Source organism: Thamnophis elegans, chromosome 7, assembly GCF_009769535.1.
Source record: "Thamnophis elegans isolate rThaEle1 chromosome 7, rThaEle1.pri, whole genome shotgun sequence".
Classification (NCBI taxonomy): Eukaryota; Metazoa; Chordata; class Lepidosauria; order Squamata; family Colubridae; genus Thamnophis; species Thamnophis elegans.
This window is the reverse complement of record NC_045547.1, coordinates 25,907,679-25,978,566: the sequence shown is the minus strand read 5'-3', so window position 1 is coordinate 25,978,566 and position 70,888 is coordinate 25,907,679. Positions and strand designations below refer to the sequence as shown.

Sequence of the window (70,888 nt, the reverse complement as noted above, 5' to 3'; positions counted from 1 at the left end):
CATTACTCCCTACAGGTAGGTCTGAAGAAAGGCAGAGTGATAGGATTAGTTCTCACTCAAGATCCAAACCAGGACAAAGCCATTAAGTCATAATAGAAATTGCCCTTCAGAACACAATCCTCTTCATTGCATCATCTCAGCAGTCCAAACTTCAACCAAACCTGGGAGTTCAGACAACCTATAGAGCAGCTATGACTCCTAAATAACACCTACAACAGCTAATAGAATACATGTTCTTGCACAGGAACAGGAAGCTCAAGTGCAAAGCTCAGGGAAGATATAAAAAAACCCACTCTTAAATATATGTGGTCAGCTGCCCAGAATCACATATGCTTGGTGATTCTGCTTCATCAATAAATGGACCTTCTTTCCAATCAGCCTCCTGGCTCCATTTTGCCTTTCTCCCAACTTGGACCTGAACCAGATGGCTATTTCTGCCAACAATTAAATAGGACTTACTTGATGGTCTGACAATAATCATTGTTAATGATTAGCAAAAATTCAAGAAATACAAAAGCAAGCAAATATTTTATAAAATTCACATGTTTGGTCATCTCCTTCCTATTTAATAATACAAAATGGAGAAAACTATAAACTCCATTCCTGAAACTTACTCCAGCCAATATGGTTGAATTCAGTGATGTGGTTTCTCAGTTTTTCAAGACAAGAAATACTGTGATAAAAGTCCTAAAGAAGCCAAGTCCATTCTGAACTATGGCAGTATATAAATAAAATAGTAAAGCAATCATATCATTGTTTAAATATAGGAATATAGTGAAAACTACCTACAGAAGTACAAGTAATGGAGCAATAAAAATCCTAGTCCAACTATGTTTATAACATGGGTCCATAACTTTGTATCATCAACCTATCTTGGCTCTTTTTGTTTCCTTTTTGGCTGGTATCCATTGCTCCATACTCCCAGGGTAAGTGTGGCTCTTGGCCTAATAAGATACACTCTGGTTTACTTTCTCGTTACAAATATTGTTCTTAACAATCTGAGGACTAGTTTTATATAGCAGATAAGGCCCCAGGCGAAAAGCAGGAAACTGTGAGTTCTAGTCCCATTTTACAAAGCCAGTGTTAAGTGACCTTTAGTCAATCATTCTCTCTCAGGCTGGGAAAGAAAGGACAAGCCACTTCTAAAAATCTTCTGAAGGCTCAATTCTTTTTTTTTTCTTAACTATCTTCCGTCATCACTGATGATTGTAGATAAATACATTATACTACCAATGCAGTAGCTTTTATTATCTGAAAGCCATAAAATGAAAAATTGGGGAGGAGGAAATGATTTGATGTGCTTTTGGAGAAAGGCCTTCTGCTGAGAAGGTACTTCACCTTTGCTTTGAGTTCTCAGTAGATCAAATGGAAATTTTCTTTTTTGAAGTGAAATTTCTTTTTATCTTCCCCTTCAAAAAGGAATATGTGGGGGTGGGGGGTATCCCAAGAACTAAGTTCACTTTCATTTGTGTGTAAATGATCTGTTACTGTTTACTGTCTAGAGTTGGCAGAGGTTGTTCTCCATTTCTTCTTCAAACATTATGTTTGTGGTAGGCCACCACTGTTTCTGAACTTTTAAAGTGTTCTCATGATAGCTTCTAATCCAGTTTAAATGCTATTTGTCTATGTTGGACTTTGCTCTTTCCCTTGCTCTCTCCTCATCCTTAGTGTTTAAATTCTGTAAGTGCACCCAGTGATTGGAAAAGAGCCTGATGGGAAAGATTGAAGGCCAAAGGAGAAAGGGACAGGAGAGGATGAGATGATTAGATAGTGTCATTGGCGCAATGGACATGAGTTTGGCCAGATTCTGGGAGACAGTGGAGGAGAGGGATGCCTGATATGCTGTGGTCCTTGGGATTGTGAAGAATCGGACGCAACTTAGCAAATGAACAACAACAATATATACCGAATGCATATGTCTCTGTGTTAGCATCAGTCTTGAGATCAGCTTTAATCAAGTATGACTTAATATGCAAATTACCTCTATTATATTGTCATTTGTTCAAGAGTTTGGACAGGTTGTAGGTTAGGAAAATGCAAAACACACCATTTCAAGGATAGACTTTTTGATCTGGAAAATTCTACAATAATCTTGTGTGTGTGTATGTGTGTGTGTGTGTGCGCGCGTGCGTGCGTGTGTGTACCAATCTGGCTGTTCCATAATGGTCCCATAGTTATACTGAGATTAATTTTCCAGTACAGTAAATGGCTGTATTCCAAATTTATCTAAAAATGAGGTTAGGGATTAAAGGATATTAAGCAGATGCACTAATGGTCCAGACTGGCCCAGACTGCCTTCCCTGATCATATGTATTACTCATAAAATTGCATAACATAATATTTGAGAATTCTAGTAGCTACAAAACCAAGAGATTTGGAGAGTGCTTCATTAGAAATGGATGATATAAAATTAAGAGAATAGTCCTCCACCGTGCTCCCTCTGGAGAGCCAATCCTGGTTCTGAGAAAACCATATAGGAGGATCAACTTTTCTTTCTCCTTTTCCGGTTTAATATTACCTTAGTTCAGCCACCAGAAAGCTAAAAGGTTGCTAAGATTTTGTCTGAAAATATGAAAGGTAGTTAATTTGTTTGAAAGCAGAGAGGGGAGAGACAGGAGAAGATCCTAAAATGGAGGAAAGGGGTAGCTATGTTTTAGCTTTTATTCTTGTTGATGAGATCGAAATGAACTTTAGATAGAAGTGGTTTAGTAGATTTGGAAAAATGCTAATGCACTGAAACAGAAAATGCAATGATTGAGTTCCTAAGGGGGATCAATTGTATTAGAATTCTTACATAATTACCAATTGTGTACATGAGGAAGTTTCCAAAATATTTTTTTTAATGGCACAATCATCCATATTGGCACTCTACAACCAGTGCTTTCAAGCATTTAACCCATATGGTGACCCATTTCAAGAAATCCTGAGCAGCTTTCCTTTCAATAAATGCAGTAGAAGAACTTTCACAGCTTTTCCATGGTTCCAGGAACCAATGCAAGGCAGATATTTTCCTTGAATTCTCAGCTCATGTTGAAGAGTTCAGGTCAAACATTTCATGGTGTGTCCAGTGAAGAATGGCTGACTGTTTGGGGCAGCTCAAACTCTATGGTTGCCAAAGTATGTTGCTAAAGCACGTGGTATACAGGAACCTTTGCTGAATAGCTGAAGGCTGGTTCCCAGTTTATGGAATTTCAAACGGATGTAATTATGACTTGGATGAGGTTCAAGTCTTAAAAGGAATTGCCAACTCTTTCATGAGGGAATAAATCCCTCCCAATGAGAAACTGTAGAAGATGAGTTTGATTTTTCTCTTGTGGGTGTTGCCTCAAAATTCTCACAGAGTAACCCATCTCATTGTGCATTATTTAGCATACAGCTAATTAGCTAGTTTTTTGTCATTGATAATTTGGCTAAATCAACATTCCATTCTTCCAAAGCTTTCATTCCTCCATATATCCTAGAGACTATATACCTATTGCTTCTGCCTCTTGGCCTTATTGGTTAGGATTAATGTAATTTATAATTAAAAACAACTAGAAAGATGTATTGGAGAAGCTCATGGTAAACAGAGAAGAATAGACTGTTACAAAAAAAAAATAACATTGTGGGATAATTCTAGGCATGTTTCAAAAGAAGTAATAGACCTGATCTGGCCAGAATGAGAAAGATTTAAACTCATGTTACAGTGTTCTTGTTATACCTACCACACTTCAGTCATTGTTCCTAGCTGTTCCTACTTTGCTTTTGAAGTTTATATTGGAAATAATTTTTAAACATTGGTTTGAGTTTTATGATAAACATTTGAATGCGTGAGAATAATGTTATTATATAATATAGTGTCTAAGTAGAGCTGGACTTGGTTAAATCTGAATGAAGTTAAGGATTTATTGTTGCTATTCTGTTTTGCTTATGAAAGTCAACACTTTTATTCTCTCCTGATTGCCATGTATTCCATATCACCATAGATATATTCTTTAAATTTCAATATAACCTCAGCAAACATTTTCATTTCATTTCTTAAAAATAGGGAAGTTCTGGCCATCATGATACAAAAAAGATGCTGAGACCCTACCCTGTTTCCCTGAAAATAAGACCTCCCTGGATAATTAGCCCAATCAGGCTTTTGAGCACATGCGCTAAAGTAAGCCCTCCCCTGAAAATAAGCCCTCCCCGAAAATATTGCAATGCAGCAGCAGCCACGAGGTGACCACGTTCGCCGCCTCCTGCACCTCAAAAATAATAAGACCTCCACAAAAATAAGCCAAGCACTTATTTCGGGGGTCAAAAGAAAATAAGATCCTGTCTTATTTTCGGGAAAACATGGTAAAAGGAGGGCAGAGAAAAGAAACAAAGATGATAAGAAGCCTGGAGGATAAATCATACAATGAATGGTTGAGAGAACTAGGTATGTCTTGTCTAACTAAGTAAAAGACTAAGGGTGATATGATATTAGTTTTTCAGTACATGAGGGGCTCTCACATAGAACAGGAGATTGACCTATAATCCAAAGCACCTGAGGGCAGGACAAAAAAGAATGGGGTGAAACAGGGGTGGGTTTCTCGCCCCGTTCCAACCGGTTCGGTTGGAACGGGGCCAGCGGTGTCCTCATGCACGCGCGCAGTGCACGCATGCGTACTAGCGTCTGTGCGATGCTCCAGCTGCTCCTGGAGGATCGCGCAAGCGCTGTATGCATCCTGCGCATGTGTGGAAGCGCAGAACTCGTCAAAACCGGGTAAGGAGCACGGGCGGGAGGATGGGCCCTTCGCCGTTCCCGGAAGTTACTTACTTCCGGGTTTGCCGACCAACCGGTTCGCGGGGACCGCCGCGAACTGGTTGAAACCACCCCTGGGATGAAAGACCATTAAATGAGATCCAACATAGAACTAAGGAGAAATTTCCTGACAATGAGAACAATTCATCAGGGCTTGCCTCCAGAAATTGTGAGTACTCCATCATTGGTCGTTTTCAAGAAGAGATTGGATAACCATTTGTCCAAAATGGTATAAAGCTTCATGCTTGAAGAGAGGATTAGACTAAATGTCTTCCAAGTTCCTATCCAATCTTGTTACTTTATATTCTATGTTCTAAATTCAATCAATTACATTATTTCTGTTCTGTAATAATATTTTACTTTTTATGGCCACCAAGCATACTATTGAGCATTGTAATGTGTTTGTTTAATACACGATTTTTTAAGATGGGGTGTTGGTTTTAAATGTTTTTTAGTACATAACTTTCTGGAAATTGTGGCATTTGATAGTCTATGTAATACCTGCCCATTGCTGTTGGTTATTTTGGCTGCATAGGAACCATATTTAGAAAACTGATTGTTCTCTATATAAGTAAGATGACACCATAATCTTTCCCCTAGGGAAGTATTAATGTATATATTATTAATCTGTTCTGGTTAGGGTAATTCACTTATTCTTTCCCTTGTTCTCTTGCCCAGAGTTCTGATTTAATTGTTAATCCTTAAACACAAATATGTACATTTTCTTTATACCTGGGAATTTGAAGTAGGTTGTTTTTATAATTAGCCATATATTTTAAATTGCATGTTCTCAGCTATAATCTATTATCTTTTTGATGGAAAATTGTTGTTGGGAGCCATCTGCTCTCATGAAATTCCTGGATAGCAGAAACTATGATACTTCTGATATAATACTGTGATGTATTATTGGAATTATGATGCCACATGTCTTGAAGTTATCCAGAAACAGAGGTTCTTCCAAATGTGAATTCATTTTCTTTTGAGCCCTTGTTCCTTAATTCTAAGATATCAGGTTTTGTGTATTTTATTATGGCTCCTCCTGTTTTTCTTTGGCCATTTCTTGAAACAGAGTAATTTAACTTGAAAGGAACGTTAGTGAAACTATTACTGGGGGCTGGGGAAAACCAATTTAAATAAGCTATTAGGAATTTCCAAACAATCATATGACTTGGATTATACACTTTAAGCGTAGTGATAGTATCAAAGTGCTTGTAGATTTGTAATTTAATGGATATTTCTCTTTGCCTATGTTTTTGAAGTATTTTTATGGTGATCAGTAATTATGTCACACAGGAAAACATCTTCTGGTCTTTGTATTTATTCAAACATTAATTAAAATATGTAATGTTGGATCATTATCTGTTTTCAAAGTTTAATAAAATATACTCCACACTAGGTAAGTTGAAATAAACCTTTCTCTAGACAAAAGAGAATATAGGCAAAGACTAAATTATATATTTACATAGATAATTTATATAGATATATATATTTGAAACTTGCTAACTTCGTCAGCAAACAGTTTTGTGATCTCAATGTCTTCAGTTATTGAAATTTTAAGTTTCTATCCATGTTTAGTATTTCAAATAACAAAAAGTAAACATATGACAGAAATTAGAAATAGTCAACACAATATCTCTTTGAAAGCATGGGATTTTATTTATTTATTTAGTTTGTCAAACATTTACAAGATAACAGCTATAAGTATAAATATGGACATGGACAAAGGAAATGAGTACAAATAAATGGGGACAATAGGACAGAGATGGTAGGCACGCTAATGAGCTTATGCACACCCCCTTTACGGACCTCTTAGGAATAGGGTGAGGTCCACAGTAGACAGTTTAAGGTTGAAGCCATGGGGGTTTGAGGATGTAACAACAGAATCAAGTAGAGCATTCCAGGCATTGACCACTCTGTTGCTGGTTAAGTTGTATTGAGTTGAGTTGATTGATTGTTGCCATGATTCAGTTGTAGCTGTGTTCAGTAGGATCAAGTGATGACTCCCAATGCTACAGCAGATTCCCAAACTAGATGCCCTCCACATGTGTGAAATTTACAGAATTTGGACCTAGTAGAGAATTCTGGAACTTGCATCCAGAAATAAGGGAGATAACAATGTTTGGGGAAATTGTAATATTGTATATGAAAATTTAGTCCCAGAAAATATTAAAATGAATCCAGAACATGGATTCTGGAGTCCAGAATCCAGAACAAAACTTGTCCCATCTCGGCTTTGGGTCGCCAGATTGGGAATTGTACTACTAGGCTTCGGTATTTACATGGGTGAAAGAATGGATCAATTTGAAGCATAAAAGACTATTACCTTTAGAAGGACATAAAAGACTATTAACTTTAGAAGGACAACTAAGTTGGCATTCATTTTTATGATTTGGGAAGAATAAGATATATAGTTACTTTCAAAGACATCATGTTAGAAATGCACTGTTATCAGTATGACTTAAAATTAAAGAACAACACTATTTGAAAATACCACTCTGGCTTTGTACAATGGAAGCATTGATACATCCTAATGTTATTAACATGGAAAAAAATTGTAAAATATAAAGATATTTTGAATGAAAAGGGGGAATTAAAAACTAAGCAGGAACTTAGCAGTCAAGGGATGGACATCACATGGTGGCCACAAAAGCAGATACAATCACAATATGAGAAAGATCCTAAAATATATGGTTTCAATAAAGAATTAACAGAATTGGACCAGATATTAACCAGAACAGATGAAAAACTGATAAAGAAAATATATTGATACTTATTAGGGATCAAACTTGAAAGTGAGCAAATGAAGGAGACCAATGATTGTCTGGGCTAAAAATTTTGGATCTGCAATAGAACGAAACAAATGACAAAAATTGTGGGATAGAAATGTTAAATTAACTATGTCAACTGCATACAAAGAAAATTTGTATAAAATGTTCTATAGATGGCATTTTGCAATAAAACGACTGGCAAAAATGAATAAGGATAGATCTGCTAAATGTTGGAAATGCAACCAAATACCTGGTTCATATTACCATATGTGATGGACATGTCCAAAATCCAAAAAATACTGGACAAAAATGCATACTTGGTTGGAAAAAATGATAAAACAGCATATAAAACATGAAACCAGAAATATTTCTATTGGGCATTCTGCCGGAAAGATATGACAAAGGGACATTTTACATGTATTAACTGCAGCTAGAATTGTATATGCTCAACAATGGAAGTGTGATGAGATCCCGAGAGATGAGAGCGTAATACAGAAAATATTAGAATGTGCAGAAATGGATAGATTAACACTTACTATTAAGGACAAAGAAGAAACTGAATACTTTTTACATAGAATTTACTTTATCAATGGTTAGACAATAAGAACAGAAGTTAGAAACGCAGGGACATAAAAAGGATAAACATTAAAATGGAAATTTGATAAAATAAACAAAATATTATTGTTATTATAGCATCAATGTTATTGTGATGAATGTTATTGCAAACATTTTGATTACGGTTGCCCAAAAATATCTGTACCCAGACAACACACTGTTTGATTGAAATTGAATTTTGTTATTCAAATAAAGTAAATAAAATATGATTATAAAATATAAAATATAGTGCACGTTGATTTGCTCTGTGCGTGTGCGCAGTTGCCTATAAATAGGTCTGCGTATGCGCACAACATTAATAATGTTTTTAAAAGATGTCGTGGCATCCAGGGAACTGGTTCGGGGGTGTGGCAAGCATGCTGTCCCTACTGGTTTGGCGACCCAGTCACCATTTCCACTACTGATTCCACTGAACCAGTGTGAACCGATAGGAACCCACCTGTGATATGGACTGAACTCTGTGGGTTATCTCCTCTTAAACTGATTTTAAAGAACTTTCATGGTCATTAAAATGGATTCGATATAAGCATGTTATAGATTTTTATGGTAGCTTCTTTCTGCCTCCACCTCCCTAGCGAATATGCCAAAAAGTCAAAGGCTCTGCAAATGGACTACATCAGGGGTGCTAAATCTGGCCCATGGGCCTGCCCTGGAAATAGCAAAGGACTGGTTCACAGTGCCTCTCAAAATGGGGCACTTGGGGGCCTCACGCAGCACTCTGCGCAGCCAAAACAGGGCACAAAGGAGGCCGCACAAAGCCCCTTCCGTGCTCTGTTTTTGCTGGCAGGGTGCTGCAGGAGGCCACCCAGGCTGAAAATGAGGCACAGGGTGCTTCACATGTGCCACCACCTGCACCCTGTTTTTGTCAGCAGAGTGCTGCAGGAGGCGTCCATACCATCTCCTCCATCCCGGCCAGCCCCCAGAGGAGAACTACAATGCTGATCTGGCCTCAAATAAATTCAGTTTGACACCCCTAGACTACATTGTCAAATGGAAGCAAAAGAAAACCCCAATAATTAAGAGGCTACATTATTCATTTAGCAAAGCTCTGGATAGAACAAATGCTTCAGAAACTGAATTCTTGTTTCAAAACGATAGCCCATTCTTAATAGAATCTCTAAAATACAATGTTAGGGGAAAGGATCAAATTAATCTGCTCTATCTTGCTCAGTTCCACCTACCTAATCTGGATCCATCCCATTATATTTAGCAGTTTGCTCTAGTTTCTTTTACTGTTGATAGTAATATATATTATAATTATACTTGTTTAAAGCTTTTCATCTTCATGGTACTTTACTACCAATTTCATTTCACAGCACTCCTGTTGTGTTTCTGTGTTAATGTACATTAGTCATAGATAATACTTTTTTGAACTCTGTTTTTAAATGACTTTTATTACAAGATATAAGCTTGCTGACATGTACACCATATTACTCTTAATAGCAAGCATGTAATCATGAATATAAATTAGAATCCCTTTTTCAGATATAACACATGTGGATAATGATCAACATTTATTCTTTGGCTGCTAATTAATTACTGATAAAATTGTTGAGCATGTATCTAAGGGAATCCGTGAAGTATTTTTATGGCAAACCTTAATCGTGTCATATGGAGAGACATCTCCTGGTCTTGTTTTTAATTCAAACATTAATTCAAAGAATGTAAACGTCTGATCATTATCTGCTTTCCACAACAAGAATCCTATTCACTTGCTACTCATTATAAGGATTAAAAATGCCTCCAGCATGAAGCCTGCTGAAAATGAAGTTGGGGGATTTGCTGCAGTTGTTTTATGGCAGGATATTAGCAATATTAACCAGAATAATATTCAGTTAGCTTTCATCCTTACCTGAAAAGAATCTGTGATGGAGGTGATTGGGACAGAAGTTGTTTTCAAAACTAATACTACTATATGTAGTAATAGTGAGGAAGCATCTATCAAAGGTAAAACATTATGACTGAAATCTCTTCTATATTTTTAACTAAAACTAAAAGAGCATTTTTGCAGCTGCATGGAGTTCTTTTAAAGATACAGGTCTCCTGGCTATTTCAGAACTGGATAATATCACACAACCAGATTAAAATGTATCAAGAGTATTTAAGTATTTCATTCTCTTCCAAAAGCCCAAGATCAATATAAGCTGAGCTTCTGAACATTTAAAAACTCACACATACCATAGAATTCATACCTGAGTACAAAGAATAAATTTATAAAACACTTCACAAAATGTAGACGGTAAATGCCACCACTTTCCACCCAGTGTTTGATTTGGCGCTCATTTCTCACAGTTTTAATCCCACATCATTGGAGTTAAAATTTGTTGGATCAGAGTATTTTCCCTGAAAGCAAATCCATCCATGGGTAGACAAGGAGCTGTAGCTTCACGCTCTTGGCTTCATCCTTAGGCCACACCCCTTGATTAATCCTATTTTCAGCATGTATACAGGGCAAGCAATTTCAAACATTACATCTGTGTGCAAGTGTCTATGGAGAATTCTCAGTCATCCAGGTCATGGTTGTCCCAAAGGTGCTTTTTCAAAAGGCAACTGGACTTTGTTTTTCCAAAGCCCAGTTGCCTTTTGAAAAATCACCTTTGAAACATCTGTGTGCAAGAGACAGTTGTTCTCATGTTTTCTTTTGATGAGTATTCTTTACCAGCAGCTTGGTGGACTATGATCTGCCCAAATATGTGATATTAGGGCTATTCTTCCTTCAGTGTCACATCAGTGCATGACTATATGCAAAGTAAGACATGAATGGGGTTAAGGGAATTATCATGATAAATACATAGACAAGATAAACTAATGATTTGGCTTATTTTAAATTAGCTTTCTTTGTTATTATGCCATTTGGCAAGGTTTGCAAAATAATTAATTGACAGTAACGGGAATGCATGGAGCAACACCTCCTCCCTTTTTAAGACAGACTCCGATTGCTCTTGCTTAGTAAGTACAACTAAGTTTTGCACCTATTCTCTAAATCCAATCAAAAATACTGTTTGCAAATCTGGGGATAAGTGCAAACTTTGTCATTCAAATCTTGTATTTTTTAGATTTTATTCCCTTCCCTACCACACTGAAATTATGTATCAATCGTTTCTTTACCCATATTTTTTCATCATCTTGGCATTTTGAAGATCCCCCATTATTGTGCCTGTATTTATTTTGCTCATTTTATTTTGACCCATTAGTATGTATACACATGAAACCTACATATATCATCACCCAAATGCCATAGTAATTAAGTTTATATGAACATATAAGTTGGTTATTAATAAGCAAGACAAGAACATCAGAAAAAAATGTGTTTCATTCTTACATTAGAGCTACCTAAAATGAAATTACAGCGAAACACATTTCATTTATTTTAACCATTATCTGGCACATATTAACATCACATATTAAAATCACATATTAACAAAAATGAAGGTCTGCTCACATTTTTCAATCTAGCACATCCTAAATGCAAACCCTAAAATATGATGACAGTACTCTCATTGTAAACTGTTAAACAATTTCAAAACAATTTAATTTAAATCCCATTAAAGTCAACATAATTGTGACTTAATCCCAGGTTTCAAAACATTCCCAGAGGTGTAAATATAATTTACTTTATTTAGAGATAATGCTCTGCTAATTATTATTATTAATTACAACATTATTGTCCAGTGGCCACTAAACCTGGACAGTGTCTTAATAAGCACCGTTATTACAAGAGAGGGGGGAAACCACATTTGATTGTATTATTATCTTTAACTAAACCAAAGCAAGACAAAAATTACAAGTCAATGTTTCCAATTTTATGACTGATAGCACAGTCATAAAATATTCAATAACATAAATACAGAAATGTTAGGAACTATATTATATTTTTCTTACATAAACACCTGAAGATTGCCAAGAATGACTCATACTGGAAACAGTCTTCTCAATATCTTTTTCTACCATTCTGCTAGAAATGAATTTTTGTCTTCCAGGTGTCCATGAAAGATTGGAAATTTTGGGCTTGGAAAGAGATTGATGGTCTTTATGTGATTTGTTTCTATGGACTGTTTTCCTAACCACAAACGTCCTCAAATTCACTGTAAGGAGATGACGCCAATGAAGTTTTAGATTCTCCATCACTGTTGCATTCTCTTCTTAAACTAGGACCAGAAACTCCTGATGCATCTGTAGCTGGAATGGCTGTCTTATTATTTGTTCCTAAAGGGTGATATTCCAGCAAATTCTGGAGGTGTTTAATGTAAGTGATGGCAGCTCTCAAAGTTTCCACTTTGCTGAGACGCTTCTCAGCAAGCTCTTTGGGAAGATGGTCTCTGAGGCGTGCATAGCCTTCATTTACACAACGAACTCGCTGCCTTTCCCTCTCATTTCTTTTCCGAATGAAAGCAGGCTCAAATGAGTAGTCATAAACTCCCACATACCCAGAAAAGGGTAAATAAGAGAATCTTCCTGAATATCCATTGTAAGGTTGATGGTCCCAGTACGTTTGTCCAAAAGGAAGAGGGATGCCAAATGGTTCTCGGAGTGGTAAACCATGAGAGCCGGTAACATGACTGCTTCCAAGAGATGCTGGTCCGGAACATGAGATCCTGTTCAAGAGCCCATCATCTTTCTTACTTCCCATCTTAGAAGCAATTCAGAGTCAAATTCCAGAATAGGCTTTCTGGAATTTATCCATTGAAGGAGAGGTCAAATAGGTCAGATGTTCTGCTCCACAATTGGTGGTGATCAGAGAAGTAGGCATTGGCTTAAGGTCCATGGCAGTAAAAATGACCCTGAGATTCCGCTCTTCTATCCAAGTATCAGTTCAGTTCCTTAGTCTGTTATTAGTGAATCAGGATGCCTTCTAATTTATAAGCAGGCTTCTAGGAGCATCACTCCACACTTTAAACCCAGGTTTTCCTCTGATCTTCATATTTCAAAAGATAATGAGAGGGTTCCCGTGTTTCTTTTCTTCAAGCTTGGATGTGTGACTATAGAGATAAAACCAAACGTAAATAATCTTCTAGGCTGTAAACACTTCTCACATACTGTAATCCTCAGTGTCCTTTGATATTACCTGCCTCCAAAAGGATGGATAACTTGAAAAGTTTGCAGGCATTTGACAAGAGTTGCCAAAGCTCCACCTCTTTCTCCTCAAGAATCTAGGATCTCCTGTCAGCTGAAAAAATTAGCCAAGGGCTTTCTTTATGGATATCCAAAGCATGAGGGCAGGTTTTGCAGCTTCCGCTGTCCTAAAATAATGGCATCAGTCAGTTAATAGAAGTTTGCAGACTTAAACTTCATCTGACAAGTTATGATGTGATGTGTATGTCCGTGTGTGTATGTCCGTGTGTGTGTGTAAATGTGTGCAGAAGTGTGAGATATAGACTATTAAGAGAAAGAGTGCTCCCTTGTGGTTGAGAGTGTGACAGATGAGGGGTATTTTCAAACATGGTTGGTAGGAATTGTCTAGCATTCTTTAAGATGTGTGCAGCAGTAAAAGAAGGTATTTGTTAAATTCAACATATGCAACTGTAATAAGGGCATCTTATTCTTCTTCCATTTAACCATTTCCCAACCCATTCCCCCTTGTTCTCTCTGGTGAATTATAATGAGTCTTGGAGCAATCATCTTTACTTCGAATTATACTATATAAATTATGTGCACCATTGTCACTACTAAATTGATCAATTTAGTTCCAGTATAATCATTCCTTGTTTTATATGCATTGCTTATGGCAGAGTTCTACCCCACATTTAAAAATACACTTTTCCTAGTTTTTTTAAAAAGCAATTTCAATCTTTTCAGGAAAAGAAATGAATTCTGTTTGAAAATGTTGTAACTTGGGAGACTTTAAGAATGGTACTGTTCATGAAGTAAAAGGAGATGTAAACATTTTCCACTTCAAAACAAATATATTTCACAGAATAAAGTATCCTATTGCACATGTCCTATCTTGCTTACAAAAAAGCGATAGGATTTGTTCTTCAAACTGTAATATAAGAAAATATGATAAATGTAATTGTGTTTGATACTAACCTAAGCAAGTTCATTCAGTTTCTAGGTAGGTATTTTTTATTTATCCCTTTTTAAAAAGATATCCTTAGCTCTTTAGGTTTCCCCCAAGCCATTCCTATTTCCCTTTTCTCCACATGGAAATGAATATAGAACTGGAAGAATAAACTTTTATTTCCTTGTTCCAATGCTGCCAATGCTTCATTCACAGTTTTTTAATGGATTACTCTATTTTTTTTTCTTTTTGGGGTGAAATCCTTGTAGTGTTTAACCAAAAAAAAAAATTGTTTTATGAGTCCAACTGAAATTTCTGCTACTTGGATCTACAGAAAAGGCATGGTATCCACAGAAAGGGCAGGACAGAGTAATGGCAAAATTATTATGAAAACATGTATATGCCATCATTTTATGCAGATGCTGCTGACTACAAAGTCAGCAGCATAATTATATATTATACATACATACATACACATACATACATAGATACATACACATACATACACATAAAACTTCAAGGACAAGCAGGTCCAGATTACAACAGGACAAAACCACATTCAGGGAGAAACTGCTGTTTGATTCTGAATAAAATGGGCAGATTTTGTAAATAAAGCATGCAGTTTGTATGCATGTGAGATAATTGATCATAATATGCAAAGAAACTCAGCTCCAGGAAGCTTGAATGCCTCATTATACATTGCTATGAGAAATCCACTATCCTTTTAGCTATAAGAAGAGAGAGATATAGACATTTTGTCATGCCCTCATGTAGTGGATTTTTTTCCTGACAACTACATACTCTTCTTGGAGGAAGGAGGGAACTGTTTTTCCTATCCTGGGTGGTGATTTCAGTTAAACTGGCGGTCAAGGTAGCTAGTTATACTATTGTAATCTTTGTAAAATATTTCTGCAAGAAACCGTTGGGTTGTGGCTTTCTGATCTGCCCTTTTAGTTTGACTGCACTCTGGATCTAAAAAGCACATTCAGCACCTGGTTCTATGTCAGGAGACTATAATATAATACTATCCAATGTAAGTATTTTTCTTTAAAAAAATCCAATTCCTCTTAAGCTGAAGCCATCCTTTGTTATTATAACTGAATTTGGTACAAAAACAACAGGATAATTGTAAAAAATAACTTTCTTTAATTGCAATCAGCCTTTGCTATAACAATTAACATAGCATATAAACTAAATGAAATTTAGCTAAGGTGTCCTGGGGTCTTATGTGATAGAAAAACCGTAGAAACCATTTTAATTACATCATAGAACTAAGACTTTCATATCTTTAAAATAACATATAACTTTGATTTGTACTCTAATGCAGTGTTTCTCAATCTTGGCAACCTTAAGCTGCGTGGACTTCAACTCCCAGAATTCCCCAGCCATCCAAGCTGGCTGGGGAATTCTGGGAGTTGAAGTCCGCACATCTTAAAACCGCCACGTTTTAGAAACTCTGTTCTAAAGAACACACCAGACTGCCGGTTTAACTCCCAGTAACTTTCAGTGGAGCTTAAACCGTAGTATTACATTGCGCAGATTTCGTCAGAAAACGTTTTCTGTATTCTAGGCAGCGCCGACCACGTTGGGAACGAAGGTCTGAGGACAAAACCCAGCAGAAATCTGCCGGCCAGCACAACACGAAGTTTACGCGAGCGGCGGGCAGGACATCACGTCTGCGTTTACAGCAAAGGGAGGATGGACTAGTAGCGAGAAGAGCAGCGGCAGGGGGCGTTTCCAGTATCAGGACACAAACCGGAAGTGATCTCTGTACCGCTTTTGATCCCGCCCCCTCCCTCTCCAGAGGAGGAGCCTGTCCACAGCTGCACAATCTCCCCTTCCGGAGGGGGGCGCTCTGCGCGGTTGGTGGTCTAATTATTTCTGTCCCCCGCCTCTCCTTTTTTTCTTCTCTCTCCGAGGTCCGGCGGGTACCTCATGAGGCGATTTTGGTTCCGGCGGTGGGCGGTGGCGTGTCCGGGGCCTGTGCTCAGGTGCTGCGGGAGGTTGTTAGGTCCGCCTTAGACTGATGCTGGAAGCTCGGCGGTGGAAGGTGCTTGGAGGACAAAAGCTGGAAAAGAGGAACCAGATGTGGAGGAGAAGAAGAAGGCCGTCGCCACTCGGGCCCTCGTAGGCCCGGCCTCGCCGGCTGATGCATCCCAGGTGGGATCATTGCATGTGGGTATGGCTTCGTATAAATGACCAAATGATTCTGGGGCTTATCCCAGAAATCTGTTTCTGATGCCTCAGTTTTTAGGTGAGTGTCTCTGAACATGTCTAGAGTTCTGTCATGAATGACTACACTCTGAGGGGAAACAGGAATTTATGCATATCATAAATTATTCTGCATCTAAACAGCAGACATTGCTTTAAAGGTAACCATTTGGGTAATGAAGATCAACAATGTCTGGCTTTGGTGAACCAGTTTTCTTCAAAGATTAAGCAGCTGCTGTTATTTTGTGAATAAATTATGTATGTATGTTTGTATGTATGTTTGTATGTATGCATCCATGCATGCTTCCTCCCATATTTGGGCATACCAGGGGTTGTGACATAAAATACATACATACATACATACATACATACATACATACATACATACATACATGCCAAAGTATATGTAAATTGAAAAGACCTGTAAGCAGTAGAAATACAGTCAGATTTTATTGAACTGTCATATAAAATATGATTGACTAATCCTTTTTATTCTTGATATTGATGTATAAATACCTCATGAGGATATTGATAAAGACAGTGTAAACTGGAGCAGTGATCCTATTCAGCGTATTAACTCTTCCATTTCACTGTAAGTGAAGTGATCTGTCTATCCCCATACTAAGAATGCTAAAAATGTTGTAAGAAGGCACTGTTGAGATTGGGAAATATAAAATCTTCATATTCTATCTGCAAGCATTATTCTCTTTGTAAATGAAAGCTGTAGTTGAAAGAAGATTTAGTCACAAACTCAGGTCTAAGAAAATGAGTTGATAAATTGAGTTTTTTCCACTCAATTATGTTTTTTACAGCAAAGAAGAACATTCTTCATGTGTGGGCGGAGCAGGATGATGCTAGTTGTCATTTCTCTTTGCTACTGTTATATAGTTGCCACAAACTCTGACTGAATTTTGACATGATGTATGGCCATCAAGTAGAAAAGGGCCTGAGACAATTGAGAATTCTCTAGTGTTATGGTACACAACAAGGGGCTCTTATTCATATCTGGTACACAAATGATGGCAAAATATGTCCATTGTAGAGCTGAGGCCTGAACTGGGGTTCTTTTTTTAAACTATACCTCTCGGGGCCTGTGCTTCTCTGTATTCAGTAAAAGGACAAGTCCTTTTTTAGAAAAGAAATAGAGGGGTGGGGAGAAAGGAAGAAAGAAAATAATCTGTCTCTAAGAGACAGTGGACATTGGGAGTGGGATCCGGCGTCTGAGAAAATTTGGGGGTACATCTCTACTGGTTTACTGTTTGTTAGCTTTGGCTGGATGAATCTACATTGCTGTATTTAATTTGGTCAAATTATAATACTGATTCATGCTTGTTGCAACAAAATTATTTCTCTTTGGAAGAGGTCCATTTTTGCCTGTGGGAATCACTGCTGTTAACTTGCTTTCTTTCAAATAGGAGGTATGCTCAAAAAGGACTGATTCAGAGCATAGTTCTTGTGTTTCTGTTGTGTGAATCCAGGCAATGTTGATCAGAGTAAGTGTCAATTAAAAGCATAAATGAGTTAAACATTCATTAAATGAACAAAGACGGGAAGAAAAAACATTTTTCTGTATGCTTAACTCTGATTAGATAATGATCAGGGTTACAAGTGTTTTGCTGACGTACAACTAATTTGCAGTGGGTTCTAATGTGTGGCACTAATAAGGATAAAATTCACAAATATCTTTTCCTTCTAAAGTAATTATAGTTCCAATCAGTCTAAAAAGTATGTGATTTTTATTTGTGCTTAGTTTTTAAATAATCAAGTGACATTTTAAAGATGACAGTTAACATGTAAGAATTATAAGCAAGAAACTGCTTTTGGAATTGCTGTGATTTGGTGAATTAATGCCTGCAGTATTTTGAAAATTACAGATTTAACAGATCATTCAGGAGTGGAGTGTTAATTCCCAAATATCCATTTAACTTGAACAATGTCAATCACAGTGATGTACAGTATTTGTATGATAATATAATGACATGAATTGTGTAAAACCATGACACAATGTACATTATGTAGATGTAAGTATCTTATCTAAACTGTTTGGATTAATGAACTTGTCTATTATGTTGAGGGATGCCCTGATAAAATGTCTGTTGCAGCCAGTGCCCATTAAATGGTTTTTCTTTAAATCAATGATTTATATTTAATACAGAATTTATTACTGGTACAGGTATTACTGGTACTGAATTTATTACAGTTTAGTTTTCGTAATCTTTAAGGAAGCGCACAGAAACATGAGAAATTAAAACATTAGCAAACTCTTAAAGATTTTAACTTATGGGAACGTCCACATTTAATTGATTTGGAATTGCAGATTGCTTTTATAGAGTATGAACATATTTTAAAATCTCAGTCAATTTTTTCTTGTCTCATTGCACTTTATTTGAAATCGGAATACAGCTAATTTTTTTCTTTGCAGTGTTGTAATACTATACCATTTGTGTTGCAGTCTGGTTTCCCATTGATAAACAATCTTGAATCACCCTGTTTCTCAGTTCTTTGACTCTATCCCAGTTTCACCTCAGCTTCTTTAATTAAAGAAGTCTTTTATTAAAGGAGTCTTTTATTAAATATGCTAGAGGAATAGAAAAGATAAAGGGAGTGGAAGAAGAAAAGCAAAACAGCATGATCTATTTTTCTATACCAGATGTGCATTCCCTAAAACCTCTCCAGAAATTTCCAGAGAGTGTTAAGTTTTAATATATAAAGAGATAGTAAACTCATGACATTGATTATATTTATTAATAGTATTGAAATTACTTATTTAAATAAATTTAGTTTTTTCCCTTGACTTTCCATGTTAGAGTGCAGCCCCTTGTCATCATTCAAAAGTGGTAGAAACCTGTTACAGTGTTCTCTATGTTTGTTAAATGCCAAACTCATGCTTGCCTGAACTATTGTGTACATTTTAAACATCCCTTTTTTGTTTAGGATGAATGAAATGAGTCTGAGCCCTGTGGGGATGGAACAGCTGGCAGCTTCTTCTGTGAGCAATGCCCTGGCTGTTGCAGGAAATCACATAGCTTTGACCTCCTCACCCACCCATAGTGCTATATCAGCACCAGGTAATATATCAAGTTAGGATAAAGAGACATTTTGTTGATGTGTTTATTTCTTTGCTCAAATTAAGAGATGGTGTGACATGGAAACTCGGTTTTGCTTTAATACTTTTTCCTCAGTGTTTTGCTATTGCCTACAACCTGGGTCTTAGATGTAATTTTCAAGAACCGAGCATCTTTCAATTATTACAAAAAAGTCCGTGTCAACTCACAATATAAATGTGACACAGTAAGAATACTGTGAACAAAAGTGATTGTATGTTTTAAGTCGTGTTTACTCCATTTGAGTTGAAATCGAATTCTCTAATGACCTTTCCAGTCTTTTTTTTAAACAATTTTTATTTATTTTTGAACAAAGACAAACAAACATAAAAATAAAAAAGCCATCTTCGATTACAAATTGTAGAAAGTGTGTCAGTTGGTTACAGTATTTCCATGCATCTCTTCCATAGTCATCACCTGTTTTTCATATCAAATCACATATTTTGAATTCACATATATTCATGTATATCACGATTATTATATCTCAACATTAATTTGACTATAATTGTTTTTACATCTTTTTATATATAATATACAAAATCTAGAATAGGATTATCTGATAACATTCTATTAAATCATCCTAAAATCATCCAATCACAATATAACGTATTCTAGATAAAGCTTTTAAACCTCCTCTCATATTCTCCATGCGTTGTTTATATAAAATTTCCAGTCTTAATCTCTGTGCATCCAGTCTCCCCAAATGTTTGATCAGTTGTAGACTAATTATTTTGTTTTTTATTAGGATTACCAGTTGCAATTCCAAATTTGGGGCCCTCATTACCGTCTGCTTTGTCTCTGATGCTTCCAATGGGCATTGGAGATCGAGGAGTGATGTGCGGTATACCAGAAAGAAATTATACCCTACCTCCACCACCTTACCCTCATCTAGAAAGCAGCTACTTTAGACACATCCTACCTGGTATGTAGCATGACACAATAGACTTTGTTCAAATCTTGGCATCAGTAATATAGGGCAATGGTTAACACTTTATTAAGTTACAAAGCCTTAATTGAATAGATAACAGTATATACATTTTACAGGTAAATAGTGTTGAACATTCTCTTCCAGATATATAATTATGTTTTATTTATTTGACAATTATTACAAGAATAGATATGATCTGGAATTATTTAGGTGAACTTGTACATTTCTTTTTCTTGTGCCTTAATAATTGTTTACATTACATTGACTCTTTATTTGCAAGTCATGAGAGGTGTAAAATACTGAGCCTTAGGTTTATTGGATGCACTAGTGCAAATTGATTTTCCTTGAATTCAGCAATTTAAAACTTGACTTGTTAGTATGAGACAATGTGTTTATTTTTCCCTTTCTTTCATTTTTCCTCTTCTTCAGGTCTCATATCTTACTTAGCTGACAGACCTCCACCTCAGTGTATTCATCCCAACAATATCAACGTTGACAGTAACTCAGCTTTATCTGTCTCCAATAATCCTTCAGACTTAGATCCCTACCAGCCCAATGGATCTGTGGGTCTTGAAGCAGGCATTGTCTCCATGGATTCTCGTTCAGTGAACGCACATAACACTCAAAGTTTGCATCCCAGTGATGGCCATGATGTAGCTCTGGATACAACAATTACCATAGAAAGTGTTTCAAGAGTTACCAGTCCAATCTCAAGTGACAGAATGGCTGAAGAGCTTAGGATGAGTGATGTAGGTGGGGATCATTCACAAATTGCAAATGGCAGCCGTAATCATGAGCCTCTAGCAGTGGATGGTGGTTTAGCCTCAGAAACTGTGGGGCATAATGGTGTCATCCCTATCCATGGTAGCAGTTTGGAACTTCCTGTTGTTATGGAGACTGACCACATTTCAGGCCGGGTCAATGGGATGCCTGATCGAACACTTGGGGACCCTATTCATACAGTGGCCATGAGCAGCAATTCTGTGAGTGTTGCGCTTTCTACCTCACATAATCTCACTTCCCTGGAATCTGTCTCATTACATGAAGTGGGTCTCAGCTTGGAGCCTGTGACAGTATCCTCCATTAACCAGGAAGTAGCCATGGGACAAAATCATGTGGATGTCTCTTCAGACAATCTTGCTTTTGTGCCATCATCATTGCAGATGGAAGATTCCAATTCCAATAAGGAGAATATGGCTACATTGTTTACAATATGTGAGTATGTGTCACAGTATGTCTTAAACAGTATTTTCCAGCTAATTCAAAAAGTTTAACTTATCCTGCTTTTAAATGTATGTACTTATGACAAAATCCAGTGGAGTTATAGAAAAAGTTTACAGAAGGTGCAGAAAACTGGAGCTAAGCTTTTAACCAATCACTGAATTTACATAGGACTGTAAGCCATTATTTAATCCTGATTAAATCCCAATTGGCATAACTCATTAAGCCAAAAATGAACCAATTATAATTTGACTTAATATAGAGAGAAAACCCATTCTGGATGCAAGGGGAAAGCAATGCTTCTTCTGCATGGTTTTAGTGAGACTTAAACCTCAGTCATTATAATGAAGGGTAACAATTAAAATGAAAACCATTTGAAAGGTACTAATTGTTCCTGTTACATATAATAAATATCCCAGTTAGGCTTTCTTTTTCCTGACTACAAAGGAAGATTTTTTCCCCATTTAGGATGGATACAGATAAACAAAAACTAGAGGCTGGGGATTGTTTCAGTCATTGAAGAGATCAAGTTTCACTTCTTTTTTTCCTTTCAGTTCACAGAAATTGGCATGTATATAAGCCTCTGTTTTTCACATGTCTTGAATGCTTTTACATTCAATGTTTAATTATAATTATTCAAAATACATACACCAATTTTCATTTATTTACTTGTAAATAAATAAAATAAGAAAATAAGAAATAAAATGAGAAAGGCTGAGCACCAAAGAATTGTCCACACCTTTCATCAGTCAGTACTGCATGTAAATGAGAGAAAGTTATGGTTGTAATAGCTGGACTGCCATAGTGGATATTCCTATAAAACTAATTCTTTCTTAATTGCAAGTTAAATGTGCAGAATAATGTATTTGTATAAGAAAATTCCCCTGCAATTACGTGACCTGTTTTCCTCATGAAGGAATCCATATCTCAATTTTGCAAATAAATTTTCTTCCCATAATCAACATATGGACTATACTCAATATAGTCCATAAAAATATTTAACCAGTTTTAGTTGTCCACTCATGTCCATATTATAATATGTCTCTAACCCTGTTCCCCATCAAAAGCTAACATTTGTACATTTTCTTTATCCCTTCAAGGGGATATTTTATTTGACACTGGCATCAAACATTTTATAAGCATAGGTCTAATAAATATTAGAGCCAAGGTGGCGCAGTGGTTAAATGCAGCACTGCAGGCTACTGCTAGATCAGCAGGTCAGCGGTTCAAATCTCACTGGCTCAGGGTTGACTCAGCCTTCCATCCTTCCGAGGTGGGTAAAATGAGGACCCAGATTGTTGGGGGCAATATGCTGACTCTCTGTAAACCGCTTAGAGAGGCCTGAAAGGCCTATGAAGCGGTATATAAGTCTACTGCTATTACTGCTATATTATTGTGTGGGTTTTTTTTTCTACCCTCATCTTGCATTTATGTTATAGCAGCATTCCTGAATTTCTCTGTTTTGGCGGACCTGCGGAGATGTGGTGGCGGTGGGGGAAGAGGGGATGGTTTCATGTGTATGTGTTGCCGCTTTCACAAATGCTCATCCACCATTTCTGCGGCCCGGTTCCAAATGAGCTGCAGCCAGGCAAAGGGCTGTGAACCAGGGGTTGGGGATCCCTGTGTTATAGCAACTGACAGAAACAATTCTCTCATTCTGTACCTTTTTTTTCTTATTCACAGGGTGCACACTCTGCGACAAGGCTTACCCATCAGATTGTCCAGATCATGGGCCCGTGACTTTTGTTTCTGACACTCCAATAGAGAGCAGGGCCAGACTTTCTCTCCCAAAACAGCTTAATATCCGCCATGCTGTTATGGGACCTGAAGTTGGTAAGTTGTTGTTTATTTCTTCTTGTATATTCTCATCTTGAAACACAATTTGATAGAATAGCTGGGTAATAAAAGCCACTATTGTACTGCAGAAAGAATGTGAATCTGGACAGAGCTTTATTATTAAGCATACAGTACAATGCAATATCTGTGTGGTAAACCACATCATTTTGTGAATTTGTATGCAATTACTGAGCAATTTTTACACATTCAAAAAAAAAAAACAGTGAATATTGCAGATGCAGATGTTTGGAGTTTTTTCATTCGGTATTTTGTATAACACTTTTGTTGTGATCTGCCAGCAGAGCTGGTGGCAGACTCGGATGATGAGGTTGGGGGCAGTCCTGGAGTCTGGGGAAGGCTCTGATGGATGCTCTATGTCGGAAGCAGAGATAGAGCCAGGACCCTCTGACATTACCCAGTTGCTTTCGGAGTCGGAGATAAGTGGGGAAGAAGAGCAGCTGGGGCCTGTTACAGATGTGCGTATGTGCAGAGTTGTCAGGAGAGGAGAACAACTGAGGAACAGGAGCCGACTCGGGAAGAAAGGCACACGAGGATGCTGAATGGCCCCTCCCTGGCTGGGGAGTAAATAGAAGCTTGACAGGAATTAATTTACAACTTTGTGACTAGAAGCTCTCGCCTGGCAATTATCCAAGGAATGATAAGGCCTGTTACTGCAATTAACCCTTGGAAGGATTATTGCCTGGACTTCTGTGTGTGAATGCCATGAATTCACAGTAGCTAAATAAAGAGGGATTTTATAACTTGGGGATTGTGGCTATTCCAGAACTCGTACCTTCTCTGTTATGTACTTTATGATCAGTTTGGAGGTAGGTTTTGAATTATTGATTTACTGAAACATCCAATCTCTTCACAGTTCTAACTCTTCGCTGACCTTATTTAGTTTCTGTACAATACATAATACAATACAATAGCAGAGTTGGAAGGGACCTTGGAGGTCTGCTAGTCCAACCCCCTGCCTAGGCAGGAAACCCTATACCATTCCAGACAAATGGCTATCCAACATCTTCATAAAGACTTCCAGTGTGGGGGCATTCACAACTTCTGGAGGCAAGTTGTTCCACTGATTAATTGTTCTGTCAGGAAATTTCTCCTCAGTTCTAAGTTGCTTCTCTCCTTTATTAGTTTCCACCCATTGTTTCTTGTTCTACCCTCAGGTGCCTTGGAGAATAGTTTGACTCCCTCTTCTTTGTGGCAACCCCTGAAATATTGGAACACTGCTATCATGTCTCCCCTAGTCCTTCTTTCGATTAAACTAGACATACCCAGTTCCTGCAACCATTCTTCATGTTTTAGTCTCCAATCCCCTAATCATCTTTGTTGCTCTTCTCTGCACTCTTTCTAGACTCTCCACATCTTTTCTACATTGTGGCGACCAAAACTGAATGCAGTATTCCAAATGTGGCCTTACCAAGGCATTATAAAGTAGTATTAACACTTCACGTGATCTTGATTCTATCCCTGTTTATGTAGCCTAGAACTGTGTTGGCTTTTTTGGCAGCTGCTGCACACTGCTGGCTCATATTTGAATGGTTGTCCACTAGGACTCCAAGATCCCTCTCACAGTTACTACTATTGAGCAAGGTACCACCTATACTGTACCTGTGCATTTCATTTTTCTTGCCTAAATGTAGAACCTTACTCTCTTCACCATTGAATTTCATTTTATTAGATAGTGTCCAATGTTCAAGTTTGTCAAGATCCTTCTGTATCTTAAGCCTGTCTTCTGGAGTGTTGGCTATTCCTGCCAGCTTGATGTCATCTGCACATTTGATGAGTTTCCTATTTATTCCCTCATCCAAATCATTGATGAAGATGTTGAAGAATCCTGGGCCCAAAACAGAGCCTTGGGGTACTCCACTGCATACTTCCCTCCATGTAGATGCAGTTCCATTGAGGACTACACGTTGAGTGCGGTTGGTCAGCCAGTTACGAATCCATCTGATGGTGATGCTATCTAACCCACATTCTTCTACTTTACCTCGTAGTAGGTTATGGTCTACTTTATCAAATGCCTTACTGAAGTCCAAGTAAACTATATCGATGGCATTCCTCTGGTCCACTAATTTTGTCACTTTGTCAAAGAATGCAATAAGATTAGTCTGGCATGATCTGTTTTTGACAAACCCATATTGGCTTTTGGCTATTACTTTGTTTACTTCTAGGTGTTCACTAATTTGTTGCTTAATTATCTTTTCCAGAATCTTTCCTGGTATTGAGGTCAGGCTGATAGGTCTATAGTTTCCTGGATCTATTTTTTTTTCCTTTTTTGAAGATTGGAACCATATCAGCTCTTTTCCAGTCCTCTGGCAGTTCCCCCATGCTCCAGGATCTCTGAAAGATATAGTTGTGGTTCTCAGATCTCATCTGCCAGTTCCTTCAGAACCCTGGGGTGTAATCTGTCCAGTCCGGGTGATTTGAACTCGTCTAGGGTAGACAGGTGCTCACTTACCATTTTCTTCCCTATTTCAATTTGTGTTCCTAATCTGATTTTTGTAGTGCTGTTTTGATAGGTTGGACTGTTTTATCTCTTTGTGTAAAGACAGATGCAAAAAATGAGTTAAATAGTTCTGCTTTCTCCCTGTTGCTTGTCACCTTCTTACCACTTTCTCCCAGCAATGGACCAATTGTTTCCTTAACATTTTTCTTGTTTTTAACATGTTGGAAGAAGCTTTTTTTGTTATTTTTTACTTTTGTAGCAAGCCTTTCTTCATTGTGAGCCTTAGCTTTCCTCACTTCATCTTTACAGGCTCAGGCTATTTGCTGATGTTCTGCCTTAGTTATGTCCCCTCTTTCCACTGTTTATACTTAACTTTTTTGTCTTTCAATTTGTCAGAGAGTTCTTTATGCAACCATGCTGGTTTCTTTTGGGAGCTGTTATTTTTCTTCTTCTTCATTGGTATTGTACTAGACTCAGCTTTTGTAATCTCATTTTTCAAAATTTCCCAAGCTTCTTGAGTTGTTTTTCCCTTGAGAATTCCATGGAATTCTTCCCAAGCTCTCTGTAAGTTTATTGAAATTAGCTCTCTTAAAATCCAAGACTCTAGTTTGACTTTGTTCTACTACTTGTGTTTGCATTCCAATATTGCATGGTCACTTGCCCCCAGGATTCCTATGGCTTCAACACCTTCTATCATTTCCTCTCTGTTAGTGAGAATTAAGTCCAATATGGCTGATCCCCTTGTTCCCTTCTCTACTTTTTGGGAAACAAATTTGTCTGCTAGGTTGGTTAGGAACCTGTTAGATCTTCCACTTGGTGCAGTTTGTTTCCCAGTTGATGTCAAGGTAGTTAAAATCCCCCATTACTATTGTGGTGTGCTTCCTACATAACTTAGCTGACTAGCAAAAGGTTCATCTACTTCCTCTGCTTGGTTGGGTGGCCTGTAGTATAGACCTACGGCAATGTCATTTCCCCCCCCCCAAGCTTTTAATATTGACCCAAATGCACTCAAGATAGTTCTCATCATTGTTTTGCTCTATTTCTGTAGAGATGTACTTATTTCTTATATATAGTGCAACTCCACCTCCTCTTTTATTTGATCTATTTCTTTTAAATAATTTAAATCCTTCTAGCTGTATATTCCATTTGTGGGTTTCATCCCACCAGGTTTCTGTAATGACAACAATATCGTATCTGCCCTCATTTACTTGAATTTCTAATTCACCCTTTTTATTTCTCATACTTTGTGCATTGGTGTATGGACATTTGAGTCCATTTTGATTGACCCTGTGTTTACGTTACTTCTTACTTCTATATTTGCTATAAGTTCAGTTGAATGCCTTCTTCCTTCTACCAACACAGTATTTCCTGTCCCATTTACAGTTGTTCATATATGGAATTGTCTTATTCTGCTTATAGACTTTGCATAGATTTTACAAATAATTTTACAATAAAAAATAGCAGTGAATTAACTGAGAATTTTTTCACCTGCTATACCCACTGTTTTCTTATTTAAAAGCAACTACACATAAATCGTAAATATGCATTCAGATTTCCTGAAATACATTGTACTTAATTCTGTACCATGTTGAAGTTGTGTTGGCTTTTGTTCACTTGGGAATTCATTGAAACATAATACTTGAATGGGAATGTCTAACCTTTGCAGGTAACTTTATTCTTATGAAAACAGGTATTAGAGTCATATAAGTTATGTTAAATATTTTCATAAATTTGAAAAGCCTAACAGTTTCTGAAAAAAGAGATGCTTTGAAAAAGAAAGTTGAAAATCTAGCACCATGTTATTTTATCTCCCAATCTAATAGCAACATTTCATATGTGCAAATTAATGGTAATGGAGAATTATTGCTTTCTTTTAGGTGGACAATATTGTCAATTATCAACTTGCCTTGGAACTCCTTCCTTAGGTATGACTATTACCTTTACTTCAGTAATGATTCTTGGGTTAGCAGTGAATGGAAATAGGCTTAGGTATTTATAGAAAATAATATAGTTGTACTTGAGTTTTTATATATGCTTACTATATATTATTTTATATATTATTTATATTCTATTACATTTTACTTTGCTAGATTGGTTTTCAGAAATACCCTTTTCTTTCAGCTACTCTTATTTAGTTATTTTTGGTATTATTTCTATTTTTAGATGAAACTTAAATATAATGTGATTTCATTAATGCTTAATCAAACATTGTTACTGGGGCACTATTCATAAGAAGCTTGAAGCCTTTGTTTTAGTTATATATTAATTTTAAGCACTGCCCATCTCACTATTTGTCATTTATTGGGTTTCTTAGAGCACTACTTTCTCAAGATGGGAATGTTATAACAAAATATTATGGAGTTCTGTTTTTTGGGGGGGTGGTGCCAAAAGCAGTATGAAATCTTTAATAAGTGCAAGAAATCACAATCTCACTTTCACAAGTCATTTTAGTCACCTCAAATGAATTGATATTAGAATAAAGTGGATCAATGCAATATCCTTTATAGGTTTATTCACAAAAATATAATAGTTTCTGTGATTTCCATTTTGTTTTTGCTTAAGCAGGGAAACTTATACTATATTGCTTGTTATTACTGGATTTGATTAAGTGTAATCAGAGGACTACAATTTTCCCCCCAATTGCTGATAGGTGTGTGGACTCGGGAAACTATTCCTGTCCGTACCTGCTTTGGACCACTCATTGGTCAACAAAGTCATTCAATAGAAGTAGCTGACTGGACAGACAAAGCAGCCAATCACATTTGGAAGGTCGGTTTATGTAATACTCTTTTTAAATCATTCCCAAGCAAAAAGAACCTAAAAACTTTTTTGCACTAGGCTCTTCTTCACATACAAAATTGGGACACTACGTTTATTATAATAAGTGATAAAAGTATTTTGTTAATAAATATGATTATGAATAAAATGATTATGGATTTATTATCCTGTTCTTATACAGAAAAATATTTTCCAAAGACAGATGGAAAATAAATAGTGCTTGGGATAGGAATGTTATCTTAAGCATTGCAGCATTTATCACTGTGGTCTTTGCTGCTGGTGTCCTCCTTCCATCAACTCATTACCAAGTACCAGGGTTCAGAGGATGCCCTTTGGAAATTGAGGACAGAAGAGAATGTACCTTGTTACAAAGTAAACAATCCCCTGGCACAGAAGTTCATCCAAATGTCTATATGTACTGCTCTGATTTTTTAAGTGATAGTGAGTGGAGACCAGTGGTGGGTTCTGGGTGGTACGGCCTGGTACGGCCGTACCGGTGGTAGTTGGGAGCAGCAGCCACTGTACTGGAATGGTGGCTCATTTGGCCCACCTGCCCGCCCTTGTTCTTTACTGTTTTTTGACGGAAACGGCCCAATTGCACATGCACACACAGCGTGCAGCACCTGCGTGACCTCCGCCAAGCAGCTGGGTGTCGCAGGGGGGCGTGTGCATGTGTGCGCAGGGGGGCGTGTGCATGTGTGCGCAGCGCGTGTGCCTGACGACACCCGGCTCCATGCGCAGCATACCGGTTGCAATGGGATCCGGAACCCACAACTGGTGGAGACTGTTACCATATGTTTTGTGCTTATGTAATTTGCCTGAAGAAAGTGATGACTAATCAAAACAACTTCATGTTAAGGTGCTCTCTTCACTTAGTTGGAAGATTTTTTAACCATCTGAGATGGCTCTGATTATCTTCTTTCAGATGTATCACAATAATGTCCTGGAATTCTACATCATCACAACGGATGAAAATGAATGTAACTGGATGATGTTTGTGCGGAAGGCCAGGTGAGAAAAGGATAAAACTACAACAACAAAAACCAACAACAAAGATTTCTAAGTAATTACATGATAACCCTATTATATCTCACTAGATATTTTATAACATAATACTGTCTTTTTTCTTAAAAAAAAAAGATTAAATATTTATTCCTCAATATTCTGGATTTGAAATGAGTGGCGTGGTGGCCTAGTGATGAACATGCTGCCCTCCTTGGGTCAATGACAGGTCAATCCTAGGTAGTGGCAGATGTTTCTCTCTTAGGGCGCAGAGAAAAAATATCTGCTGCAAACTCCATGTAGGCCTCAGGAAGGCCAGTAAATACTCCGTTCCATTTAGTCGCCCCAACTTTAACCCAAATTAAGGGACTATAGAGTCGTAAAAAGAAAAAAAAAAGTCTGGACTTGGAATAGGGTTGAGGTTTTTTGGTTTTAATTGCATTCAAGTCAGCATTGATTCCTAGTGACTGCCTGGACAAGTCCCTGCAGTTTTCTTGGCAAGATTTTCAGAAGTGGTTTGCCACAACCTGCTTTTTAGGGCTGAGAGGAAGTAACTGACCAAGCTGGCTTCAAGCCTAAGGTGGAAATAGAACTCATGGTCTTCCTAGCCTGATGCATTTAACTACTACACTAAACTAGTTCTCTGGAATAGTTTCATTTTATATTTCAACAAAATCTACTATTGCAGGATTGGATTAACAGTCAGATGTTTTGTGGGACTGATTCAGCATGTATTTGCATTATTATTTTGTTAGATCATTAGGTAGATTGAATGTATTATAATTAGAAAAACGTATCTATCTGGGTAGTCTTCAGGTATCTTAATATCTTCATGATATTTTCTTGATTTAGTCTTATCTGGAGCCATTTCAGTAGAATTTTTTGCAGCTAAGATGCCTGGCTCATAGACCTGTAGAGTTGGAAGACATCTTGGAGGTCTTTTGGTCCAATGCTCTGCTCAGGAGAAAAATTTTCATACCATCCCAAACAAATGATTGTCCAACCTTTGCTTGAAAACCTCCTATGACGGAGCCTCAAAAACTCCAGGAGGAAGTGTTTAATAACTGCTTGAGTCAGGATTTTCATTCTTCCTTTGAGTTGGTATCTGGGCAAAGCTTCAACCCCTTGTTTTTCACCCTATCCTTGGGAGCCACAGGAATAAATGAACATTCTTTTCCTTGTGACAGCCCTTGAAGTATTGGACGACTTGAGATTTGAAAAGCATTTGAGATCTGTTTAAAGCTAAACTTGAATTTACAGATCTGTTTAAAAATTTGTCTAAGGTGATCTTTTAAATATGTCTTTCTTAACTATACCTCGTTATATTTTGAAAAATGCTTTAGGTGCCCTTTGTAAAGAGATGGTAGATCATCTATACTGTGAGACAGAATGGCTTCATCTGGTACAGGGATGTGCGGTCAATGGTATGCTTTGGCCTGCACTCTAAAAAGTGGGTGGAGTTAGACAAAAATGTAAAATAATTTATATATAGTTGTCATTTTTCCACATTCATGTAAAATATTTTCCACTCAGCCATATTAAAATTACAATTGTCAGCAATGATGTTGGTATTTTGAAGCTACACATGGCTCTTGGGTCTTAGATTAAGATTTAAAATTCAGAAACTTAAATATTTAATTCAAAGAGCAGAAGAACTGAGTAGATTCTTTTTATTTTTGTGAATATTTGATACTTCATGTGGAAGACATTTTGTTCATCTTTCGTTGAAATTATAAAAACAGGTAATGCAGCATGAATGCTGATTAGCATCTTCAGAGGAAGAGAGTGTGGCCTACCAAAACTAAAGCATTGTTTGTTTTAGTAATAGTCTCTGAAACAAGTTTTAATATTCACATATAATATATGTGCACACAATAAGACTAAATAACCACTAGAGTACTTTAGCAATTTTAGAACAGAACATCAGACCTTTATCAAAATAGAAAAAAGTGACAAAAAAAGAAAGAAATGCATGTCTGGTAGCTGATCAAATACTAAAATCTACAAGTTCATAATGAAGGTAAAACAAGAATGGTCTCTAGGAAGAAATTTTTTAAAAAACCCTATCATTTCAGCTCCCATCAAAGTTGATAATTGCTTTCTTCTACCTGGACAATAAAATAGTTTTAACAGTCAGTCCCTTCAATTGAAAATAATTTTTTTCTGATAAGTAGAAGAAGAGTGAACCTTGTCGTTCTTTTTGATTCTTTGCCTTTTTGATTCTTTGCAGCGCGAAGGACCTAATGTCAGGATTCTCTTCCAGTAACTGCTTTGAATTCTTACAACCTTGTGCTTGTGTAACCAGGGAGTGTCTAGCCACTTTGTCTTCTTTCGGCTTCTTTCTCAGACTTCTCCAAAGACTCTTGCTGCCACATTATGTGTCCAGAATATTTTTGTTTCAGTGTTACTCAGTCTGCGGTACGGCTTTACTTCATCTGGTTGGTTCTTATCCTTCCAATGTTCTCAACAGTTTTCTCCAGCACCACAGTACAAAAGCATCAGTTTGGTTTTGTTCGGTGATGTTGCTGCAAATTGTTTTAGTGAAGAATATTAAATGATTTAGGGATATTTGTGATTAAAGTCATATAGAGGATAAATTTTAAGATTTTCCTCTCTGTGAAATAGGAACCGGGAAGAACAGAATCTGGTAGCCTACCCTCATGATGGAAAGATTTACTTCTGCACCTCACGTGACATCCCTCCAGACCAGGAGCTCCTTTTTTACTATAGTCGAGACTATGCCCGGCAACTTGGTAAGCGGTTAATTTAAGCATTCTCCAAATGTTAGTCTGTAGCTCCCAGGCCTAGAACATTGACCATACTGAAAATTACTTCTGGAAGTATGATTCAAGTGGGGAGCTTAAATCTGACATGAATAAGAGCTTCTGATTTATATATTCCTCTATCAGATCTGATAAGATTAGTAGTAGTAGAAGAAAGTATATTCCCTTTCTTCATATTTCAACAAGTACAAGATTGAAGCTTATACCTTTTAAATTTATAATGCTTTTTGTTACCTTCCTATTTATTTGGGAGCTTCATACTTTCTGCTGCATCCTAAACAATTACCTCTCTTAAAGGTGTTCCTGAGCATCCTGATGTGCACACTTGTCACTGTGGAAAAGAATGTGCCTCCTATGCAGAGTTTAAGGTCCATCTGAGTAGTCATCTCCACAGCCACTTCCCCAGTCAGGGACACAGCAGTACCCCTGGATCAGGACACAGTAAGGAAAGGAAATGGAAATGCTCTATGTGCCCTCAAGCTTTTATATCACCTTCTAAGCTTCATGTTCACTTCATGGGACATATAGGTATGAAGCCACACAAGTGTGATTTCTGTAGCAAGGCCTTCAGTGATCCTAGCAATCTGCGTACCCATCTTAAAATTCATACAGGTAAGTGAGGAAGAACAACATTTAAAATTCTTTTTCCCAAACAAATATTTAGAACCAACTGCACTATTCTGTCAGAGTGAAGATTGGTCTTGTTTGTTCCTTCTTAGAATGGAATATTGTGTTGCCTTGTTATTTTCATATTTATTTGCATATATGTGACATACAATACTAGAGACCAATTGGATTTTGATTTTGGATGTGAGATCCCAAAATTTTAGGTGACTGTTTATCACTAGGAAACTATTTTTCTTTCATTCTTTTGCTAGAGATAAACAGTTGAAGAAGTATGAAATTAAAAGAACTTAATAGAGCATAGAATCTTTAGCAATTTTAGAAAAGCAACTTGGGAAATCTTTAAAAAATTGTAGAGTTGTGTCTAGTTTGTTGTCTATGGCAGAACATGAGATTCATTCATATTCCATGCCATTAGTTACTTGTAGCATTGAAATCTATTATATACCCTACTGTAATATCAAACATGTTGATACCTTGGAATTTCAATCTATATTGATTATTCTGTGGATGGGATGGGATGAAATAATCTTATGTAAATTTTTATGTCTTATTTTCAGGTCAAAAAAATTATCGCTGTGCACTCTGTGAAAAATCTTTTACTCAGAAAGCACACCTGGAGACACATATGGTTATCCACACTGGAGAAAAAAATCTGAAATGTGATTATTGCGATAAACTATTTATGCGGCGTCAAGATCTCAAGCAGCATGTGCTCACCCATACACAGTGAGTCATTCAGGAGACATTCCAAATTATTTCTGTGTGTGTATGTGTTTAATTTATTGCCCACAAACTAAAGAGGTCCATATTTAAAAGACTCATGATAGTGATAGGACACTTCTCAGAAGAAACCCAGATTTACCAGAAGAAAAATGTATTATGGTGAATAGTGTCAAGATGAAGGCTGATAAGCTTATATTTAATTCTATCTTATAAAAAAAGCATATGAGGCATAACCCATGATGGGTGGTAGAGATCAATGTTGACTATGGCATATATAAAATTATTTGGAATAGAGGATAGGAATTCTTCCAGGATGAATCTGTAACACTGAAATTCTAAGTATATGATGTTGAACAAAGAGCACTTCTAGGTTATTTCTCACCGAGTGTTAATTGTGTGGATGATGCAAAGCCTATGCATGCAAAAATGTTTGCTAAATGGGAAATTTAAGATTAGAACAACTGTGTGAAATCTATGTCTCACAAGCCTTCAAATTCAAAAGAACTCTCAAATATTAAAAAAATTGTTTTCATGTTCTCAAAGACTAAAATGCCGTTTCTCTTCTCCATACCCATTCCTGTTTAGAGAGCGTCAAATCAAATGTCCACAATGTGAGAAGCTATTCTTAAGGACAAATCACCTAAAGAAACATTTAAACTCTCACGAAGGAAAAAGGGATTATGTGTGTGAAAAATGTTCCAAGGCTTATTTAACAAAATACCACCTTACTCGCCACCTAAAAATTTGTAAAGGACCAACCTTTAGTCTCTCAGCCCAAGAAGAAGAGGAGGAAGATTCTTCAGAGGAAGAAGAATTGATAAATTCTACAACAAATGAAAATTGCCAACTCAGAACCACCATGTATGTGACAACTGATACACTTTCTTGTCACAAATAAGACAATTCCTAAAATTATTGTTTGTTTAAATTTATACTCAGTGGCCAAATTCTCATCTATAATGAAAATGGCTTATCTGTTTCCAGAGTGATTGCCAGGAACATTACATATATTAAAACAATATAATTACTATGTTCATCCATTGAAATGGTATCATTGGTGACTTGATTGATGCATGATGGATACAGCTGAAACAGCATCAGCTGTCTCTGTTAAAGGTATACTTAATGTGAAAGTATACACAAACCAAATTTTTTTCATTACAATAAAGTGTTCTTTATTGGAAAAAAGTTTGTAGCTTAACTTAGTTCATTAAATTGATATTTGTCAATGAAATATTTGCTCATTTGTTGACAACTGAGCATTCCAAAAGAATTAGAAAACAAAAAATATAGTATGGGAATCAGAGTAAGGCATGCTAATGCTTGTGTTTGAAATGCAAGCTTAGTTTTAGCATGGATTTTACATACAAAGGTTATTCATGTAATTCTGTCTATACTGCAACCGATAACCACTTATTTTGAAAGGGAAATTCTGCTGCTAATATATTTATGGAATGAAGGTATCATTAAGATTTGTTTTCTTACGGAAAATTAAAATACTGCTTTTTAATGTGTGTACTGTTTTTTTTTTCTCCTTTGAATTTTCCCCCAGTATATAATTTTTTTTTCACCATAGCATTTTTGCTTTATTAAACCATTCATTTATCTATACATTATGAACTTCAGCCAATATTAACTATGCTGACATTGATAGTTCTCCTAGGTAGAAGTATATTAAATTAATGGTCTGAATCAGAGAGACGAGAGCCATGGTGTAGTAATTAAGGCATCAGAAACTGGGAGACCATGAATTCTAGTCCCACTTTGGGCATGAAGCCAGATGGGTGACCTTGAGCCAGTCACTTTCTCTGAGCCTAGGAAGGAGGCAATGGCAAACTATTTCTGAAAAACCAGGAACTCTCCAAGAACTGAATACAAATGGAAGGGAGGGGGAACCCAATATTGTTAATCTTAGCTTTTTTATTTATGCCAATTAGATTTTATTAATTAGCACATGCCTATATTATAAATATAATATATTTATATAAGACCAGAGAATCATGCTCTCACAAGTTATCAAATCCTGGTTAACAACACCACACTTTAAACCTTCCACAATATAGAAAGCTTCCTTTAGGTTCTTAGAAAACTGTTTTTTAAATAGTACCTTTTTAAGCCAATGTCAAAGGATTTCAGTGGATGCATCAGAATGCCTACATTTATCTTTCTTAATACAAATGAACACATTAAGAGTAATTTCTTACATTATTGCTAGTGATTTTGTTTTGGCATATTCCAATTTCTAGCTGGTTGACACCTCAGAAAATTTTTAAGATCAAGACCAAACTTCATGGTAACATGACCTTAAAAGCAAGTTTAAAAAATCGGTTTACTTAGAATGTTAATTTAAAAAAAACATAAGCTTATTTCATGATTCCATTGCAGCTCCTCCACAGCTGCTACTGCTATTTGCAGAATTACTTGCTTCAGAACTTGATGTGGTAACTGCTAGCCTCTGTCGAGTTCCAAAAACATCATTCACTGTAATGCCAAAAAGAGAGAGGTTTTAAAAACTCTAATTTTAAAGAAGAAATTGACCTTTTTTTTAGGATTACGTAACTAGTAAATGAATGAGAACAGTCACCTGCGGAAATTGTGCTTATGTCCCAGAGTTGTAGTCCCTGCCTTTCTCCTCCAAAGACATAAACAAATGGCAGATCTGGACAGCAACCTGCACAAAACAGGGAACCCTGTGGGCAGAAGACACATTCTCTTCTGATTTTCTGCTGACTCAATACAATACATCTCAACAACATATTTCTAATTCAAATCAGTGAACTAAAATCAAAGAGGTGCATATCCAACGTCTTTAGACTTTATGTATTAGAGAAGTGATGGCTAACCTTTTTGTCCTCGCATGCCGAAAGTGTGCCCACACCCATAATGCAATGTGCATGCGACACACGCACCCCACACGCCCAACCCCCTGCGCATACGTGTGCGCCCCCCTGTGTATGCATGTGCGACCAACCCCCTGTGCCCCATTTTGGCTCTCTAGCCTCCCAGGATCACAAACAGGTCACGGGAGATGCACTGTACCTTCCACGCCCTGTTTTGGGCCTAGCAGACCTCCCTGATGCCTTCTGGGACCAAAAAGGGGGTGCAGGGAGGGCGTGCAACCCCAGATCACTGTTCAAACAGCTCTCGCATGCACAGCAGAGACCCGAAAATCAGTTGGCCGGCGGGAGGCATGCCCACATGCACAGTGGAGCTGAGCTGGGCAACAGCTTGCGTGTCTGCAGAGGCCTCTGCATGCCACCTTTGGCATGCCTGCCATAGGCTTGCCATCATGGTATTAGAGGAAATACAATTCATAAAATGTAGGCCATTTGTCTCATGTAAGTATTAATGTAACCAACATACTCGCAACATAAATATTAATTTAGTAACATTCAATATTAAACAGACCAGGTTTCCCACCAATTTTATTCTGCACTCACTCTCCCCCCCCCCCCCCAAATAAGGCTCTATAAATATAGCTGCAGGAAAAATTACCATTTTCATATCTCTGGAATAGACTAAAGAAGGCTTGTTTCCTAGGATGTCCCAAATTTTCACAGATTTATCAGAAGATGTTGTGACAAGACATCCTTTGATTTGGCTACTTAACTGTAGTCCTGGAAAACATAAGCAGGTGCTTTTAGTATTAAATCAGGAAGAAAACAGAAGAAAACTTGCTTGTAGGCCTCATTCTTTTAGGTTAAGGGGTCTCTGATTTAAAGGCACCCCACATCCATGGTGCAGCAATGCCAACTGAAATGCATCTTCTTCCATTGGCATTGGTAAAAATAAAGATACTTCTTTCATTTGTCAAAAATACTAAAAAACAAGAACTCTATTTAAGTTATTAATGTATGAAGTCACTAGGCTCATGAGATATAATTTTGGGTGGTCTACCAATATATTAACAATTAAAACCATATAACACACATCCCAAATTACAAAAACAAGAATATGGGAGAACAACAACCAGTTGACATTACATAATCATCTTGCAGGCTCATGGGATTCCAAAGTCAATGGAAAGTATTAAGGGCCTTCTGAAAAGTAAGACAGGATGGGGCCAATCTCATCTCAAGGAGAATGATGTTACAGAGGGCAGGGCCCACAGTAGAAAAGGCACACCATCCGGGTCCTACCAGTTGGGGTTTCTTTGTCGATGACACCCAAAGCATTACACCCCCCCCCCCGCTTGATATGATCGGTTTGATAGCTATAATCAGAGAGAGGTGGTCCATCAAATAACTTGATCCCATGCAATGTAGAGCTTTAAAGATGAAAAGCAACACCTAAAATTGTGACTAAAACAAACTGGCCATCAGTGCATCTCGCAGAATAAAGGTATAATGTTCATCTTCCCGGAGTTGGGGGCATGTAATTGTCCATGCAGCTGCACTTGCTGTACTCTGCAGCGGTTGAAGCTTCCAGATGATCTTCAAGGGCAGCATTGAGTTACCGTAATCCAATTTGGAGATGAGCAGAGGATGTGTGACTAAGCAAAGGCTTATAATCCAGGAACAGGCAAAACTGGGGCACAATACCAAGCTGCGCAAAGGTCCTCCTAGTTATGACATAACCTGCTTCCCAGGAAGGATAGGAGTTGTGGTTATAGAAGGAGCCCCAGATTGAACACAGGGTCTCTATGGAGTATCACAGCCCCATCCAGAACCAAAGATGGTAAAATCTAATGTTGCTCAATCTTGTTCAACTGAAGCCTATTGTTCCCAGACCTCAACAGCCTCAGACATTGGAACAAGGCATTAGTAGTACTGATGAGTTTGCCAAGGACAGATATGGATATCATGGCAATTAATGATCTCACCCGGTGACTTCATTTAGAAGTTAAATAGAAATGAAGAGAGTACCAAGCCCTGTTGAACCCGCAGAACCTCTCCTCTCTCAATCAACACCAACCCAGAAGGATACCACAGTTGATGATATCAAAGGTTGCCAAGAAATCAAGAAGAGCAAGAACATATGCACTTCTCCTGTCCTGTGGCCACTTAGAGATGCCATCTCTAGCCAATGGCCAAAGTCTGAATACTGACTGAAAAGAGTCAGATAATCAACTTTATCCATGGCCCATAGAAGTTGCTGCACAACCACGTTATCCACAACCTTCTCTAGAAAAGGAAAGTTAGATACTGGATGAAAATAGTCCATTGTGGTGGGATCCAGCAATGGCTTCTTGAGGAGAGGGCAAGACAATGCCTCCTTAAAGGGCAACATCTCTCAAAGGCTTAACTATCCCTAGGATCCAACCAAATAATGCATGCTCTTTATGCACTGTAGAATGGCAAATATAAGTTTGTCTCAAAAATATGATATGAGAGAACTATATAAGATATCTGACTAGAATGGAATTTCCTTGGGATCTTGACTGGGAAAAGAAATGCTTACCAGATACTTCTTCGTCATGAGCTTTCATTGTGAAGACTGGTTTATGGGAACGAGCATCAAGACAGTATACAAATCCATCTTCCGTGCTTGCCTACAACAAATTATTTCCAGAGATTTTAAAAACAAAATCAATAGGCAGGCCACCTTTCTCAATCTGATGATCTTTCAGAGGTATGGACTTGAAATCCCATCCAGCCTGACGGGCCATTGTAGAAAATTCTGGAAGCTGAAAGGACGGTGCCGAAGTTGGGAAAGACTGCACAAAGAACTAGCACCTGGATGTTTGATGGCCAACTCTAGCCACACAGGTACCATTATTCCTGATTTGATAGCAAGCAACAGATCAGAATGATCCGTTATCTATGTCAGCATAACTTGCCATATATGAGTAAATTTTAGACTTCACCACATTACCAAAGCATTTCTTAATGAAATAAAGGTAGCACTATCAAATTGCAAAGCAGCAAGACTTCCACTTATTAGGAAGTATTTTAATATAATGTACATAGATTATTTTATATCTTAAAATATGCTGGCTGCCTTGGAAAATCTTGGATGATATACATATATATATATATCGCTTCATAGTGCTTTACAGTCCTCTCCAAGTGGTTTACAGAGTCAACATATTGCCCCCAACAATCTGGGTCCCCATTTTACTGACCTCGGAAGGATGGAAGGCTGAGTCAACCTTGAGCCATGTGAGGAGCAAACCCCTGGCATTCCGCAGAATTAGCCTGCAATGGTGCATTCTAGCCACTATGCCACCACAGCTCAGCAGAGGGTATATGATGCAGTTAGGAAAAGATGCAAATGCAATGCACCTCACCCCTGTTCCTGTGAAGCATTTTCTTTCTATCTTACTACTTAATAGGTTTTAGGGCTGTCTAACTCAAACAATGTGACTCTGGCTGGCATACAACGAATTGAATTGAAATGATGCATAGCCTGCATAAATACATACACTACAATGGATAAGACAAAATGCAAAGCACTTATTGTACTTACTAAGAAGTGGTGGGGTGAAAAATGATTCCAAGTCACTCTTTCAACTTGTCCACTAAATCTCCAGGTTCTATGATTGTCCTGTGGACTTCTGCAGTCATATAAAATGGCTGATCTGAAAAGTATCAATAAATGTTTATTCAAATTTGGCCCCTGAATTTTAAACATTATAAATTAAAATTAATTTATCCATGAGAGACAGATTTTTTTTTCTAACCTAATAAAATACTTCCACTCCAGCTGAGTCATTAGTAAAATTCACAGCAATCTCACTGGTTATAAAAGTAATAAACGGCAAATGCATGCCTAGTAAGTGGAATTACTGGCTTCAAATGGTCTTGTTTCTAATTAAGTCTGCATAGAAAGTTAATGCAACCTGAGGCTAAAATCAGGTTGACCATTCCTGTTGAGGGTACTCAAAAAAACACTTCCATAAATCATACCAAAAGTATATTATTATGCTTTAAAGACGACATCATTAACAAAATATTATGTGTCAAATACCTTGTGAAGGAAATACAGGTAGTCCTTGACTTATAATGGAACCTACTTATAACAGTAGTAAGTCCTAATAGTTATAAAATGGGTCATCTATGCAACCAACCCCAATTTATAATATTTTTATGGTGGTTAAACAAAAATGGAGATGATAAACCAAACCCATTGTAGGACCTTGGACTAGTTTCTGAAAACAAAGCAAACACTAGGTTTTGCCAAAAATGATGTAAATTGTGGTCTTGTGACTACAGGCTGCTGAAAATGGCCACAATGCAAGTTGAGTGCTTGAAATGCTATCACATGGACTGGGGTGCGTGTGTGTGTGTGGCTATTGAAGGTTGTTAAGTATCTTTTTTGGGAGGGGCTGTCATAAAAGACTTTGAGGACTACCTGTAATAATTTTATTATTTATCTCTGCATTCATATGGTTTATATATCACCTGTACTTTTACATCTATGGAGATTCTCAGTCATTCAGGTCATGATTGTCCCAAAGGTGCTTTTTTCAAGAGGCAACTGGACTTTCTTGATTTTCTTTGAAGAGACGGATAAACATCCAGGTGACCTTAATCACCCGCTAAAAGGATGCAAATGACCAGCTGCCTGCAAGGAGTATAAATCCTTCCATTCCCCACCATCCAGTCAGAGCTGAAGAAGCTTCTTGGATGAGAAGAAAAAATGTCTTCAAAGAAAAACAAGAAAGTCCAGTTGCCTCTTGAAAAAGCAATTTGGGACTATACTTTTATAGTGTGATAGAAGCAATAAACAAGCTTGTTCTTACTTGTCATAAGAGCCAGAAATTAGAGTCTGTGTTTCAAATGGATGAAACTGCAGTGTTTGCACCTAAAAATAATGAATTAGATTTGAAATATTTTTGCATCAAAATAGTAGTTATACAGTGTACATGATTTTAAATAATTCCCACTATAATTCTTTTCACAAACAGAAAGGAGTGTTCAATGATCTATTTAACTGCTAATTTAAGGTAGAGTAGCTTACAACCATCAGCATGTAAAATTTATGTTAGCTAAAACTTCATTATGTAGAACAAAAAGTCTGGAATTGTTAATTGGTTTTAACATTTATAATTAGATGTTATTTCTACAGAGCTCACTTCACTAGAATTCAAACATCTAAAGTAATAGCCATGGAAAATGAAGATCAAATCTTATTTGAATAATTATGTTAACTAGGAGTTGACATTAATTTCTCCCACTGGGCTGTGATTGCATAACTTTTCACAAAATTAGCCAGAGTTAAATCTAAAATTTAAGAGTGTTTTTCTCTATAGATTTACTTGGCTCATCAAACTAGGACTCTAATACTGCTAAACCTGTACTTAATAGAACTAATGAATGATAAGTTGTAGGTTTCTAAAGGCGAAGGGGAATCACAAATGCAGTTTTTCATCCCTAAAGCTGCCTATTAGAACTTTTTTAATAGAGTGGATAAAAAAGCCCATCCTTCTTAGTACTTAATCATTTGGTCTCTTAGAATTCAAACACAATTTGAGTTTTTGAACCTAGATTAGCTTTGATTTTTACATTCATTCATACATACATACATACATACATACATACATACATACATACATACATACATACATACATACATGTTTTTAAATTCAAAGTCCAACACTATTTTAGTTATTTATGTATTTATAAGTATCACATTTAACAAAGCTCTGGGATAGCTGCATATTACAATGCAATCAATGCAATGTCCATATCTCAACAAACCCCTACAAGTCTACAGAGCTGTGGTTATCCCTTTATCCCGTCTACCGATGACACACCAAACAACATTAGAAATTTCACATACATGCTCCCTGGTCCATTCTTGGCATTCATTGGGAAGACCATGTCTTCAGCCTCAAGATTCACAAAGTCCACCAGCATTGAGTCTCTATTTATCAGAACTTAGTTGTGGTGGTGGGATACATCATCAGAATGGGCAAGCAATAACGTGCCTCACTAGTTGCTCTCTGGTGTACTAGAGACTGAGAAGAGACCCGGAGGTTGTTTACACAAGCACTACAAAGTCACAGCAAAGGAAACTCTACATCACTGTAACATCCAAATAGGAGAACTAGAAACTTGGTAGATAGAAACCTCTGGTGAGCCTGTGTTACATAGTTTCTACCAGCTTCTGGAAAAAAGGCACAGCCAAAAACTGACAGAAAACTGTGAAGGGTGTTACATTGTTATTACAACAATGAATTTCCAGTGCCACCAATGGTGCTAGACAAGGTGAGATTGCAGCACTGTCTCCATGTTCACAGATGAACTGCGCAACAGCATGGCAATGATTTGTTGCTTCATAAATCTTCATTTAGTAAGGCTCTCAGATCCCCATTTTCTCTCTTTCCTAGCTTATTAAAGAGTAATGACTATCTGAGGGAATATAAAGGTTTCTTCAAAAATCATATACAGATTAAATGACTTAAAATACTTTTTCTTAGATGGCTTAGACATGGAATAGGAAGATGATGTTACTGAAATTAACACTGAAGTACTGAAGGTCTTCCAGGGAGGGATAAGGAAAATGAGAAGTCAATTTTTCTAGTGGCAAGTAGACTAGATAAAAACTCTGACTGAAATTGGTTTTTTTATATTTTACAAAAAAACCCACCCAGTATTAGAGAAAAAGAACAAAATTGTATTTGTCGCAATACATCTGTATGATATTCTATTGTTATTTTGCTGCAATAGATCAATGGGGCTATGCTTTCAGAATCATCAACATACCTTGTCTGTGTGAAGAGAAAGTGTTGCTGCTGTTGTGCCCCTGGACATGTCCCAGAGAATTACAGAATGGTCAGCTGAGGCACTTGCCAAGACAGATCTAAAAGAAACAAGCATATTGATTTGCAAACAGCTTCAATGGCAGGTCTTAGATCAAGTCATGTTTTACCCTTCTTGTCCAAAGAATAGTGATGAATACCTGAAACAAATATGTTGCTAAGAGAAAGACAGAGGGAGAGAGGGAGGGAGGGAGGGAGGGAGAGAGGGAGGGAGGGAGAATTATTGCTTTTAAATAAAATCGAGTGACTTTCTAACTGCTCAGAAATTTTTGTTCTAATTGAGTGACAGATAGATTGCCCAATGAATTAAATGAATAAATATAAGGTAAATAACCAAACAGTTTCTGAAAAAGTATTTGCTCTTTTGAATTTTCTGACATTTTGCATGTCCCTGCTATGGATTGTTACACCTTCAAATGGTCTCATTGAATGAAAAGCTATCCCTAGGATTGGTGCCTGTTTCATTCACGTCACAGATGAAGTCACCTTATGGGTTGTGCTAGTGTAATCCCACTGCCCCTTTAAGATTCCGTAACTGGTTACATCATCTTTAGCTGCAAGAACTGCAGCCAAACACTTCCTGATCATCAGTTCCTCCGATTGCTGTATAGGAATTTTTGCCCAATCTTTCAACTTAGTCACCTGCTGGTTTCAACCCATGTCACATTTTTCTGGGATTTAGGTTTGGACTTAATTTGCAACAGGTATTCTCCTGAATAATATATTATTCATGATCCATTCTCTTGATTGTATATTTGGATTCTCTTTCAACGTGACCTGCTTGATTTCAACTGATACACTGATGGCATGATATTGTCCTGCAGAAGTGACTCATCCAGTGTGAATTCTCACTTCCTTCAATAATGTAACAATTTAATTGTAGCTTGAAAAGTTTCATTTTTGATTGATCTGCCAATAGAATATTGCTTGAGAAGCCTATAAAATCAGGTGGGGTTTTTGTAAACTTAAGGCAAACACCAAACTTCTTGTAAGCCATTGTTTCCAGAGTTGTTTTTGTGAGCCAATGCTTTCACTTTGCTACACTTGGCTTCTATGAATCTGAATTTTCCCAAAGTGCTTTCCTTCAACCAAGGTAAGAGAAGCCTATAGATCAAGGGTCCCCAACCCCTGGTCTGCGGCCTGATACCTCTTAGGAAAATTAACTGTTGCCCAAAATCTTTACTTCAAACTATGTCCCTGACTCAGTGGTGGGATTCAGTCAGTTCTCACCACTTCGGGAGCACCGGTTGTTAACTTTCTGAGCAGTTAGGTGAACTGGCTGTTGGAAGAAATCATTAGGGCAGAGAACCGGTTGTTAAATTACTTGAATCCCAGCACTGCCCTGACTGGCCCTTGAGGTTTACAGCCTTTTTTGTCCTGATAGATCTCAATTATTTTTCTGTAGAGGTCTTCAAAAATTTCTTTCAAGTTGGGGCACAACTTGCTTCAAGATTCTGTGTGACACAAAATATCAGTGACAAGAAAAGCCAAAGTTTGTGAGGCTATCCCAAATAACTGCTTACATAACTGCCTGAAGATCACGCTTCACATTTGCACATCTCATGCTAGTTTATTTATGAAATAAATAAAACAGGCACCACGCTTATTTCAAAACTGTACAGTATCCAACTGTACTTGGATACTATCTAATATATGTGTTTGTGTTTGCACATGAAGTCTTGGTTACATTCAGCAGCAAAGATATGTAAGGCTTTATAAAATCCAAAAAGTAACAAGTATTTAGAACTGTATTTTTGAAATATGCAATGACTGCCTTTAAGCCAAGATTGAGAAATATGTATTCTGTTATCTAAGATCAATTTTATGGCTTCCTACAGTGATTAAATTAAGCCACACAAATTAATAAACCTGCATAAGTGAAAAGCATATTTCAAAAATATGTCTTCAGAAAGCTAAATAAGATGAAATAAAGACCAAATTTCACTATCTATAGCAATTGCCCTACAGATATCTATAATTATGACTTACTTCGATGTAATGGAACACAACTGTGCATTACTTTCATTGTGAGCTATAGAAATATTTTTAATAAAATATAATTCACACTAATTTATCTTTAAATATATATTTTTACCTGAGATTTTTATTCCATGAAAGATCAAGCACTGCATCAGTATGCCCCTGATGGTCTTCTTTGGATAAATTCTTCATGTAAAAAGATTAAGAACTTTTTAGTTTCTAAATATAATAATAAAATATTGTAAATTCTATAACCCTTGCACAGGTTTCCAAACGTGAAAGGCAATCCTTGCCTATGCTTCTTTACTCTACTGTCTTAAATAGTCTCAAACCTACAGGGTCATTCTAGTCCAATATGTTCCACAACAGCTGGCAACAACTGTTCTGAGAATCTTAATCCACTGATACTTTTTTAGCAATTAAAATCTTTGTAAATATTAAACAGAAAATAAATTTGAAGATGTGCTATGTAAAAAAGAATAGCCAATCTTTCTATCACCGAAAACCACGTTGCAACTATCAAGATCAGCTTTGGACCAAGCACAGACACATTGACAAAGAAGCCTTTCTGTGCACACTTATAGTTTTCTGGAGGCAACTTACAACATTCTGAAACCCAACAAGACAGACACAGAACTGGAGAAAAAACAATTACTACCAACCTGCCTTCCAGTGAGGACCTGTAAACTGCATGATTCAAAGAGGGCTGTGAAAATATTTACAGACCCCTCGCATCCTGGACATAAATTGTTTCAACTCCTACCCTCAAAATGACGCTATAGAGCACTGCACACCAAGACAACTAGACACAAGAACAGTTTTTCCCCGAACGCCATCACTCTGCTAAACAGATAATTCCATCAACTCGGTCAAACCATTCACTAAGGCTGTCTTGTCTTTTTATGTACACTAAGAGCATATGCACCAAAGACAAATTACTTGTGTGTCCAATCACACTTGGCCAATAAAGAATTCTATTCTATTCTAATTTCCAAGAGTAACATGATTAGCTCATGTATATATGACAGAGACTGAAAAGGCAAGCAACTTTCTGCTATTCTTATTGAGAAAGTTTAAACTTTATTAATATTAAATTTGCTCATACTTACCTTCTTTTGTTTCTTTTTCTTTAATTTTGCCTTATGTCCTAGTGAAAAAACTGGCTCTAAAGAGTCCACTATGTCAAGATCCCATATTTCAATAACAGGTTTCATTGTGCCAACAGCAATATAATTTCCTAAAGAAATATCCAAGTTAATCATGTGTAATCTCATAAATCCACACTCCAAAGTAGGCAAGGGAGCCTTGGATCAGGGATGGGCACCCTTACTAAACCTGCTATTCTTAGAAGCAGATATTACTGTTTCATTACTGTTATAACCATGAATGGTCATTAAATGAGGCAGTTACTAAACAATGTATTGAGTTGACCCAGCTCAAACATATATTTTCTCTGGCCCAGGAGCAAGTTGCTTATGGCAGATCCAAAAGTATGCATACTCTTCTAATATGAATTTCTACTAAATTTATGTCATCATCTCATGACTCTGTAAAGAATACATTTTATTTTGTTACTTTAACCTTTTTTGAGTTAGAAAAGGTCTCCCTGTTTATTGCAAGGAGTAAGGTTGAGCACATAGAAGCACATTCAGCTACATTCAATACTGGATTTGATTTGATTAAGCTTCACTTTGGTCATCCTCAGCAATTTAATTATCAAAAATCTCTCACAATTTTTTAACTATCAGTTTTCCTTGGATTTAGATGGAAAGGAGATGTTGTGTGCTTAGACACTGAAGCTACGCATAACTTCTCCCACTAGTCTTACAATGTTACATAATATGGAACACAATGATAGCCTGAGAGACTTTATTTCCTCAGGAAAGACATCAGAAAACAGTGCCCTGAAATCTATTTAGCCAGTTGTTCTAAAAGGTTATCACAACATTTGGAAAAACAATATGATCATTATCATTAATGCTGGATAATAAGATTCCCTAGTTTACTATAATATTTAATCTCTTTTCCACAATCATACAGGGCAATGCCTAAAAAAATCTACTTCTAAGTTACACACTTTTAGAAGAAAAACAATCCAGAATGAAAACAGGAAAAGAAAGAGTGGCTACTGAAGTAAAAATATAAATGCTCAGACAAAAAAGAAAAAGGAGAAGGACAATGTGGTAGAAAACAAGAAAAAAAATTGTCCTCAACATTTGTTCCTATCTGTCTCTCTCTGCACTTTCATACCGATGTCCCCTTACAATGTTGGTATCATTAGAAATAAAATAGTACACTAACTTACCAGCAGAATCATTGGAACTAGGATCAAAGTTCATCCATTCCACGCTTAAGGGATATGCAGATAAAATAAGATCATGATGGACATAAAAGGAATCTTCTTCATGATTATAAACTGAAAGAATTAAGTAACTTCCTTTAAGTAAATTTTTAAAAAAAATCATACTCCCACTACAAAAGCACACAGAACATATGCATACGCTTGTAGAGAGAAGAATAAAATTAAAATTACCACTATACTATATCACAAATAAAAAAATGAAATATTGGGAAGATATTTCTGAGTTCCTTTATAAAGGCTATATTTTTAATCACAAAAACATTGTCAAGCATATATTGTAATCTTCCCTCTCTCCTACAGTTTGCTGAGTTCTAGACAAGCAGAACTCAATAAAAGGAATGCAAGTTGAACAGGTCCACCACAGGCTGACAATATTAATACTAATCATATTTGATTTATTTATTTACACCTCTGCATTTATTAATCTTATGCTATAAAAGAGAGGATCCAATAAGCAATACAAGAAACAGTTGAGCTCAATGATGGTGATAAAACGTGTGAAGACTCCAAGGAACGTGTGGTCAAAGCAAACACAATTCAACCAAATGGATAAATAGCTTGATCTAATATAAGCAATATTTCAATGTTATCCCAAAGGTGCTTTTTTCGGGAGGCAACTGGACATTCTTAGTTTTTTTTCTTTTTGAAGACGTTTCGTTTCTCATCCAAGAAGCTTTTTCAGCTCTGACAGGATAGTGGGGAATGGAAGGATTTATATTCCTTGCAGATAGCTGGTCATTTGCATCCTTTTAGAGGGTCATTGAAGCACTTGGAGGTTTATCTGTGGCCTCAGGGTCACCGGAGTAGTGCTCCTGATTCCTGTAGTCTGCAATTTTTTCTCTGGAAATCCATTCCCAAAGAAAACACCTATGGGACAACCATGGCCTAAATGTCTGAGAATCTCTACAGATTTTAATGTTATGTTTCAATATTATGGAGGATATGGATTATAAATTATTCCAAAATATTGACAAGAAATTGTGAGGAAGTACAAGGCTATAAAAGTGAGTTTTATTTTCCCACCAAATGCATTAAGAGACTATGGGGAAGTGATTTATAAGAAATGTCATGATTCTATGAGATTATAAACAAATGGCAAAAAATATGTAGCTTTACACAATACTAACTGATCAGTCTGTAATAATAAAAATATTATAACAAAGCATTCATGTTCTTATTTTAGGGAAGGGTATGAATCACATGATCAGGAAAAAAGAATCTGACAATAACACATAATACATCAAGCTCAAAATGTAGCACCTCAAAACAAATGCAAAACAAACACTTGAAATTGTGCTTTTATGGCAATTCATATCCTGTAGAAAAATCCCTTTTTGGAAAGAGGGAGAATTCAAGCATAGAGTTGACGATTATGAACAAATGTAATACAGGAAATCAACTTAATGAATAAACCATCCATATCTTCCATGATTCTTTTTTAAAAGCCAAAAGGATTTTAATACCTACCATGGACTTCTAGGCTGCAGTGGTCCTTATCAACTCTGCCACATATAACAAGACTGTCATTTGACTTAATCACAAAGTCTTCTTTCTCATATTGATCCTGAAAGAATATAAGTTTGAATATGATTTTTAGTCCAATTTTCAAATCCTTATTTTATCACTGTATTTAACAGATACCATGAAACAATTTTAGACGCAAATATTTGGGAATGTTTAGTCTTTTAAAAACTAACTGAAACCAGTCGTACTTTAAAAGACAATTTGTCTTGTCACCTAATAAATGATATTTTTTAAAAACATTTTCTTAATGTTTAAGAAAAATCATTCGTTCACTTCTTCCAATCCCAGACTAAACTTTCACAAATTTGAAAACAAAAGGTATTCAAACACAATACATGAGAATAACTGAATGTGTGAAGATACAATTAAAATAATTATAATGAAAAGACAACTGGAAAAAGTACTAAATTATGACTTGATGCATTCTTGTGCTTAAAAGAGAATCTGCAATATTAAGATAGCCAAAATTAATATATATTACCAAAGTAATTTATATCAAGTATGTTGTTAAAACAAAAGCCTAGATATACAATATTAAAAGACAGATTTTAATCAAATCATTTTTTTCAAATTGATTAATTGAAACATTTCTTCAAATAACACTTACCATTAAGTGTTATTAATATTAAGAAGTGACTATCACTAAGTGTTGTACCTTATGATTCTTGACAAATGTATCTTGTCTTTTTATGTACAGTGAGACCATATGCTCCAAAGACAAATTCCTTGTGTATCCAATCATACTTGGCCAATAAAGAATTCTATTCTATTTTTTATGCCTACCATCCCAAACCAATACAGAATGTTATCTTTAGCCAATATCAAAATTATGTATTTAAACAATCTTCAGTGTTAAGAAACAAAGCAACTATGCTTTAATACTCACAGTATCTTTAATAGTGATATATGGATCATTTTCATTTGTTCCATATACTGCAAGCCCCGCAAAGATTTCTCCAAGGCCCTCAGTACCTATCATATGACAAACAAATTGTTCTTGAGCAGACTTATAATTGTGAAACAAGTAGCATATTTTGTAAAGACACAATTGCACATCCTTGAATAGAGAAGCTGTTTGTGTACAGCAGGAAGGAGAGATAAATACCTGCATTTTCTTCATCATAGTTATCCAAGTCATATTCTGCCAATTCATCATCATCTAACTTATCAGTGTCCTCATCTTTGGGAGAAGAGCTGGCTACCTCACCATCAACATCATCCATGGCACCTGAGGTTCCTTCTTGTCCACTTCCATCATCATCATCATCATCATCCCCTGTCCTTCATGTAAAAAAGAAGTTAACAATAATGCCACTATCTAATCTTTCATCGCTTATACAATTCCAAATTGTTTCTGTGCCAATAACTTTGCAGGTTCCACCTATTTCACTTTATGGTAAAGGTAAAGATTTCCCTTGCACATATGTGCTAGTGGTTCCTTATTCTAGGGGGTGGTACTCATCTCCATTTCAAAGCCAAAGAGCCAGCGCTGTCCGAAGATGTCTCTGTGGCCAGCATGACTAAACGCCAAAGGCACATGGAACACTGTTACCTTCTCTCCAAAGGTGGTTTTATTTTTCTACTTGCATTTTTACATGCTTTTGAACTGCTAGGTTGGCAGAAGCTGGGACAAGTAACGGGAGCTCACTCCATTACGCGACGCTAGGGAGTCGAACCACTGAACTGCCGACCCTCTGATCAACAAGCTCCGAGTCTTAGCCACCGTCTCCCTCACTGTATAGAACCCCAGATAAATATGAAGATGAGTTGTAAATCTGACATTTTTATGTACTTGGGAGATAAATTTAGAGCAATGACACAGTTGCAATCCCATAAAGATTTATCAACAACCTATCTCCTTTAGCTGGAAAATACTTATTTGTGGAAACAAACAAATCACACTCCGTAGCAGACTCATCCTCACAAAAAATATAGTTTCAATGTATTGAATGTATGTTAATGCATGTTAGTACAATTATAACACTTTATTAGACATCAGCATTTTTAATATGTAATGACTTTATTATTTTCTATTCAAAAATTCTACTATACAGTATTCCAGTTTTAATTGTATATTTTTTTTCCAAAACCTGAACTGGTCTGTTTACTTTTGACAGTTTATGTCAATTGAGTGTATTTAATCACAAATATTTTTCCATTACTACTTCTATGCTAAAAATTTCTTATATCATTTTCATATATCACTAACACAATTCCCACCTATTAGACTTATGCTTTAAATCACTCAGTCCAGTTTATATATTTTCATTGGACAAATATAATTAGACATAAACTAGATTTTTGCTTGGCTAATTATTTTTAAATTTAATACAGGTGTTTTGCTGTAAATTGACTTTTCACTCTTGTTCAAATGCAATCCAAACATACTGCAATCTCTCTTTAGCTTCAGTAATTAAACGCTTCAGTTCTTCCTTGTCAAGTTGTACCTGCAAGATAAACATGGAAAATAAAACCACCTATAGTTAAATCATGCCTAACTATTTGAAAAACAAAGTCATTTTTAAGCAAGTTTCATCCAACATATTTTAATTAGGATTATTATATCTAAGTTGTAAAACAAAATAAGAGTAGATCTGGAGGTTTTTTAAATATCGCTTTAATATTGTCTCCTGGTTGCCCACATTCTTGGTTCTAAGGTATGGCAGCTCTATTCCAATCAACAATCCATTTTTGACAGAAAATAAGTTGTAAAACTCTATAGAAAGTCAACTATTAAATAATTGTGCCCAGGAGACGTAAATGAAGACAGCTGCAAGAGGGCCTATAGAAACAAACTTAAATTGAATAGTTAAAGTATCACATGATGTTTCCTGGTACATTAAAACTTAAGGGAAGGTCTTTCAGCGATGACAAACCAAACAATTCTATATAAAGTAAAACGCAGAGAATTACATATAAGTATTATATTGAAACATGGAGAAACATGGATACTATATAATATAAACAAGAACACTGGAAAAAGTAATGTGCGCCTTGAAAACTCAAATCCAACCTTATTACTGTTCTATACTGTTACATTACTGAATTCAAAATTGTTTTGCAAGGTCGCTCAATTCACTCCACATAATTGTAAGATACCATTACCTGGCTTGATAAACGGGGACAAAATATTATTCCTTTGCAAAATGCAGAAGAGCAATGTGTACTCTACCTTGCAAAGTTTAGTATTACCAGAAACTGACAGTGTGTGGTTTTTTCCCCTGATTTTCAAAGGAAAATATGCAACCCATTTTCTTAATTTAAAAGCCTTAAATTTAAATCTCCTCCCACTTATGACTGCATGACTGTAAACTTTGTTGCTTGTGTCCTTAGGATTTATATTGATAATGATTGTTTGCTGATTGCTTATTTGTACCCTATGACTATCATTAAGTGTTGTACCTTATGATTCTTGATGAATGTATCTTTTTATGTACACTGAGAGCATATGCACCAAAGACAAATTCCTTGTGTGTCCAATCACACTTGGCCAATAAAGAATTCTATTCTATTCTAAATTAGCATACACACACACACACACACACACAAACAAATATATATGGCTAGCTGATGAGAGCTAAATAACTTGAAATAGATCTATACTAGTCTCCCTTTATTTATTTATCAGCACAAATACAACACATATATATACATAGATACATACACACACACACACACACACACACACACACACAAAGTTGTTCATGCCCTCTTGAACTTGGTTGGCCTCATTTCAGAGATGAGACAAAGTGGAAATTTATACAATTACCTCCCCTTTTTTTCGCTTTCCACATTGCCTTCCTTTTGCATAAGCGACTAATTTAGCGGAAAGCATCCACTGCTTTGCTACCCGAATTGTCTAATAGGAGCTCAGAAACGAGGGGATGGGGGGGGAACTCTCTGGAAAGAAGAGGGACGCATCTCTCACCTTGTCGGGCGTCTCCTTGGCAACACCTTGGGGCACCCAGGCAACACAAGTTACGGGACGACTCATGGCTCCAAGCGGGATACGGAGCAACTGAAAGCGGCTTCCCCGTAGGCAGACACGTGCGTTGCCGACTTCCTGTTCCGCCCACAGAGTCTCCCTGCTGACGTCTCCATGAAGGCCAAACACCCGCCCTATTGCTATAGGCCCTGGGGCAGTGAGGTCATTAAAGAGCGACACACGAGTCTCCGCCCCTTCGCTATCAAAAAAGAGATCGCGGCAACGCACCTCCCACTCCGCGACGTCACTGGTAGACATTTGAGCGGCCGGAGGGAAAATCCCTTCAAGTCCAACCTGGGCGGGCAAGTGTCTGGGGAGCGACTCGTTTGCTCCTTTGTGTATTGTGCACGCTTCAACTTCTTACCAGATTGAATTCAGGGGTCCCCAAACCTGGCAACTTTAAGATTTGTGGACTTCAACTCCCAGAATTCCTCAGCCAGCTTTGCTGAATTCTGGGAGTTGAAGTCCTCAAGTCTTAAAGTTGCCGAGTTTGAAGACCTCTGCTCCAATTCTTACACCCCCATCCCCACAAAGGGAAGGAATTAAATAAAACTCGTGGGAAATCTCATGTCTAAATTACCACTATACTTGGGACTGATTTCCGTTTTGCTTTCTGACCTATAGGAAAATTGTTTTTACACTTACTTGTTTTCTTATTTAAAGCATTTATGTGGCCACCCAACTCAAATATGACCTGACAGGTGGAAACATATAACAGAAAATACTGTATAAGGCCAACTAAATACAGTTGCAAGAATTGATGAGTGATTAGGGACTTGAGTACTTGGCGATCTTTGGGTATATTTAATTTAATTTGAAGTTGCCGTTGAACCCATTCTTAATTACAGGTAGTCTTCGACTTACAACAATTCATTTAGTGACCGAAGTTACAATGGCACTAAAAAAAAGTGACAAGACTATTTTTCACACTACAGTTGCAGCATCCCCATGGTCATGTGAATTATATTTGGATGTTTTGACAACTGGCTCACGTGATGATTGCAGGGTCCCAGAGTCAAGTCCTCATCTTTTACAATCTTCGGACAAGCAAAATCAATGGAGAAACCAGACACACTTAACTGTTGCTAATTTAACAACTGCAGTGATTTAGTTAACAAATGTGACAAGAAAAGTCTTAAAATGGGGCAAAACTTACTTACCAAATTTCTCAATTAACAACATAAATTTTGGGCTCCACTGTTGTAAGTTGAGGACCACCTGTATTTATATGTGTACAGTATCGTAGTTTTCTTAACATGTTTCATAAGAAAGTTTTATCCCCACTTTTTAGCTAAGCTGTTTGTTTCTAATAAAGGCACTGCACAATCTTGAATGCTGAAATCTGATCTGACTTCCCCAGAGACTGTAAATGTCATGCAACTACTGTATCTAATTCAGAAACTGAAGAGGTACAATATAGTTTATATGCAGAACATTGTTATGGCAAACCCAGCAAAGGGTCTAATTTTGCGGAATGTTAGTCATGGAGGTCTGTTGCAGCAAAGGTAGTCATGGTGATCTGTTGCAGACACTTATGGTTCATTAGAAATTGTGGTGAATAAGATTTCAACTTACCATAGCACATCTCATACTAATATGTATTGTGGTGTGAACAGACATAAAGTGGTTTCTTGCTGAAACTGGTATTTAGCTTACTGTGCTCTGCAAACTCAGCCAATTATGATACCACAAACCAAGGCTTTAAAAATGGCTGTGTCTGTTTTCCTGCTTCTCTTTCTTACTTTTTCTTCCTTCTTTGTGTTTTCCCATCGTTCATGTCTCCTTTTGTGACTTCCCTTAAAAGAGTTCTGAATGAGAATGTGTTCCAATTCCTTTCACTCATTGGGTTAGCCTGTGTTTTGTTAAATTATAATTTAACCATGATATCTAGGATTGACATGGCACACTAAAGTCATAAGCCAATGTAAAATGTGTCTACAGATCCAATGAAAATGAAAATATTTTCTATCTTTTGTGAAACTGTAAAATCAATAGCTAATATTGAATATAAGGTTTTGCTGTCTGAACACACAAGACAGGTTTATCCATAAAAACATATTTTAATTCCAACAATTAATTAAAGATCATATATCATTGTTGCTCACAACAGTAATATACAATTCGCACAAAACATGGCTAATCTGACAAGAATGTTTTGCAGGCTGACTATATGTGTATGTGTGTGTGTGCATGTATAGACAGATATATGGTTAGAGATAGATATCTTTCTTAAGGAATTTAATATAGCAGAAGTCATGCAAATAATTTTAGAGCAGTAAACACAATAGGAGCAATCACTTGTTGACACTACCAAAATCATTCAATACAGAAACATTAGTCAATTGATATATACATACACTGTATTTTTGTTATTCTTTTTGTGGTCCCTTCTGAAATATATTACAGCATTGCTCCCGCCTTACCAGGTCCTTATTAAAGACAAATCCAAAAATAGGATTTAGAGTACTTTCTACCAATACTGACCACCAGTATAAATTCTTGAGATATCTACCTTAGATCCCTATATTTGAGGCACTTGACCATTGGTTGAGAGTTGGGACAGGAAAAGCCAACACAAGTATTCTCTCCAAACCAATATTAATTCTGATCCAGAATTCTGGATCATTTGAAGTCAGAGGTTTTCTTCACCACATAAAACCTTCCTGTTGCATTCATATTTTAAATAACCATAAAAATTATGAGTTTTAATCTGTGTTACAGGAAATGCTAACATTACAGGAGAGCATAAGATACATTGGGGGGGGACTCAGTTTTTGTGCAGTTTTTCACCTCTATAAGCACCAGGCTGACTGTAGCTTTTGAGGTCTCCTATAATTAATTCTTTGCAGAGGGTAAGACTTCAGAGTAAACCATCAGGTCCTGTGCAGTAAAGAAACTGATTAGAAAAGGCTCTCATCACTACAAAAGTTGAAAGGCATCAATTTAGAAGCATTCCCTCAAGGATCTGGAACTCCTTCTGTAGTGCACAGCACCACCAACAATCAATTCAAGCAGGACAGAGGATGCATATTAATATAAGCAAGGTTTTTTTTTAAAAAATATTCAATGTATTTTATTCTTTATTACCCTGGTGTGTTCCAAACATTTTTTGTTCTCTGCTAACTTTTATTGCAAAATCAGTATATGTAAGATCTATACAGCAATTAAGCCATCATGCTAAAACTTGAAGCTGACAAAAAATAACACTTTTGAGTACAGCTATAAAAGCTTAACTCCTTTGTGCCACAACACCATTGACATAAAACAAACAGCCAACTACTGACCTAGATATCAGCGCAATCCTTGGCAACAAACCCCTTAGTTACAACTAATACTATTTTTTTACATGGGAGATTGCATTGACAGAACAACAGGTGTCACTAAAACCACTCATTTGATTTGCTGATATAGGTTAACTAAAATGAAAGGAAACAAAAATATTTGTAGTTAGAAGGAAATGGATTTTCATGCTGCTTTGCTACAAATAAGATTTGAAAGAAACGGGTTTATATAATCCCGTTTATATCATAATCCCATATCAATTTAAATTTCAGTCAAGAGGTGGATCACATTCTATTATATGCCTTATCAGTGATACAATTTAAAACTGATCTTCTCTTTCATTTTCACTCATAAGTTGCATGTACTTAACATTGTTAGTTGGTCTGAATTCATTAAAATAATTCAGTCAAAATACCAACATACTCTGAATCAAGCACTGTATTTCTTTTAAAATTGTTTTAAAATTCATTCCCCTCCTTCAACATCTCTCTAATCTTCCACAAGTGCTATTCCACCCCTGTTTCCCATAACGTTTAATAAGTGGGATGTTGATTTCTCAAAATTCAATATTTCTCAACCTCAACAACTTTAAGATTTGTGGACTTCAATTTTCCAATTCTGATTGGGGAATTCTGGGCATCTTAAACTAATTAAGGTTTAGAAATATTGCTCTAAGCCATAGGTGTCAAACTCAAGGCATACAGATCGGATCCAGCCCAAGGGGTGCTTAGATCTGGCCCATAGGACCACCGTGGAAACAGCAAAGAACTGGCCCATGGTGCTTCTATCAGAGAAAACAGAGCTTGGGACAGCAAACTCTGTTTTCGCTGGCAGAGGATTGCAGGAGGCCATTGCAGCCAGAAACGGAGCTCAGGAGCCTGTTAGAGCACTCAGGCCACTACATGAGTGATGTTGAGCTGGCCACGCCCACCTCAGCCATGCCCACCCCAGCCCCCCAAGGTCAAACACAACCCTGATGTGGCCCTCAATGAAATTGAGTTTGACACCCTATTCTAAGCTGTTAAAATATGCCTAAGTCTGCACTTTTACCCATCCCCAGCAAGCAATGAATAGGCTCAATGCAGTAAATCTGCAGGTTCTCTTAAAAGTTCTAGTAGTTTAAAACACAGTTCCAGAATTAAGAAATGGAGTCCTATTCAATCTGTAACATTTAGTCAGCTTCAAACCTCATCACTAACCCCATGGCTATTTCGGAATAAGTTTATTTATAGATGGAAAATGAATACAAAGTCAGAGCTTTTTTTCACCACTATTTGCTGGACTGACTTGGCAATTCAAGTTTTAACCTCTGCTCATGTTTTTTCTCCAGAGCACGATTACCACATTCTTATCTTGCTATTTCCATACCATAGTACCTAACAGAACAAAAGTGCATAAAAAGAATGAGGAGAATCAGGACAACGAATCATTCTGGGCTACTCTGATCAAAGAAAAGGTCATATTTTGCTGTGTATTGCTGGTGAAGAAAAATTATCTGGCAATATATAGCTTTAATCTATCAATTTAGATAAAGATTATATACTATAACAATATTCCTAAACCCTCTTTTGATCATATAAATTAGGGAAGGAGTGAATGAATTATTTTCAAGTGGTTTTTGTTGTGCTTTCTGGAGTGCAAAGGATACAGTGATACAGGATTCAGCACTGGAAGTAGTGGGGAGAATCTGACACATTTGGGGTGGAGGGAATTTAACTGAAATGCACTGAATTAAGGTTAGGATGCCTGTATTGTTCTTTTTGGTGAAAATAAATTACAGAAAATACCATGCAAACTAATTTCAAATTAGTTCGCCCTTCAATTATGATGCCTGCTGGAATATAATGTTATTGGTACCATATTAATGGGCAACTATCTGGTTTAGAACAAGGGTAATAAACCAGAGGAAATCTTTGCATGAAGAATTAAAGTATAGTTAGTTTGTTTTTTTCAAAAGAGAACACAGTATCTCTGATAAATATCTTCACTGAGACCATAATGTTGTAAATAAGTGAAATGTACTTTCCAGCTCCTAGTCAATTTGCTTTGTCATTTTTCTGTTGGCATTGTAAGTAGATTTATCTTGGAAATATGCTGTAGCAATTTAGAAGCATCTTCTCCACAATCACTCAAAGCATCAGAATAATGCTAAAGATCTTAAATCACATTATATATGTGTGTGTGTGTGTGTGTGTGTGTGTGTGTGATGTAGTATTTGTGCTGATAAATAAATAAAGGGAGACTAGTATAGATCTATTTCAAGCTATTTAGCTCTCATCAGCTAGCCATACCCTTACTGGGATTCGAACCTGGGCTATATTACATATTAGGCAGATGTGTTAACCACTAAGCCACAGGCTCTGATCCGTTATCAGCTGAGCCAGGGAGAAAGGTATATATTTAAAGTCACAACCCAGTAAGGGTATGGCTAGCTGATGAGAGGTAAATAGCTTGAAATAGATGTATACTAGTCTCCCTTTATTTATTTATCAGCACAAATACTACACAAATGTAACAAAGGCAACAGTAAAATATTGGGCTTTCTGTCTGGATGGTCTCTTGTGACGAGCCGATGGACAGAGAATGCAAGCAGTTAGCTTCCTCCCATAATTGGGGCATACCAGGGGTTCTGGGAGTTGAAGTCAACAAGTCTTAAAGTTGCCAAGTTTGAGAACCACTGCAATATAGATACAGCCGCAAGCTTCAACTTATCCCGATACATGTGTTAAATGTCACATGAAGAAGCACTGGGTGTCAAAAATGTCAAAATGGTGACTAGGATTGTAGAAGCAAAGCTTCATCTTTTTTTTACTTGCATCATGTGGTACAAATAATTTGATCAAGGTTTTCTTGACTTTATAGGCATATCCAAGTCACATTTCACATTTTATATGCATAGTTCAGATAGATTTAGTGTGTTCCTAAATATCCGACCTTGTGAACTGGGGTTCAACTTACCAAACGTGTTTATCACCAACTATTCTGCAGGGTTTCATTGCTTAGGCTTTTTCCTACTTGATTGTGACTTCTGCTTTCATTCTTAAAAAATAAGTACATGCCTCTTTTTTTTCCTCCTCAGCACAAACTCTTTCTCATGTGCCATATTCTTTGAAGTCCCATCTTACAAAACAGCCAAAGGGATGATTTCAGAACAGGAAGGAAAGAAGCTGAATAAATGAAGCTATTCACTAGGCATTTGGACAAACCCACTTTTTCGGTGAAAATGAGTTGATAAACTGAGTTTTCATTTGATATTGGGAGTTTGTGTGTGAGAATAAATAACATATTTATGTGACTGGAGACAAGTAAAAACCAGCCACAGTTCTTTGTATGAGGATATAGGTTCCTGCCCATTTAAGTTTTATATTTAATTTCAGAGAAACCTTTCCTGTTAATTGTGCTAACTCTCTATCAGATCTATGACAGAGAATGTTTGAGTTTGATAATTGAGCTTAGAAATTACAATTGCTAAGTTGTGTCATAAAACGGATAACTACATGGTCATCCTACTTGTATGTCCTTTTTCGAAGTGGTCATTAAGCTAACATGGTGGTGATTGCTAAGCAAATCATTATCCACTATGTGCTGGCTTTTGCCAGAAACCACAAGTAAATGCTGGTTTCTGGCAAAAGTGTTGTACGTTGCATTGACTATGGTCATATGTGGGCTGGTAGTAGAGTGCCCAAAATGCAGTCATGTGACTATAGGGGGAGGCAATGCCAGAACTTTGAAGCCTAGTTTTAAGTAGATTTTGTTGGGAATGTCTATCATAGCTTTGAATGGTTATTAAGTGGTCATTAAGTCAAGAACTAACTATACTATACCAAAATATGACTATTATCCTCTCCAACCCTTTACTCTTCTGTCTTGTAATACTGTCCCATCTGTATGTATGAAACTTACTTTATCTCTACTAGCCTTCCTAGAATAGGACGATTAAGGGTAACTAACATACAACTGATGAGTGAAAAGTCAATATTGGGAATTCTTTTTTTTTTTAGAAAGTAGTCAAGACAAAGATAAGATATCATGTATGATGGCTTGTTTTGATTTAATGCATATCTTTTAAAAAGATACTGTACAAATGGCTCCTGTTGGAACTGTACAGCAAAATCATATACAACAAGAGTAGCAGCAGATGTTAAATCATTATTAGTTAGATGACCTAGGTCGCCTTTTGGTTATCAAGTTATTTATAATATGTTTGTTGCATGGTTAGCACACAGATGGTTCCAGAAGCTTGTTATTCGCTAGTCTTGCAGGAATGATAGGAAATAGGAACTTGGATGAAAGCAATCTCTCAATTAGGAAATTGCAGACACAGCAAAAGAAGTGGACCAGCCATGAAGTCTATTATGATCTTAATAAATCTTGCCATAGATAGACCCTGATCATGTAGCTAACATTTGGCACAATGTTATCTTAATAGTAAACCAATACTATCTTGATTCTAAATCTATCAGTCACTTTGCAACTTCAGTAAAATGGTAAGTATACTTTAAATTTCAAAGAAATGTAAATGTGTACAATAGAAATCTGACACTGGAACATGACATCAATTTTGGAAGAATAATCAAAATAGTTGTTGATATTAATTTGCACTGAAAAGAAAATAAATAGAAAAAGGTCACCATCTTTCTTTTTCCAGCAGATAACTGGGAGTCCAGATCCTAGGAATTTATGTGATAATAAGACAGTGGCAGAACACAGAAAAGCAGCAGTAATATAGGTGGACAAACCCTCCTCTAATTGTAGCTATGCAATTTTAGTTTGCTTGGTCTTGTAGCATGCTCTTTCTGTCAGAAAAGGATGAAAGAATGTAATTGCTGCAATCCATGTCTAAGTAGCCCAGAAAGGATCTCACTTGGCCCCCTTACACATGGCAGCACTTTGGAAATCTCTCCAAGGCCCTGGTCAATAAGAGGGAGAAGCCATTGGCAACCACACTGGAAAAAGCAGAGAAACACAGGTCGTCCTCAACTTACAACCACAATTGCACTCACAATTTCTGTTGCTAAGTGAGACAGTGAGTTTTGCGCCATTTTAATGATGTTACTTGCCAGACTTGTGAAGTGAATTACTGCAGTTCTTAAGTTACAATACTTTGTTAAGTGACTCTGGCTGCCTCATTGCCTTTGTCAGAAGTTCACAAGAAGTGATCGCATCATCCCGGAACACTGCACCTGTCATAAATATGAGTCAGTTGCCAAGCTCTGATCATGAGGATGCTGCAAACGGTGGTAAGTGTGAAAAATGGGCATAAGACACTTTTTTCCAATGCTGTTGTAAGTTTTGGACAGTCACTAAATGAACCATTGTAAGTCGAGAACTGCCTGTAGCTTTCGTCCCATTATATGAGAATTGAAAGATTTGTGCAACAGTCTCTGTGATTTGGGATTTTTAAATTTCTTATCAAGAGGATCCATCTACAAGCTGTTTTCCTTCCCTATGGTATTTATAGGCCAGTATCGCTAAGATGGACATATGTCCTTAACTGTTTTCACAAATCCCATTTAACTTTCCTTTTTCCTTTCAAAACAAAACAAGCCCTCACGGTTGAACAGGACATGCACAGAGTTAAAAAACCATTTGTTTTGTTTCTTATATTCACAAACGTTACATCACAATAACTGTTTAGATTAAATCCTGTTACAAGCTTAGCTCTAAACCTGACATCACAAAATAAATGGCTGGGTTCTTATAACATGCTATGCCCAGACAAACCACATTGTGGCTCATTGTGTGGCCTGGTTCTAGCATGTTGTGGGAAGTTGGCTTTAGAATGCATCCTTAGTTTGAAAAGAAAAAAAAACACGATTCATACACTTTTAGTGCTGCATGGTCCTACATTCTGAACCACTGTTTGGCAACTTGGCAATTAACGCACACAGGACTTTCAGATGTGATGTTATAACAGCCCACCTGCTGTCTTACTAAGGAAGCACAGCCACAAGGGAAGGACTGCAAGCAGACAGTCACAAGAGTGGTCAATTTCTTGCCCCTATAATAAGCATTGCAACATTCAGTGAAAGGAAGAGGCTAATTACAGACCACACAGCAGGGGTAGGTGAGACTGCTAAGTCACTATTCAGTCACCAAATTGTGCCTCTAGAATATTAAGGTAGTTCAGGCACCTTTGCAAGTGCTGTTGCTTACAATGGTTTAAGTAGCAACTAAGGAGGATTGTCCAGAGCTTTCTTTTGTTACCTTCTATTACAAAAATTGGATTCCTGTATATTCCTGTATATATATATATATATTTTAAAAATCTTTAAGCAAGAAGTAGCACCTTTATAAAAGAATATAATCATTCTTTTGCGCCATCATCATCACAAATATCTCAAAGCTTATGAACCAGCCATAATTCATTTCTATCAAAGGAAAGTTAGCATGATGAACAATTCTGATGGAATCTAGTGTACCTGCAGTCCACAAAATAACAGCTGATCCAATCAACATTGTTGAGTTTGTGTGGCACTTATTAAAGTTGTCTTAAAAATATTTATCACTGAATAATCCAAGACCTGGTACAGGCTCTGTAAGCATATAGTTGACTCATTCTGAATTTATGGCAAGAAATCACTCTATAGCATATATTTAATATATAATTAAAATAAATCATCTTGATCATAACCTCTGCCTAGTAACAAAATACCATCCTTTCCCTTAATAAAGACCCAGGATTTAACTTTCATATATAACTAGAAATCTTCATCTTTAAAACTCTATTCTGTGGGAACTGTGTGCATCCAGAAAATAAACCCTGAAATTATATAACTTCACAAATGGAATTGACAGTGAACTAACGTTGCATTGTCATTTTTTCTTGGAAAAATTAAGCACAAACATAACATTTCACAAGTACCATTACCATGCAAATGCATGTTGAATTTCATTGCTGTTTTAAGTCCCAAACCACAGCTAGCATGCAGATTTTCCCCCTACCCCAAATATTAAATTCTTGGTAATTGCACCTCTTTGGTGTAATCAGAACATTTGGGCAAGATTATATCAGTTTTAAAGAAAGCATATGAACTGAACCATTTTCATATATATGTTTGCACAGTGCATGTTTCAGCAATAAAAACAAAAGAATAACCAAACTTAACATATTACATTCAATTTTAAATATATCTTTTGGAGGAAAACAATTTAGAGCCATCCAATTTATTTAGGAACCATTTAAAAAAAAAAACCCACCACTAACAAATTGTGAAATACATTTTCACATTTTTAACAGTCTTATCATTTTTTAAATTTTGCTAATATGCAAGTAATCCAGTCCTATATTTCGTATATGTGTAATACAATGGACTTTGAAAGTGGGAAGTATTACAGGGCTCCTCCCAAACAAGAAAATAACAAACAGAACAGAACATTGTGTAATAAAAACCGATGTGTTGGTTTTGTCAAAAAATGTTCCATGGCATTCTTGTTTTTTTCAGGGCTTCTGCTCTTTACCAGCACTTAGCCATCTTCTGCTGGCGTTAGCTACACAACAGCACTTCTGCATCCAGAATGTGAACAACATTCACAGGACACCAATGCGCCCTTGTAGTTCCAAAAATGCTCAGGAGTCACTTGTACCACAACATCTTGCCCAAAAGAAGATTCAAGTAAGTGGCAGCACCTTTGGCCCATAAACCGCAATGTAATATTCAGTAGGAAAAGAATTATATATTGCTCAAGATAATACAACAGCAATATTTCACGTGCAGCGTCTCTGATGAAACTTCAAACACTTCCAGAACTTTATACAATGGAGCCTTTTGAGGATGATAAATGAATCGACTGGATCCGTGTTGCCAACGTCCTCTGTAAATCTTGTAGAACATTTTGGCCGGGTGAATCTCCATTTTTGTCATACAGCAACTGTTTGAAAGCTTCGTTTTCAATTAAGACCATCATATTTTTTAGAAAGTAACCCTCACAAAAAGAAGCTAGTTCTGTGACTCCAAGAAACTGAAGGTGGATATGAAGGGTAGGAAGAGAAAAAGAAACATAAATAAATATACAAATTTATACAGCAATTGCTCACTGAAGCTAATTCTTCAGTCCACAGTGCTTTAGACTTATTCAATAGTATCCAATATCTCTTGGCAATCTAAGGTAGAATTACATGGATAATACTGTCTATGTGAGAAACATCTCACTTAGAACAAACGTTGAATTTAATCTGCCCTCCTGATACTAATTTACCAGGGGAGGGGGGGGAAGCATTTTTATCTTTCCTTCTTGGTATTAAATACTTCTGACAGGGGGAAAAATTATTCTGAGGATTTAAGAAGTCCCAATACAGTAATGATAATTTGGACCAAGTTTGTGTCCAATTGATTTTGTCTGTTAAACCCAAAATCTGATAGACTAGGATTTAGTTGTATTAACAATATCTAATGTTTGTCTCTTGTTATATGGAACATTAAAGGGCTGGGTTTTCTTCCTAAAATTGAACAGAACTGATTTTTTTTTTAAAAAGGCTTAATGAAAAAAATCTGGAAATGGCTTTGGACACAGCAATAAGAATTGTATTGTAGATTGACTCACAAATGTGTGGAACTAACTAATGGGAAATATGAAAAAGGATGCTTTCTGAATTATGAAGTGAAAGAAATAATGGATAAGAAAAATATGTAAGACAATGATACCTCAAAAAGTGAAGCTGGATGATACTGTACTGATGGATAAATGTACATGGAATACTTGTGACATTACAGCAATGTGTCCTTTGGGGAATGCATGTATGCATATTATTGTATGCAAACAGCGTCATGCTGAAGGCTTAGATCCAAACTATTTATGATCGTTATTAAGAAAACTACGTGATCCAGTCATTTTGCTGTAGTGATTAAGGTAGCAGATTAGAAACCAGAGACGGTGAGTTCTAGTACTGCCTTAGGCACAAACCCAATTGGGTGACTTGGGCAGGTCACTTCCTCTCAGCCCTATAAAGCAGCTAAGTACAAACCACTTCTGAAATGTGGCCAAGAAAACTGCAAGGTCTAGTACACCATCAAAGGCACCAAATAATATTAATAATGTACTGAAACTAGTATACCAGGAAGGCTGAAGATACCAAACTGATCTACAATAAAGACCAAATGAAGAACATAAAAGAGGCATGAGAAGACAAAGCATTACATGGCCAGTACATTAAAAAGGCAGGGAGAACAGATAATAATAAGACCTAGCAATGGTTAAAAGCAGAAAAGTGAAGAAAGAGATAGATGAGCTAATTCTGGTGGCATAAGACCAAACCTTAAGGACAAATGCATAGAGTGCCAGAATTTAGAAGACAGCAACAGATATCAAGTGCTGCCTTTGCAAAAAAAGCTGATGTAACAGTGGGCTGCCTGTTGTAGACAGCTACTGCAAGATCATACCGACTGACAGCAAACAATGGCATGACCGAAGTAGCAGCAAAAGGATTGGAAGATCTGCAAGAAATACCATTTGCCTGAAAACAAGAACTGGTGGGACTGTAAAATAGCAATAATAATAGAAAATGAAGAAGCTGAAGTGCTGAATTCAAACAGAGGCACCTGCCATATAACACTTCAGACATAATTGTCAATAAGAAAGACAAAAAAAGGCTTTGTTGCATCATTTGGATAGTGGACATGACAGTACCTGAAGCAAGAAGAAGAAAAGAGAAAAAACTGGAGAGATAACAAAGTACAAAAAAACTGCAAACAGAATTAGAACAATTGTGGCAGAGGAAAGCAAAGGTTAAAAAGCAAAGGCACCCAAAGCACCATCAATAATGATAGTCACTTTGGATGCAATCCCAAAACAACTGGAGCACCATTTGAACATCATGGGCATTGGACAAATTCACCATCAAGTACGGTAGTTGTAAAAGGCAGCTTTGCTTGGAACAGCTTACAGCCTGGGACAATACCTCTAATATCTGCCTATCCCAGGTCTTTGGAAATGATTCAATAGCTAGATAAAAATGCCAAATCCAGTCTGAACATCTGACTGACTGTGTAATAAACAACAATGAGGACGATGATGATGATGAAAATGATGCAATGAAAAGCACAGACCTTGTTTAACAGAGAAAATGGACAACTGCAACTAAAAATATAGTAAATAGTGTTCATCAAAATCTATATAGCTTTCATTTTGCAGAAACTGTACTAAAGCAGGGAAGATGGAAAACATTAAGATGAATATTGCTAGAAAAATAATGGGTAATATCTCGTCTGTTTGGTCTAAGCAACTGGAAATATCTGTATAGAAGTATATGTTCCTGCCAAACTGTTTTATATGTAAATGAAAATAAGAGGGTCTCAGGGAAAAAAGAAAATAGCTATAGCGCTTAGACTTATACACAACTTCATAGTGCTTTACAGCCCTCTCTAAATATAAATGGGTTACTGAAGAAGACCTATGGAATTAATGAATAGCAAATTAAATCAAACTGACAAACTGATAACAGTACCCTTATATGATTGATCAAAATGGGCAACTCTTTTCATTTAGAAATACTGCCATAGTATTAGTGGGTCAATGCTATCTTGTTATCTGCCCAGAATCTTATCCTTTTTATTTATTTACTTTTTTGTGGTAAATTTCTATTAAACACGGTCTGTAATTTTAGCACCACTGTTATTTTTCGTGCTGCTGATTGTCTCTGCATGTAAATACCTAAAGTTATGAATGGTTTATGTCTCTTCTCTTCCTTATTTTAATTGATTTTTTTAAAAAAAATCACTTGTGAAATTACTTACTTTTTCAAAGAAGCAGGGACTGTTTTTTCTAGTCACATACTTGAAAACTAAAAGAGAGAGGAAATGACCCTATAATTCCTTTTATCATCTTTGTTCCTGCTCTTTGCTGGAAGGCACGGCATCTGTTTTATAGGTTGGGGTTAGGAGGCCACCAGGTAGAGCCATTCTCCAAGGAGGGCAGGTGGTGGCAGTGATAAACTATGACAGGCTGGTAGAAGGTGGGCCTCAAGGTCCTCTGAGAGATGGGCTTTGAAATTACATCCCTTCGCTCTATACATTCAACTCTGCCACTGCTATATCCAAAAAAGAATAGTGCAATGGATATGTATGTAGGTAGGCATATTGTTTGTTCGCCAATTTTAGTGGTTTTCTTTTTTAATGCAATCATAACTGAAAAAAGCGAGCAGCAGTTTTCCCTGCATAGAATACTAATCCTAACCCTAACCCTATCCCCTGACTGCATTTCTTCAGGATTAAACGGGCTAAATTCCCATATGGATTATGATATACACGATATTAATAGCCATGTCATATACAGCTAGAGTGAGCCAAGTCCTACTGCTATTCATTACAATTTCAGTATTCTTCCCTCCCTATTGTGTAGGTCCCAGTATAGTTATGAACTGCACAGAAGAATGCCTTTGGGAAGGATGGGAAGAATTTTTACAACTGGACCTGGCTTATTTTAATGGCACAGGAAGATGCAAAAAATTAGGCCAGGATTGCAACAATTAGATCTTGACACCTGTCCAATGGACATGTTCTACTGGGGATGGGGCATGGATACATGTACCAACGAATATATATGAGCAACAATATTGGATTACCTTGGCATGATTATAAATATCCACACAATTTTCTGTGCTGATATTTTTGCCCAGATGATCTCACAGTGACGTTGCAATGCTTCAAGTGGAAAAATTTAGCAGCAGATAGAGCTGAAAAATGAGGAAAAGGGTTATTACAGGTTTTGGAACAGTGATCATTTTTGTGGGCACCAAAAGGAATATTTCTTTTTTATCTCTTGGTCCGTCTTTCTAATAGTAGCTAATGAAACTGAAAATTATGGGTGCTGTCTTATTCCTTTTTTTTCTTTTCCTCCAAAGTTACCAGGTGATTGCATACTTTTACAGCACTTTACAAATGAAAAAAAATCCATGGGTCAAAACAAATCTACATGTAAGGAAGATTTTTATTAATTTATTTATCACATTTACACAGACACCCATCTCATCAAAAGCAATTCCAGGCAGCTGAATAAATTCAGGTAATTTATCATTGATGTCACCTCCAAATATTTTCATTCAGCCAAATCTAGTAATTTAGTACACTTGTAATAATAATAACAGTTTTCAGTATAAGATGCTTCTCACCTCCATAACTTCATTGTTTTTAATGAGAAGTGACTCTGAACCACCACAGTAGAGTACTGCATAATAAGCTGAAACAAAAAACAACAATCAATTAATTACAAAAATACATTTGTTTCTGAAGTTCTTGAAAACTAAGGGAAAAGTGATAAATCAATGTTATTCCAAAATAGAAAACAGAAAAGAATGAAATAGTCTTAATACATTTTAGGATATATTGAAAAGATAATCCTTAACTCTTTATGCCTGGGGAGTAGTTCTTATTTCTGTTATTTTTACCCAAGGATTCTTGATAAAGGAAACCTACTGGCTATAAAGCTATAGAATTAACAACTAATTTCTCTCCTAGAGAGCTCATATTCTCTATTTAGCAGCAGTTTTGTGGGAAGAGTTTCAATATACAAAAGTAGGGCAAGGAAAAATTCACTATAGTACACAAATGCAACACAAGGGATGCTGTCACCTGGTAAATCTCTGCCAGTCATAATCCTATGAAAGGCAAGCTAAACCGGGCAACTTTTCTTTAGCATACTTCTTTCAGAATAATCAAGGAACACTTAATTATTCACACTTCTGAAAACCTCAGTATGAGAAAATTAAAAAAAGAAATGTGTAATACCAGTAATTGAAGGAGCTCCCTTCTGAAATAAAATGTTCATTTGATGGATGTATGATTGCTAAAGGCAGTAAAACAAATTTAAAAAGCAAAATATAAAAACTAAAAACATAAATTGAAATAAACACTAGAAGTAGCATAAAACCAATTAACAATTAAAAGTCTATGAAAGAGTTGCATTTTTATATGGTTTTGAACTACTGACTGAGTGAGAACCAAATGGAGCTTATGAGAGAAGGCACGAAAGCAACATGGAAAAAGGCAGAAGGTACCTTCAGAAGAGCCTCTCTTGGGTTTCAGATATATTCCTGATGGGAGAGATACTCCCCCTGCCCCCAGATACTTAAGAAATTCCTGAAAAGCATTTATGGTGGCCAGACGAAGAGTGCAGTTCTAGTCTTGCCTTAAGCATGAAACAATGGCTGGGTGACTTTGGGTTAGTCACTCTCTCTCAGCCTAACCCACCTCACAGGGTGGTTTTTGTGGGGGAAATAGGATGAAAAAGAAATAGAAAATAGGACGAAAAAGGGGTATTGTACAGTGGTGGGATTCAAATATTTTCACTGCCAGTTCTGTGGGCGTGGCTTGGTGGGTGGGACGTGGCTTGGTGGGCATAGCTGGGGAAGGTTACTGCAAAATCCCCATTCCCTCCCGATCAGCTGGGACTCGGGAGGCAGAGAATAGATGGGGGTGTGGCGAGTCAGAGGCGGTATTTACCAGTTCTCTGAACTACTCAAAATTTCCGCTACCGGTTCTCCAGAACTGGTCAGAACCTGCTGAATACCCTCTCTGGTATTGTGTAACTTGAATTATAGGTAGTCCGTGACTTCCAACCATTCATTTAGTGACCATTCAAAATTACAACGCCACTGAAAAAAGTGACTTTTTACCATTTTTCATACTTAAAGCATCCCCATTGTCACATGATTAAAAAAATTCTGATGCTTAGCAACTGGTTCATATTTGTGATGGTTGCAGTGTCCTGGGGTCATGTGATCACCTTTTGTAACTTTCTAATAAGCAAAGTCAATGGGGAAGCCAGATTCACTTAAGAACCATGTTACTAATTTAACAAGTGCAGTGACTCACTTCACCACTGAGGCAAGAAAGGTCATAAAATGGGGCAAAATTCACTTAACAAATACCTTACTTAGCAACGTAAATCTCAATTGTGGTTGTAAGTCAAGGACCACCTCTATTTACAAAATAATTAAGGTCTGATAAAAGTCAAACAAGCAAATAAAACTACTGTTCTAACTGACCTCAGAATTCAAACTTTGCTAATAATTCCACTTTTTAAGCCTCATTCCTACATAAATGTTACAATATTTAATTCAGGCCACATAAAAGTAGATCAATGCCATTCATATGCAGTTTGATTCCAGCGAATAGTAAAGCTGAAATGTTGCTATTAGAAAACAGTGATTACAGTCCATATTTCAGGAATTTTCTCTGGTTCTACTTATTAGTTATACAGAGATTTCTTGAGACATTCCACCTTACCTGG

At 36.7% G+C, this 70,888-nt stretch overlaps 4 protein-coding genes across 6 annotated transcripts in view; 1 reads left to right on the top strand and 3 right to left on the bottom strand.

Moving 5' to 3' along the window:
* Positions 1–12,214: 12,214 nt before the first annotated feature.
* Positions 12,215–12,823, bottom strand: ASCL4 (achaete-scute family bHLH transcription factor 4). Its single transcript, XM_032221119.1, has one exon. It carries the CDS (start codon positions 12,782–12,784, stop codon positions 12,215–12,217), a length of 570 nt encoding a protein of 189 aa, XP_032077010.1. The 5' UTR covers positions 12,785–12,823.
* Positions 12,824–15,963: 3,140 nt separating this feature from the next.
* On the top strand, positions 15,964–35,333 carry PRDM4 (PR/SET domain 4). 3 transcript variants are annotated; one of them, XM_032220921.1, is made up of 13 exons: positions 15,964–16,312; positions 17,779–17,856; positions 19,298–19,431; positions 20,213–20,389; positions 20,825–21,610; positions 23,300–23,449; positions 27,788–27,835; positions 28,561–28,679; positions 29,614–29,699; positions 32,316–32,443; positions 32,771–33,085; positions 33,658–33,826; positions 34,409–35,333. In XM_032220921.1, the coding sequence occupies exons 3-13, from the start codon at positions 19,299–19,301 to the stop codon at positions 34,719–34,721; spliced, it is 2,424 nt and encodes an 807-aa protein (XP_032076812.1). In that variant the 5' UTR covers positions 15,964–16,312; positions 17,779–17,856; position 19,298; the 3' UTR covers positions 34,722–35,333. The 3 variants fall into 3 exon arrangements, with proteins under 3 accessions (XP_032076812.1, XP_032076811.1, XP_032076810.1); XM_032220920.1 differs by lacking the exon at positions 17,779–17,856; XM_032220919.1 differs by lacking the exon at positions 17,779–17,856 and having other exon boundaries at positions 15,964–16,327.
* Positions 34,973–53,461, bottom strand: PWP1 (PWP1 homolog, endonuclein). The gene is made up of 15 exons (XM_032220925.1): positions 53,324–53,461; positions 51,784–51,842; positions 50,501–50,676; positions 50,282–50,367; positions 49,339–49,435; positions 47,815–47,925; positions 46,619–46,746; positions 45,625–45,695; positions 43,474–43,570; positions 41,508–41,569; positions 40,232–40,343; positions 39,224–39,314; positions 37,319–37,440; positions 36,408–36,513; positions 34,973–36,304 (listed from the first exon to the last, which is right to left on the bottom strand). Exons 1-15 carry the CDS (start codon positions 53,387–53,389, stop codon positions 36,192–36,194), a joined length of 1,497 nt encoding a protein of 498 aa, XP_032076816.1. The 5' UTR covers positions 53,390–53,461; the 3' UTR covers positions 34,973–36,191.
* A 10,894-nt stretch (positions 53,462–64,355) lies between these two features.
* BTBD11 (BTB domain containing 11) overlaps positions 64,356–70,888 on the bottom strand; it is a 205,440-nt gene continuing 198,907 nt past the window's right edge. Inside the window, 6 exon segments of the mRNA XM_032220930.1 lie at positions 64,356–64,624; positions 68,223–68,266; positions 68,269–68,316; positions 68,750–68,821; positions 68,824–68,836; positions 70,885–70,888. The exon segment at positions 70,885–70,888 is cut by the window's right edge and continues 78 nt beyond it. Coding sequence (XP_032076821.1) covers positions 64,415–64,624; positions 68,223–68,266; positions 68,269–68,316; positions 68,750–68,821; positions 68,824–68,836; positions 70,885–70,888 — 391 coding nt within the window. The 3' untranslated portion in view covers positions 64,356–64,414.

Bases quoted from the DNA above. Each gene is read 5' to 3' on its own strand.
- ASCL4 (XM_032221119.1), bottom strand. From the start codon at position 12,784: ATGGGAAGTAAGAAAGATGATGGGCTCTTGAACAGGATCTCATGTTCC.
- PRDM4 (XM_032220919.1), top strand. From the start codon at position 16,302: ATGCATCCCAGGTGGGATCATTGCAT. The intron at 20,390-20,824 runs GTATGTAGCATG...CCTCTTCTTCAG, and splicing joins CTTTAGACACATCCTACCTG to GTCTCATATCTTACTTAGCT. The intron at 27,836-28,560 runs GTATGACTATTA...AATTGCTGATAG, and splicing joins CCTTGGAACTCCTTCCTTAG to GTGTGTGGACTCGGGAAACT.
- PWP1 (XM_032220925.1), bottom strand. From the start codon at position 53,389: ATGAGTCGTCCCGTAACTTGTGTTGCCTGGGTGCCCCAAGGTGTTGCC. The intron at 51,843-53,323 runs GTGAGAGATGCG...TTTATCTTGCAG, and splicing joins CCAAGGAGACGCCCGACAAG to GTACAACTTGACAAGGAAGA. The intron at 40,344-41,507 runs GTAAGAACAAGC...GATACTTTTCAG, and splicing joins ATTTCTGGCTCTTATGACAA to ATCAGCCATTTTATATGACT.